General features: G+C 39.5%; 1 protein-coding gene across 1 annotated transcript; it reads left to right on the top strand.

Moving 5' to 3' along the window:
• Positions 1-19017: 19017 nt before the first annotated feature.
• EGLN3 (egl-9 family hypoxia inducible factor 3) lies at positions 19018-58605 on the top strand. The gene is made up of 5 exons (XM_027870201.1): positions 19018-19718; positions 51512-51631; positions 53192-53328; positions 54715-54788; positions 56030-58605. Exons 1-5 carry the CDS (start codon positions 19362-19364, stop codon positions 56059-56061), a joined length of 720 nt encoding a protein of 239 aa, XP_027726002.1. The 5' UTR covers positions 19018-19361; the 3' UTR covers positions 56062-58605.
• Positions 58606-72089: the final 13484 nt, after the last annotated feature.

Here is a 72089-nt window from a genome sequence, read left to right as displayed (position 1 = left end):
CATACTAGTTATATTTATGTGTATATACATACACAATTGTATATATATAATATATACTTATGTGTGTATATATAATTGCATATATATACATTTTATGTGTATATGTGTATATATATGTATGTGTGTATATATATAAAAATATATATATTTACCTTCCCAATTAGCCCTCAAGTTACTTGAGGACAAGGATGGATAAGATAATTCTGTGAATTATCCTAAGGCTTAATGTAGAAACGGGTAGCTAACAGGCATTGAATCAATATCTGTTGGTCATAATCACGATCAATCATGCAACAAACATTTATTAAGTTCCCACTATGTGCCAGGTACTGTGCCTGGTGATTTGGATATGATGACAAAAAAAATGAAACATTCTTTGCTCTCATGAAGCTTAAATTCTATAATATACAATATATATCCTCTATACATGTATGTGTGTATGTGTATGGTGTATGTATGTATGTGTGCATATTATATATATATATGTATACACACAAAAAAACTCACAATAAATATATAAATGATAGCTATATTTCTATATTGTAGGAAGGAAGCTAACACTCGGGCAGGGAGATCAGGAAAGGCTTCATGTAGAAGACTGTCTAAGCTGAATCTTGAAGATGTGAGGGATTCTAAAAGGTGGAGGTGAATAGCAAGTGAATTTTAGGCATGGGGGATGGCTTGTACAAAGGCACACAGTGGGAGATAGGAAAAAAAAAAGGAATGTGTGAGGAACACTAAAAGATTAATTTGGCTGAACTGAAGTATGTGGAAAGGGGATCAATGCATAATAACGCTAGAAAGGTCGACTGGGACCAGGTTAAGTATGGCTTTAAAAGCCAAAAAGAAGAGTTTGTATTTCATCCCAGAAGAAATAGGGAGTCACTAGAGTTTGTTGAATAAGGGAGTGAAACAGTAAGATCTGAGCTTAAAGAAGAACGCTTTGGTGGGAGCAGAGTCAAGATGGTGGAGTAAAGGCAGGGTCTCACCTGAGCTGTCCTGAATTTCCCTCCAAACAACTTTAAAACAACACTTCAAAATGAATTCTGGAGCAGAACTAACAAAACAATGGGGTGAAACAATTTTCCAGCCCAAGACAACTTGGAAGGACAGCAGGAAAGGTCTGTCTCACTGGGATGAGAATGGAGCACAATCCAGGGTGGACAGCACCCCATCGAGCCAACAGTAGGCCTTGGGGGTAACTGAATCAGCAGTGGTGGCTTCTGCGGCAGAACTCTCAGCCCTCAGACCACAAGGGAATTGGACAAGTGGTCAGAAGCAAATTACAGGGGACCCTTTGCTAGCACTGGGTGAAAAGCTCTGTTGCGCATTGCCTATACATGATTCTAGGTGGCAGACCCAGGGCAAGGTGGAACACTAGAACACTACAGTGTGTGGTCACAGGAGAGCAGGGCCCCTAGTAACAGTTCCAGGGCAGAAAAGTGTGCTTGTGGTCACTCATAGACCAGAACACAGGCCAGGAGAGCAGTGACCAAACCTCTACTTAGATCATACCACCTCGGAAGAACTGAAAACTTACAGACTCCAAGGGCTAGCTCTGAAAACAGCAGGACAAAAAACCTAAAGCTTGGGACATTGCCCCCTCCACCCCAGGAGCACAGACCAACTTTAACATAAAGGTAAAGAATAGGCTGGGAAAATGAACAAACAACAAAAAAAAGAGTCTGACCATAGAAAGTTACTATGGTGACAGGAAAGATAAAAACACAAACTCAGAAGAAGACAACAAAGTCAAAAGAGATACATTCAAATCCGCCAAAAAAATTTAAACTGGTCTCAGACCCAAAAGGAATTTTGGGAATGATGGGGGGACATTGGATGGCACTAGCTGTTACCAACTGTAGGTGAATGGCCTGTAGTCTGGAAGACACAAATCTAACAGAAAAGAACTTCAGGGCCCAGATATAAAGCAGGGACTAGATTTAGGGCCCAACTTTGAGAGGACAGAACATCCTTAGCTCTGTTTGGATTCAGATAATTCAGTTTTCCAACCATGCAGTATCAAATTCACCTCATAGCCAGAATCAGGAATAGCCTGGTGGGTAACATTCCCTTTCAAAGGACTTCCCACCAGTATCACCTTCTCTGAGTAGCTTGTGGCATTTCTCTCAGATGGTGGATTATTGATTATCGATGGATTATGACCCATCAGACAACTCAAAATAAAATTCTATGAGCTTTTACCTCAAACAGCAAGTTTTACTAATAAAAAGCCAATCATTAGAGATTTCTATACAAAACCCAAACAAGTTTTTTTTTTCAAGTTTACACATTAAAACAATAACCAACAATAGCTAAATTATTTTAGCAGTCACAGCTTAGGAAAACCTTTTCCAGGATTTACATTATACACTTGCAAATTCTCAGCAAGCCATACATAACCCAAACAAGCTTTTTGGCTAGTTTACACATTAAAACTATAACCAACAATAACCAATTTTAGCGGTAACCAAATTATGACAAGTTGCTTGACATAATTCCCTGATGTCAAAAAAAATTTAGTTCAACTGTCTCTCACACTTCTGGGGAACATGGGGAGGTCTGGTGCACAGAGGGAAAAGAGAAATAGGAGGAAGATTAACTCCCCAAATTCACCATCAGGTTCCTTCCCAACAAAGGGGCAGGGCAAGAGGAGAGCATTAAAAGGGAGTGTTCAGACAACAGATCCTCAAGTAGGTAAGGGAGAGGGTATGTCCCTTCAATGCCCATGACCAGACAGGTAGAGGGGCAGCAAGTAGGGCCAGAGTAGAACAGAGAACATAGCCAAGATAAAGTGGATAACCTTACCTTCGATTTTGTTCAGGGCTCGGTGAGAGAGATGGAGAAAGTGGGAGTGCTACCAAGCCCCAGGCTCCCTTGTCATTCCCACTCTTGAGAAGACTGGAGGATGGGGTACTGAGGGGTGACTCCACCACTTTTCCAACTTCAAGGATGATCCTTCCTCCAATGTCCCTCCTGGTCACATTTTGGACACAGTCCCAGAGGCATTGGTTGTGGGGGCTTCCTCTGGGGAGGTGCCCTGGAGGGGCATTCCTTGGACCAGCAGGCCTCCTTGTGGCCCTCACTACCTGAGTTGAGGGGCTTCCTCTGAGGAGACGCCCTGGCGGGGCACTTTTTGAACCAGTGACTCTCCTGGTGGCATTGAAAGCAGGTTTTCCCACTGCCAGAGTTGCCAGGAGCACCCTTGGGTCTTTTCCTGGCTATGGCAGCAGCCAAGAATTGAGCATGTTCTCTGTCTCTAGCCCTTTCCCTTCTTTTTCTTTCCTCCATTGCTACTGAGTCTCTGCTGTTAAAAACTCCAAAGGCCGTCTCCAGTAATTGGGCCTGAGGTGTTTGGGGTCCCATTGCCAATTTCTGCAATTTCCTCCTAATACCTGGGGCAGACTGATTAATGAAATACATGCTAAGGATTGTTGCCCCTTATGTGGAGTTGAGATCTAAATTCGTATACTTTTTAATAGCTTCTACTAACCTGTCTTGGAAAAGGGCAGGGTTTTCCTTTTCTCCCTGAGTAATTTCCTTAATTTTTTGAAAATGTACTTGCTTTTGGAATGCAGTTCTTAGTCCTTCTAACAGGCCAATTACCATGTGATCTCTCCTTGCCCTATCCTCACTCTTCTGATAATCCCATCCTGGGTCAGTAGTTGGAACAGCAGCTGTTCCTGAGGGGTATGTTGTGGGGTCATAGGTAGCAAAACGATCCCCAAATTTTTGGGCCTGTTCCCAGATTCTCCTCTTCTCTTCAGTGGTACAACAGGTGGAGAAGGGAATATGCAAATCAACCCAAGAAAGCTCAAATTGTAGGGATACGTCCCTAAAGCCCTCAGTAAACTTAGTGGGATCTTTTGAGTATCGACCCAGTTTCTCTTTGACCTGAATGAGGTCTGAAATGGAGAATGGAACATGCACCCTAATTGTCTCATTAGGTGAGACAGGAACTTCCCTCAGGGGAATAAGCCTTGAAGGCACTGTGGGAACTGGGGAAGTCCCACTTCTTGTGAGTGAGGGCCTGGGAAATGCTGGCTGAACTGGACTGGACTGCAAAGCCAGGGGATCCGGCTGGCAAGGGGAAAAATCAGCTGACACTGGAGGAGGGGTAGGGTCAAGGGAGGAGATACCACTGAGGCTAGGGCTGAGACCAAGGTCTGGGTGGTCCTTGCCTCAGGGTAAAGGGCCTGGGGAGGAGGTGTTGCCAAAACCTGAGCAGGGGTGGCCGCCTCAGTAGGGGTCACCTCTTGAGCAGGGGTCTGAGGAGAAATTGCAGGTTGGGATGGAGGAAAAGGGGAGGAAAAGCAAGAGAAAGAGGGATTAGGCAAGGAGGGAGGGGGATGGGGAACTGGGGGGCCCGAGGGAAAATGGGGAGAATAGGGAGGGGGTAGAGACTGGGGAGATGCTATGGCTCTGGGAGCCATAAAAAGAGGGTCATCCAAAAAGTCTAGTTCATCCTCATTCCCCATTTGTGGGCTGGCTCTAGCTATGGGCATCCTACAATCTTTTCTGAGAGTGGGGTCCCGACAAAGTTCTACAAAAGTTGTTATGTAGACAATCTCCACCCATTTTCCTTCTTTGCTATAATAGTTTTAACTCTGAGAGCATATTTTGCTCTAATGTTCCAAAAACAGGCCATGCCTCATAATTTTCCAGGTGATACTGAGGCCAAATGGTGTTGCAAAAGAACACCAGCCTTGTCTTTTGTAGTTCTTTAGAGAAACTAAATTTTTCCCAATTTTGTAAAAGACAGCCCAAAGGCGAATCTTCAGGAATTGAAGAGGATTGACCCTTTGCAGGTGTGGGGACTGGAAGTCCCTCCCTCCTTAAAAGAAGATTTAGGAATAGGACTCAGGAAACAGACAAAAAAGTCAAAAACCCAAAGAAGTAGATTAAGTTTTCCCAAGTCCCTGGCGCTAAGAGAATTGAGAGGATTGGGCCTATGACTCTTCCCACGTCCATGTCTTGAACGGAACCACTGGACCAAGAGACTGAGAGCATCAGGCTGAGTTCAAGCCAACCTCGTAGCTGTCTGACCTAATGGGACTTGAGAGGTCAGGCCCGAAAAGCACTTCCAAGCCAAGCCTTCCTAGTCGCTTGGTAATCCACCCAATTGAAGGGTAAAAAACAAAAGGATTAAGGGAAGAGGGGAGGCTTACATACCTTCCAGTCCTGGCTGGCGAAGAGCTTGATATAGGCAGTTTTTCCCGGTGCAGGGAACCATATGATGCGGTCTAGAGGTTCAGGGGTCCTGGGACCCCAAAATCACAACACGGGGTTCCTGCCCGATAGAATTCGACCCAAGCCTTCTTTCAGCCAAAGACAAGGTTTGTTAGAACATCTATCATATTGGGCAGACTCTTAAGGAGTCTGAACATGGGTAAGCAGTGGCTGGATTATAAGAACCTAAGCCTTGACTAGATTTTAAGAATCTCAGCCTCTTAATGGAGACAAGATGGACCTTATATACAGAAAGACTGTGAGAGGGATCTAGGAGTGGCCAAGTAGTTTGGGGGGACTGGAGGAGGGGTCTAATGAGATCTGGATGGCAGTGGCCAGTAAACTGGGGTGAACGTAACTCCTGGGACCTGGACAATGGAGCCTAGCTAGGATTAAGTGTGGGAAATGGCCAGAGGCCATAGGGAGGTAAAACAATGGAGGGGAGATTGGGTGTAGCCACAATGAAAGGCTAGTTGATGGGATTATAGCCTCAAGGGAACACCAGAGATTTGGCCGTAAGGGAAAATACAGGGTTTTTCCTTTGGGGGGGGGCAGATTCCAACCCCATCAAGAGGACATCTAGTCCAATGCCCTTGTTTGATAGATAAAGACATTGAGGACCAGGAAGTTTAAAGCACTTGTTCAAGGTCAGTCATTCATTATAATTTTTAAATAATAATGAAAATAATTAAACTAAAATAACCTTTAACATACATAGAATATGCTTTTAAAATTGAATATTTGGGGCAGCTAGGTGGTGCAGTGGATAGAGCACGGGCCCTGAAGTAAGGAGGACCTGAGTTCAAATCCGGCCCCAGACCAAATACTTGACATTTACTAGCTGTGTGACCCTGAGCAAGTCACTTAGCCCCAATTGCCAAAAAAATAAAAATTAAAAAAGGGAAAAAAAATTGAATATTTAATAACATATCTGTATGTTTATATAAACTATGTTTTCCTCTGAGGCAAAACGGGTATACCTAATTTATGCATTCAAATGTTGAGTTGGAAATAACCGATTATATATGCCAGATACTTACATGTACCAGAGTTACCACATATAGTTCAGAAAGAAAAAATCTGAGGGAATTGAAGTTACTTATTTTCTGGAAAAAAACAATGGGAACTGCTTTTTAAAGTCTGGCAACAGGCAGGGTGGCTTTACTCCAAAAAGGCATATAACCAAATGCCACCCTCCCTCCCTCCCTCTTTTTCTTCCTTCCTTCCTTCTTTTCTTCCTTCTCTTTATTTTCTTTTTTCTCTTCCACCTCTCTCCCTTCTTTCTTTCCTTCCCCCATTCTTTTCTTCTTCATTCCCTTCCTTCCTTCCTTCCTTCTGTCGAGGTTTAGGAGTTTAGTGGTGCTGGGACTCCAAAATCACAACACGCTGGTCCTGACCGAAAGAATTTGACCCAAGCCTTCTTTCAGCCAAAGACAAGGTTTATTAGAACATCTGTCATATTGGGCAGACTCTTATGGAGTCTGAACATTAGTAAACTATTGACTAGATTATAAGAATCTGAGCAGTGGCTAGATTTTAAGAATCAAGCACCTTAAATGGAGATAAGATGGACCTTATATTCAGAAAGACTGTGGGAGGGATCTAAGAGTGGTCAAGCAGTTTGGGGTGACTGGAGGAAGGGTCTAAGGAGGATCTGGATGGGAGTGGCTTATAAACAGGGGTAAACAGAACTCCTGGGACCTGGACCACAGGGCCAAGGGAAAATGGAGCCTAGCTAGGATTAAGGGTGGGAAATGACTAGGGGCTGTAGGGAGGTAAGACAATGGAAGAAGAGGCTAGGTTAAAGGTAACAGAGATTGGGCATTGCCACAATGAAAGGCCAGTTGATGGGATTATAGCCTTAGGAGAACTCCAGAGATTTGGCCATGTGGGAAAGTCCAGGGTTTTTCCTTTCTGGGGCCCAGATCCCAACCCTATCACTTCCTTCCTTCCTTCCTTCTTTTCTTCCTTTCCCTCTCTCTCTTTTTTCTTCCCTTCTCTTATTTACACTAGTAAGCACCCATACTCAGATTCATTTAGGCATTTTCTCATCACCAGTTCCATATAATTAACTGCAATCTCTGTTTCATGAGGGATGAGCTTTGCAACACAGTAGACTGAGGTTGAAGCTCATTACAGAGTTATTCTCTGCAGACCTGTACATCATTGGAATTTACTCTTGGATTCCTAGAAACACTAGGAGATCCCTAGAGTGAAAAAGGTAGAAATCCTTATTTGTGGTTTGAAAATCCTCTTACTCTAGTCACAATAATGATGTACAATAAGTTTTCATTTATCTCTTTTAAATTTTTCTTTTTTAAAATTATGGACATAACAATCATGAACAAACACAAACACTTCAATATGTGAAGAATGAAAAACAGGATTGTATATGAAACAACAAAATGCATTTCTTTGACCCAGCAATACCTACTAGACCTATTAGACCTACTCTTCAAAGAGACCAAAGAAAGAGGAAAAGGTTTTACATGGATAAAGAAAACTTACAGCAAATTTTTTTTTGGTGACAAAGAGCTAGAAATAAAAGGGTGCCCAGCAGTTGGGGAATGGCTGAATGAATTATGGTACATGAATGTGCTCAAATACTATTGTGCTATAAGAAATGAAGAAAGAGACAGTTTCAGAAAAACCTGAAATTGTTTGTATGGACTAATGCAGAGTGAAGTGAATAGAATCAGAAAAACAATTTATACTATAACATCAATATTAAAAAAATAAGTAATTCTGAAAGACTTAAGAATTCTAATCAATGTAATGATTAGCCATAATTTCAGAGAGGATTAGCCAGTGATAAAGCAGGTTACCTACCTTAAGACAGAGAGATAATGAACTAATATTCAGAATGAGACACATATTTTTGGATATGACCAATGTAGGCATGTTTCAGTTGACAATGGTTATTTGTTACCAATATTTTTTTAAGATAGTATTTTCTTTTTCTTTTCTTTTTTTTTTTCAAATGGCAACTCAGAGGAACAAAAAAATAAATACTTGATGACTAAAAAAAAAGAGGCACTCAAAACCTTTAAATAAATGACTACATAAATAAACACAAAAAAAACAATTGCCTCTTTTTTGAGCAAAGACATCACACAAAGGTTTCAGAGTTTTTGCTTTGTTCTATTTTATCAAAAGATCAATGTATTTGTACAGAAAAGGGAAATAAATTTTATGGCACTCAGTTTTGGCAAACAAGCTCAGTAATCTGAGTCAGTGGCATTCTCTTTGAAAGATGCCAAAAAAGAAAGAAAAGAGCAAAAAATAAGATAAAACTTAAATGCAAATAAGAAAACCAGAAAAAGTTCAGAAGGAGGCACAAGCAGGCCATTTTGTTACTACTTTGTTAAATTTAATATATGTTTATCTCCTTCAAAAAATTAAATAGTACAGAAGAAACCATCTAGGTTGTCTCTGTGACAAAATTAAGTCAAAAAAAATAAGAACGATGATTCACATGTATATAATACTTTGTGGTTTATAAAATGCTTTCTCCTACAATTTCATAAATTAGGTAGTACAAATGTTAGCATCCCCATTTTATGGACAAGGAAGCTGAGGTTTAGTAAAGTGACTTATTCATGGTCAAATGTTTATTAAGTATACTTCCACATCCAATGAGTCACCAGATCTTGCTGATTCTCCTCCCACAACATCTTTGATATCTATTCCTCTTCTCTCAATTCATATCATCAGCACCCTAGTTCAGAACCTCATCTGGTATTAATGCAACAGCCTGCTTCAACTCTCTCCCTTCTACAATCCACCTCCACACAGCTTCCAAAGTGATATTTCTAATACACAGGACCCCTGATCAAAAATCTCCAGTGGTTTCCTACTAAGTATGTACGAGGTGTATGAGATGTTCAAGGAGAACTCACACTTCTGGTGTGAGGCCTTTTCAGGGCTACTCATCCACCTTTGGTGTCCACCTTTCTCCCCATTCTTATCTGTGGCTCCAAGAAGCTTTAGCATCCACAGTGGTCACACCCCAGCTAAACCATCTAGGCAGAGGGTCTTAAACCAGGTTGAGTGTAACCAACAAGCTTGAGTTAAGGGGTTGTCTAACTCCAGCACGTGAAGACTTCCCCTGGCAGGATAGGCAAATGAGAACAATTATGGCCATGAAGGTGGCTAAACCAGGTGTTGTGGAGCACTTAGAGCTTGGTCAGACATCAAAGAAGCCAAGGTCAACCACTGCATCCCTCACCATTACTGGTCATCTTGACTTTTCTTTTGCAGCTGGACTTTGATGACTCTAGAAGAGAGAGTGAATCTGATAACTATGCACTTCTGTCTCATTTAAATCCAATTCACAAGCAAGTCAAGACATCACCTGTGATGTCATTGATCCCCTTCCAAAAGGAAGGACAAACAACAACAACAACTCAGAAAATTTAAACTGCTCAGCTTGGCATTTAAAGCCCTTCCAAAAACTTAAAGCAATATGTTAATGCTATTATTATTATTATTGTTATTATTAAGTACTTTTGCAAGTTCATTACACATTTTCTCCCTTTATACATTCTATGTTCCAATCAGACTATTCTACCCAGTGTTTTCTATGCTTTCCTTATCTCTATCCACCTTTGTATAAGTTTTCCTCTATGCCTGGAATCTAGTCTCTCCTTTCATCTGCCTCATGCATGGAATGCCTAGCTTCTTTCAAATTTAACTCATGTATTATCTTCTACCTGAAGATTTCCCTGACCTCTCCCACATCATTGCCAGTGCCTACTCTGGCCCTCTGAAATTACCCTGAAATTACTTTGTTGACATTTTGCATTTACTGATATGTGTAAAATTTCCCCCGGGAACTTTTACACATATTAGGGGAAATAATACACTTTTTTTTTTTAATGTTTATTGTTTCCCCAAGCACATTGAAGGCAGGGGCTGTTTCTCTCTCTCTCTCTCTCTCTCTCTCTCTCTCTCTCTCTCTCTCTCTATCCCCAGCACAGTACATGGGACATGGTAGAAACTTAATAATAAATATTTGTTGATTGCTTTATTATTTAGCAAATCTGAATTTTTATCCTCATTTTACCATTAACCTCTTGTTGAGGCTTAGAGGTTTGGGGTGCTGGGACCCCAAAATATTGAGAGCAAGAGACATAGGTCCTGCCCAAATGAATTCACTCAAGCCTTCTTTCAGCCAAAGACAAGCTTTATTAGAACATTGATTAGGGGTAGGTGAGATTTAAAGAATTTGCCACATTGGCCAGACTCTTAAGGAATCTCAGCATTTGTATTGCTAATGTAAGTAGGCCAGATCTTAAGAATCTGAGCACCTTAATGGAGGCCAGATGGACCTTATATATATATAAAGACCTTATATATAGAAAGGAGGGATCTAGGAGTGGTGAAGTAGTCTGGGGTGACTGGAGGAGGTAACAGAATTCCAGGGACCTGAATCATATGGCCAAGGGAAAATGGAGCCTAGATAGGATTAACAGAGAATTGGGAGATTGGATATAGGAAAGCCAGTTGATAGGATTATAGCCTCAGGTGAACACCAGAGATTTGGCCATGTGGGAAAGTCCAGGGCTTTTCCTTTTTGGGGTCCAGATCCCAAAGACATGGTCTTTTTCTTTTAGGGGTTCAGATCCCATCCCCATCACATTGACTGAGGGAAAAATCTTTGGGTTTCAGTTATCTAACTGGTAAAATAAATTTGCTGGACAGTGTGCTATCCAAGGCCCCTTTCAATTCTAAAATTTTATTACTCCTGCATGAAAGAATATGTGGGGAAAGAATTCAGCATTATTCTTTTTGTTAGTTATTTACATTTTGGGAAAATATTTCATGTTCAAAGACATAATCCTACCATAGTTATTTTACAGGGAGCTATGTTTCAGTTGCTTTTCACTTGAGAAAGTAGCGTCAGGAGACTTGGGTTCAAATTCCCATGGGACACTGGGCAATTCACTTAACTTTGAGCCTCATCTATAAGAAGGCCTAATTGTACTCCTACCATCTACTTCTCATGGTTATTGTGAGGGAAGCATTTTGTAACCTTAAAATATTTATAACTATGAACCATTCTTAGGATATTATTATTACAATAACTAAAATGAATGGGTTAATAACTAAAACAAATGCATTCTAAAAGTCAGTTATTAACTCCATTGCTCTGACAGTTGGAACCACTCAGAACAAATACCAGGCTCCAGGCTGTCTGAGCTTTGTTGTAAACAGACTGATTTTTTGCCAGCCATGGCATCCCTTGCCTCCTCTGCCAAATGCAGTGCTGGCATCTCAGACTTGGTTTAGAATCATAGAATATCAGCACTGGAAGGGACCTCAGATTTAACTTGCCCAATAACAAACTAGCCCAAGTCTCTATTTTTGTCCCATGAACTGGGGTGAATGGTGTTGGGTGAATAATCTTAAGTGACCTTAAGTACCACAGACAAGTAATTTAGGTGGGGGTACCTAACACAATTTTCTGATATTAATGGCAATGTTTGTTGTGTTCATGCATTTATGTTTGCCCCCTCAAAGCTCTTTATCCTGGAAAGTCATTTTGGCTATGAAACTCACAAGCTCCCACCTGGGAAGTCCCCTGTGCTCCTGGAGAACAATTGGAGATGAGATTACTGCCAGAACTTCTGTTTAAGGAGGGTACCCAAGCCAGCCAATCTCTTCATTTCCCATCAGGCTTCACTCCTCTGAACTTCTCAATCACACCCCAGCACTGAGTATCTTCTCCTACCTCTTTTCAGTTTCTTTTTTATGCATAATCTTCTCCATTAGAAAGGAAGCTCCTTGAGGGCAGGGACTTTGCTTGGATTTGTATTCCCAGTGCTTAGAACAGTGCTCAGCACATATCGAATGTTTAATTAATGCTTGTTAACTGAATGACTTAATGTTAATAGATAGATACAAAATCTTCCAGAAGCAGTAGGGTAGAGTGGGGAGAAAAAAGGCTGGCCCTGGAGTCAGAGGACCTGAGTTCAAATCCTGCCTTTGCCTCCTATTACTTGTATCACTTTGAGCATTTCATTTATCTCTCTGGGCCTCACTTTTCTCATCTGTAAATTAAATAGGATTGATTAGATGCCCTTAAAGGTCCATTCCAACTCTAAATCTCTGTTCTTCTAAGGGTATAGTAATTAGTCCCTTAGTGGTTTAAATAATAAAAACAAAACTCTTGTCTGGGGAAGGGGGAATGAATGAATGAAAAAAAAAAGAATGAAAAAGCATTAATCATGCACTTAATTTGTCTCAGGCATTGTGCTGTGAGGTGGGAATATAAATAAAAAGTTCAAGATTGGTCCTTCTCTCAAGAAGCTTACATTCTAATAAGGAAAGATGATACATATATTGGCGTGATAGCTGAGGAGAGGTGTTTTAGTTAGGCAATTCCCAGGATGGTGAGTAAAATTACAGAACAATTGACTGTTGCGTCCTTTCAAGGAACTCCAGTGTTGATTTGTTTATTGTTCCCCAGAGTTACAGGTGGAAAGCAGGGGTGACACCATATGCACCACTTTAGCACAGCACATAAACAGGAACCCTAGTGTAGGGACCTGATAAAGAAATGATGAAGGCTCAGGGTGGTTCTGGGGAGGTGGCTTCAGGAGAACAGGAGCATGGTCTGAAAATGGCCAGGAGACGGTCACTTGCTTAGTCTTCCATACTCCCATGTAACCAATTTGGGGGTTGCAGTCTAGGCGAATAGTTTTCTTTAGTAACAGATTTCCTAGCCTCATTGATTTTTTTATGGCAAGTCACTACTCTAGGCAGGAAGTGTATGTTTTCTAGGTACCTTAATCTCTGGTGAACTTTGGAATCAATTGTGTGACATGGGAGATACTGGCAGAGTACTGCCCAGCTTGGCTTGTCCCCATTAAAGAAGGTGCTATACTCCATGAGCAAAGGAAAATTTCAGTAGCTCAAAAGAAACATGAGATGAGCAAATTTCAAGACATCTCCACTCCAAATAGTCATGTGACCTTTTTGTGTCCAACCTGTGGTAGAAACTTCTGGGCTCATATTGATCTCATCAGTCACAGGTGGACACACTGACTCCAACATAGTGATGCCATTTTGGTCCTTTTCAAGAATGAAGGACAGCAACCAACCAACTTTCTGGCCCTATTTATACTCTTCCTTAAGGTTTGTTTTCGGTGAATCTATATTAGAAATCATCTAATTCAAGGGTTCTTAACCTTTTTTGTTACCTAAACACCCACCTCAGGGTGTGTTAGAACCAATAGACCACCATTGTTAAATTTTCAGTGTGAGCATATATACCTCAAAAATCAGCAAAGACTAAAAGTCAGGGCTTGATTTCTTGTTTTATCGTTTGTCTAGACTTAGGAAAGTAACAGAGAAGATGTTAATACTGCCATTTAAACATTTACCAGCACATGGCTATGTAGACTCCTTTGGCAGTCTGTGACTGGGGACCCCTTCTTAAAAGAATGTTTATAAATGCATAAAATAAAATCGTAAGATTACAAAGGAAGCCAAGTACACTGAAATGCAGATATCTATATCTAGTAAAAGAAACACAAGTCCACAGACTCTAGGTTAAGAACTCACAGTCTAGTCTAACCCCTTTGTTTTACAGATGAGGAAACCTAAACTTGGAGAGATCACATGACTTACTTAAATCACACCATTAATTAATAGTTAAAAACAGGACTTAGACCTATAAAATCACAGAATATCACAGTTGAAGGGACCATCAAAAGACATCCAGCCCAACTCTTGTTGGAATAAGAGTTACAATACTATCTCACCACCCTCCCCCCCTCCCCCACACACACTTAATTAGGCAGCCCTAGGTCCCCTGACTCCCTGTTCAGTGCTCTTTCCATTGTAGAGAGTCAAGATAGGTGAGGAGTTGGTCCTTGAAAATTAATTCCTGGGGCAGCTAGGTGGCGCAGTGGATAGAGCACCAGCCCTGAAGTCAGGAAGACCTGAGTTCAAATCTTCCCTGAGACCAAACACTTGACACTTACTAGCTGTGTGACCCTGGGCAAGTCACTTAACCCCAACTGCCTAAAAAAAAAGAAAAAAGAAAATTGATTCCCACTCACTCCCAGGTCAGCTTATAAATCACAGAAGGGGAAAAGTAACGGAGATGAGCCTATATTCTTCTATCTCTTTATAAAACCTGAAGTTATCCTGATGGAATTGGACATCGTCTAGCATAAGATTAGCTACACCCCTGGTGACCTTCAAAAAACTAAACCTGCCAGCTCTGGGTGGGGGCACTTTACCTCTTAATAATCCAGAAGAGCTATTTACCCAGAAGGAGGAGAGAGGGGGAGAGAGACAGACAGACAGAGAGAGACAGAGAGAAGGCAGAAATAGCTTTATGGAGCGTGGCTTATGGCAGCAGAGAGTCAGCTATGGATTCAAGAGAGAACTAGCTCTGGTAGCTGAGAGTTGAGATTGAGGAAGTGGTCCACCCAATAGAGGCATTTCACCTAAGGAAGAGTAGAATGAGGACACCAAGAGAAGAGAAAGGACTTGAGACTTTGTTCTGGAAGCATGAATTTCTTTGGCCACATGTGTACCCTTTGTATATGCCCCACTACTAGTATACTCTAAATTGATGCCCATTTTCCTACTGTATCTCTGCTCCTCTCCTTTCCCCTCGCCTGAGGGTGTTCTGCCCAAAGGAAGGTAAATTTTGGTCGCTGAAAGCTGCTTAGTTAACTTGGGGTTTACTGGCTAGATTTCTTTCTCAAAGACCAACTTAAACCCAATTCACTTTGGAGCTCATAGATTGGACAACAATAGGCCCCTGCCCAAGCACCACTTAATGGTTGTTTTTTTGGGCCCTCCTGGGTCAGAGTGAATGTAAATAGTAGCTGTTTCTCTTTTGGCCAGCAGCCCTAACCTTCCCTTCCCAGTTTAATTTTTTTTTCTTTTTTATTAAAAGGACCATCCCTTGACTCACTTCTTAAAGAGGCCTATTCACTGAATGGGCATTACCTCACTCAAAGTGAGAACCTGAAAAGACCTTAGTTTAAGAGGGCCAGCATCTCCCACTGCATCCTGGGTCATCTCCAGTTGACCCGATGAACATCTGGCCACTGGACCCAGATGGCTCTGGAGGAGAAAGTGAGGCTGGTAACCTTGCACAGCCCTCCCTCACTCAAAACAAAGGCAATTTCAAGTCATGTCATCATTTCCCTGATGTCATGGTCCCCTTTGAGAATAAAGGACAAACTCAACAACAATGTGGGGAAGTATGTACCTTAGATTTATGGTGAGGGGGATATAGTATAGCTGTTGTTACTACTGCCATTTAAGTAAGTGCTGCTACTTTGAGCTAATTGTGTGTACTTATTAATTATTAAAGTAAGCACACTGGTTGGAGTCAGTGAGCTACAGTTTTAGGAGTGCAGACCCAGAGTATCTTAGAATTTATGAGAATAGTCTCCCTAACAGGACAGAATCTGTAAACTTTTCACGGCTGAGTAAGGAAAATAGCCAAGAGAGGGAGCTTTTCTTCTATTGGCAATGGTCTTGGCCAATCAGGGCTAGCTCCTAAAATTGATTGATATCCCTTGTAATCTACCAAATTTATTATTTTCAGGAAGTGGAATGAATAAGATCATATATCCAAGATATTAGAAGGGTGTCATCAAGTCCAATCATATCATTTAATAGATGAGAAAACTGGGGCATTGAGAAATTAAATAATTTGCCCAGGGTCGTATAGTTAGCATATGTTGGAGGCAGGATTCAGACCCAGATCTTCCTTACTCAAGTCCAGTAGTCTCTCTTGAAAGAAGTGTGCTTTGGGCATTGATCTTGGACCTAAAAAGAATTAGGGAAAAGTCTGATTTGTGTTAATACCTTACCTTTGTAACCCCATCTTCTCTTTGTTCCCTCTCAGATGCAACATTTTGGGTGTATTTTGTCTTGCTCTTTAATCGTTTATGAAACTAATCTCATAAATGAATGCTAGGCAGGAAAAGCTAGGGAGATTACAAACAACTTGTTGGTTAACAAGTCCAGAGCTCTCATGCAGAGTAATAGCTAGGCGTAATAACTTTAAAGTTGCTCAATCCCAGGTTGGAAAGACTGGCTTGTGCTTCTGATGAGAAAGAGGAACTTCTGAGGTCAGTTCCCCTTTGTGTTGCAGCTTTCAGAGCTTTGGAGCTTGTTTTTTTACTTAGAGCAATATGGTCCAGAGGCCCTCTGGAACATGTTTAAAGTTTGGAGCTGAGGACTTGCTGAGAGACCATTGTGAGCTGTTTCAATGAACTCATCGGTAGTATGTAACACTCCCAAGTAGGCTAGAAACAGATTAAAATGTAATTGGGAAATATTTAGTAAAATAAATAAAAATGCACTAAAACAGATAATGTTACAGCTTAAAACTAACTCAATATGCAGTTTGCAGGGATCCTTATGCAGGGATTAGTGGCCCTGTTTTTGTTTGAGTTTGACATAAGGGCTTAGACCACTATGGATTCCAGCAACTCACCCAGTCACACAGCTGGTATATGACAGATACAGGGCTTGTACCCACAACTTGTCTAGCTCCTAGGCTAGCTCTTTATCTGCTAGGCCCTTCGGCCTCCTCTCCACAATAAAGATTGTATCAATGATCATCCCCTCTCACACCCAACTTGCAGATTTGTTGTATTTGTTTTCTTTTAGTTCTACCAAACTTCCCCCCCACCCCCACCCCAGTTCCCTTTAAAGCAGGTACAGGGAATGTTTTTCCTGTTGATTTTCAGGTTCTGGTGTTTGACCTCATTCTCTTTCTGCTATCATCTTTCTTTCAAAAAGTGAAAAGAAATTAAAGGAATGAGTAATAATATGATAAAAAAACCACACATAAAATGTTAAAATATATACATAACTGGCATTTATAGAATGCTTTAAAATTTATGAAGTACTATACTATATATCATGTCCTATATATCATTTAGGCATATAGAGTATGTATGTGTGTATATATATATACACACATACATATATATATAATACACACACACACATCCTATATGTATATAAATTTTGATTTTTACAACAACTCTGTGAAAAAAGTGATATAGATCTTATCAATCCCACGTTACAAATGAGGAAACTGAGGTTTAAAGATTAAGTGATATGTCCAAGGCCATATAGTTAACTAGTAGATGTTCTAGGATCAACTCAAAGTCTGGTATTCCTAACTACATAATATCCTTAATAGCTGGCATTTATGTAATGCTTTAAGGTTTGCAGGGCATTTTACAAGTATTAACTCATTCTTATCCTCACAACAACCCTGGGAAGTAGGTGCTATTATTATTATTATTCCCTTTTTATAGATAAAGTGGCTTGCCTAGGGTCATACAGCTAGTAAGTGTCTGAGTCTAGATTTTAACTCAGGTCCTCCTGACTCCATGTCCATGACTTCTAACTGTACCTTTCAAGACTACTTTTTTTATTGTTAAATTCAAATAGAAAATAAGACAACACCATTGCCTACTTCATACAGGTATTACAGGAAAATAACTATGCAAGTTATGATGTCTTCTCCCCCTCTTCAATTCTAGTCACTTATGTAGAGAAGGAAGGGAAATTCATAATCCATTAAAGTGGACTGTTTAATCTATAGATAACTGAAATTTTACTTGTTTGGTTAAGCCCATCCCTAGGGTATAGTTCACCTGGCTATTAAGGTATAGCCATCATAACAACAAAGCAGGGGTTGAGGCATAATTACACTGACACATATCATGCCAAGGCAAACATTTTTCTAGCTCACACCCTCCTGCCTCACAGCACGTCTTCAAATAAAGGGCAGTCAACAAATATTTGCCGATTAATTCACTATTGAAGAGACTGATGAGTTTTCTTTCTCTTTTTTCCTCTCCTTCCTTCTTTGCCTTTCTTGCTTTATTTTTAGAATTTTATTTTTTAAGTTATCTAGCATTTATTTTGTCTCCTTTCCACCTCCCCTGACCAATGAAAGAAAAAAAAAAAGTGAATTCCTGTAACAAGTAAAACAGAAACCGGAGGTGGATGCTCCAAAATACATATGTCTCAATCTGCACCCTGAGTACAACACCTCTATCAGGAGCCGGGTAGCTTGCCTGAGGAATCTTGATTGTTCAATTAATCCATGTTTTCCAACAGAAGATATGATTCAATAATAGCTCACGTTTATACAGTGCTTTAAGTTTTGCAAAGCACCTTACAAATATTATCTCATTTGATTCTTACAACAACCCTGGGAGGTGGATGCTATTATTGTCCCCAATTGTACAGATAAGGAAACTGAGGATAGTTTAAGTGACTTGCCCAGGGCTACTAAGTGTTTAAGGCTGTTTTGAGATCAAGTTAAGCTCTTCAGTCCACTAGGGCACCTACTTGATTAGTTTTTTTAAACTCCTGGTAGGTATTACGCTGAGATTTAAAACAGTTGCAGAACTTGGCATAAGAAAAGTTTGGATTAAAATGCTGAAGCTTATGAAAAATTTATGGAAAAATAACCTACTCCTAAACCTAAAAAAAAAAGAAAAGAAAAAAAGAGAAGAAAACCCTAAAACACCATCAAGAAGAAACTTGAGCTCTGCCTAAGAGAATCTATCGGTCCCGCTCTTTTATAAAGGGGCGAGGGGGTCGGTGTCCTCTACCACGCTGCCCACTCGGCATTCTTCTGCCAGGGGCGGGGTCTCCTGAGTCCGGGGGAGTGACTGTTGCCCAGTTTGGGGCGGGACCTGGTGACGTTCGGCGGGGTGTGGGTGGCCCAGTAAGAGGCGGGGCGGGGCGAGAGCGGATACTCAGCCCCGGAGTCCCAATCTCGTCCACAGTCACTTATGCTCGCGCTCCAAAAAGTGGGTCCCTTCTACTCTCTACGCTGGGCGCGTCCAGTGCTGGGTCGATGAGCCCTGCGCAAACTCGTCTGGAGCGCGGACGGTGCTTTTGTTAAGTGGGCTACACTCAAAGAGTTGTGAGCTGCTTACCCTGTGTCCCTCTAGCAGCTACTGGTGCGGCGCAGCCCCCCCACCCGCCGACTTCTAGGGTCTGGAACCCTGGCACCCCGGGGGCCTCACGCAGGGTGTTTGTCTCCAAAAGTCGCTCACACGCCGCCTCCAGTCACGCACGCTGGGGCCCCCGCGGCTCCTCTCCGCTCGGGAGTCGCGATGCCCCTGGGACACATCATGCACCTGGATCTGGAGAAGATTGCTCTGGAGTACATAGTGCCCTGCTTGCACGACATCGGCTTCTGCTACCTGGACAATTTCCTGGGCGAGGTGGTAGGTGACTGCGTCCTAGAGCGCGTGAAGCAAATGCACTGTAACGGGGACCTGCAGGACGGGCAGTTGGCTGGACCCCGCTCCGGGATCTCCAAGAGGCACTTGCGGGGAGACCAGATAACCTGGATCGGGGGCAATGAAGAAGGCTGCGAAGCCATCAACTTCCTCCTGTCCCTGATCGACCGCCTGGTTTTGTACTGTGGAAGCCGCCTGGGCAAATACTATGTCAAAGAAAGGTCCAAGGTAAGGGCGCTGTTAATTTCAATTGGGGACTGGGAAGAGCGGCGCCCTGACCGATCCCAAAGTTAAGCACAGCACTCACTGTTTGCAAGAAACTTTCCTCACCCCCAAAATTATAATACAAAGAAGACTAGTTTGGGTTAAAATTAAAAAAAATACAAAAATACTGGTTTGGGTTAAAACCTTGGACCATCGCTACTTCAGCCGGCACTTAATTTTAAATGAACTAAGCCCACAGATAGTCCGGTGCAGTGGAATGAACGCTGGACTTGGGAACCTAAGCCTGGCTTCTGCCATTTAGCACTTGTGTGATCTTGGGCAAGTCATTTCCCCTCCTCCGAGCCTCAATTTCTTTACACATAAAATGAAGGCATTTTTCTAGATGTTCTCTGAGGTCCCTTTCTGTTCCAAAGATGACCGTCTTTGGTTGCCGGTAAAAGACTTAACAACTTTTGTTTCTGTGTATTTTGGTGGTAATTTGATGATAAGAACCATTGGATTGGTTAGAAGACGTTAGCATTTGGGACCTTTTAATGATTTCGGAATAGGTGTAACTTTTGTTGTTGTTGTTGTTCAGTAATCCCATAGCCCCATGTTGCTCACGACACCCTGTTGCTCAGGTGTCTCTCCAAATATACGGTCCTTGAGGACCCACAATTGTGATTTTTTTTTAAGATGGCATTTGTTGACTTTGTTTTGGACTCAATTCTAATGCAAGGTGTAAGCTCTTTCCCTCCCTCTGTTTAAGCCTGTGCGTTTGGCCCTTTGACCCCAAGACCCAGTTGAGCTAATTTGTTGGTTGTCAAAATCCTTTCTTGCTATTTTCATCCGGGCTCTTCCGTAGCAGTAAGATGGTGAAATCCACCCAAACAACTAATTAATTGTTAATGAGAGAGTAGTCAAGGACTTTTGGAAGGAAAAGAGGTTTCTGTTCACTTATCCCTCAAGAGACACCCTTGACGGTAATTTCTTAGATATGTTTACAGTGTATATTGGCAGCATCTCTGCTTACCTTAACTCTAGTACCTACACTATTCATTTACAGATTCAGAGGGACTTGCGTGCAATCTGTCTTCAGGTGTTTAGTGGTCCAGCCCATGTCGTTTCTGGTAGCATCTCCAAACGACTTTCTGTTTTCTTTTATCATAAGTGATAGATGAGCATAAGTAACATTTAAAAGCCTGAGGTGTACAGAGGAAAGCAAACTGGCCATCAGGTACAAGAACAGTCACCTATGTATTATTTAGGGGGGAAATAGAGTATTTCACAATTCAAGATTGATTCTGTGATAAAAACAAGCTATTGCCGCCCCATTTGGCCCATGAACTGAGAAGAGTGCTGTTAAGACAAAAAATAAAAGGACAACTGGCTTAGATGTGGAATTGAATCCTTGGAGAAGTGAAGGAGGGAGGAAGAAAGGGACAAATATTAATTAATTAAATGCCTACTATGTGCCAGCCATTGTGCTAAGTGCTTTAGAAATATTATCTCCTTGTGGGGAGGGCAGAAATAGAGTATATAGTTTCTTTTTTTTTTCTTCTTTTTGGTGAGGCAGTCAGGTTAAGTGACTTGCCCAGGGTTACACAGCTAGCAAGTGTCAATCTGAGGTCACATTTGAACTCAGGTCCTCCTGAATAAGGCCAGAGCTCTATCCACTGTACCACCCAACTGCCCCGAGTATATACTTCTAGGAGGAGTTCAAATTCTTTAAAGGTAAAAACAACCCCTAAACATCTGCTTTTAACTTAGAATTCTTCACAGAATTCTTGAAGTCTGTCAATAGGCATTTATTAAGCACTTGGTAAGTCATTTTAGTTAATTAAGATACTAGACTTTCTGGTCCTATTTTGAAGGACACTGAAGATGCTCGAGTTCTTTCAAAACAAAGTTGTACAAAGTTTGAAATAAATGCTTGTTGCCACGGCCCCTTCCCCTTAAAAAAAAAACGGCTTTGAGGTGGTGAAGAGTAAGTAACCACTAAAGAGATCGTCACATATAAACCTCTCCAGGTTCTAGCAGCCTGGCCTACCTATAAATTTAGAGCTACAAGGGACTGTAGATCATCCTTGACCAGCCCTTGCTTTTACAGAGAGGCTAAAGTGACTTGCCTGAATTCTCAGGCAAGAAGCAATTATTAAGTGTGTGCTATGTACAAAGCACTGGGGGTATACCAAAACCAACCCCACCCCCCAAAAAAAGTAGTCAAACTGAGGTCCTGATTAAAATCAAGTGCCCTTTCCAGTGGACCACTCTGTTTTGCAGGGCCTGTCTTTCAACCCTAAAAGTTTAAGGGTAAGATTTTATTGGAAAGAGTTTGAAACCTATCTAGGGCAAGAAAAAGCATATGGTTTCAACAGGATTTGAAGGTTTTATCCTATATTGGTGTGATGTCCTCCCACGATTAGAATAACTTTATTAAGTGTAACTCATCCAAAATATAAGTGTATTGCAAAGTCTTTACTGGGTGTCTCAATCAAATACTTGTCTTATCTGACTTTTAACTCTTTCCTAGGTGGAGGGTGGGGGGGGGTGGGAGAGGCCAAGACCTAGGAGCCAAAGGAGGACAGCCCCCCCCCCATGCTTTCACACTAACCTACCCCACCCCCACACACTAACCTACCCCACCCCCACCTAGTGCTTCACTACATAGTAGAAGTAGGTGTTTGTTGAATGAATGCTTTTTTGAAATTGAAGCAAGGACATTTGGTACTGATGTCCATTCTAAGAAGTAGGATTTAGGAGGTCTCTCACAAAGAAGCCTACATTTGTCTAGAATCTAGATTCTCATCTGCTAACCTAATACATAGTTCTTCATTCTCTAAATGTACAATTAATAGAAAAAGTAAGGCAAAATATTCCTAAACCAATTAAAATGTATATATATTCACGCTTCCAATGAAAAGCTATATCAGAAGAAGAGGAGGTCTGACAGAGAGAGATAGGGTCATATAAAGAAACCTCTTTACCTTTTTTGGGGTAGAGGAGTGGAGGTGGCTGTCCAGCTCTTCATTTAATAAATGTTGGTAGAAATCCATTTTCTTTCTAAGAATTTTCTTAACTTTGTCTATTTGTCTTCCTTTCCTGTCCTTTATTTATTTTCCTCAGTCTCCAGTATAGAGAGTACTCTACTCGAGGCATGGAAACTTAATCAAACAGAAGGCAAAATCCGCTAAATGTATTTTAGGTTTCTTACCGTTCTTAAGGCCAAGGTATATACTTATTTATATGAGCGCATGAATATACTTTTCTTACTTTTAATGTGTCTTGTGAAGGAGCAAAAGCCATCAGATTTTAAGTTTGTCTCAGAAAACAAGTCACCAGGCTGTAAAGCAGAAATATTGGTCAGACTTGAGCTGCTGAAGGGGCTGTTGAGATTTTAAAGGAACCCTTCACTAAGTTACCTAGGCAGAATTGACCTTGGCAGTTGAACTTGTTGGAAACATATCTTAAGGGTCTTAATTAAGAAGCCTTATGGGGAAACCTCCTGGTTGCAATTTCTTTGCAATGTGCAGCAGCATGGCGCCCCCTAACTTCAAGTGTGGTCCCTGCTCAAGAGACCCTCCCTGGATTCATTTACTCCACGGCTCCCTCCTTTTTCAGGAATGTAGGAAATCTCCAAGACAAATATTGGTCACCACTTTCTCCTTTTACTTTACTACATAAATCTCAGGGAACAGGGATTTATTTTCCACTGGGATTGTAATTTATAGAACCAGGAGTTCTCTTGTTCAGCAGTAGTCAACAGCCAGTTAAGATTTCTCACAATACCTCACCAGGTCAAAATGTCACTAACTCACCAGAATGGATATATATGTTCATATGTATATGTGTGTATATTTATATATAATACATATTTTTAAATTGTAGGCCCAATTCTAATCACATTTCACTGATTGCCAAACCTTTCCCTTAAACAACTGTAGAAGCTGATTCTAAGTTCTTGGAAAACTCAAAGGCAAGAGCTTTATTAGTGTTTCCCATTACTATTTTTAGAAAATCCACTTATTAACTGAGTTGATCACAAACAGCCTTAATTGGACTGGCTCCAGACCGTCATGTGTTTGAGGACACCGAGGAAGTAGCTTCCCTATCCCAAAGGGATTCTTGTGTGACCCAGCCAAACAATCCTTGGGCCAACCTCTCCTTTTCGCCTTGAATTACTCTTGCAGAACAATTAAATTAAAACGGAGCTTATGTAAAGCTAAAAAACCACAACCACACCCACCAACCCAGGTGTAGATTTTTGCGGGTTTTGTTTCTGTGCTAATGAGTGACCTTTCCTATCTAGCCTTGACCCCTTCTTCGTTGGCCTTGAAGAAAGACTAAAACCAGATGTAATGGGGGAGGGGCAGGGGAGAGAACTGTTTGCTTTTAATCTTGGGATCTGTGAATGTAGGCCCTCCTAGGTGTGTTGATAAGACAATCTAGTCACCCAAAACTCTTGTTTCTTAACCTGGATAAACAATCCAATTCACAAGCCAGGAATAGAGGCTTTAAAGAAAAAAGTTTTGGTTAAAAACTTTAGTACTTTCTGCAGATAGTGTGTGTCACATCCTTATGCAAATACAGCCGGGGGCTTCCAGTCTATGTTAAGTTTTTCTCAAGAAAGTGCTTTGATCTATATGAACTCTGAAAAAGTCATGGCATTGGCTTTTGGGAAGGCGACTTTTGGCATGGGGAGGTACTTGGGGAGAAAAGAAGCTTTATATTTGGGAACTCTCAGTTCCAGTTCTAAGTTGTAATGGACAAAGACTAGCAGGGATAGAAGTAATTTTGCATAAGCACTTCCTTTAGAGAAAATATGGCTTTTTTTTTAAAATTTCTACAACCTTGATCAAGTCTCTATTTGTCATCTTTGAAATTGGGTTGAACTCTAGTGGGTGAATAATCTTAGATTACTTTAAAAGCCTTAGATAAAGGCTTTTCTAAGGTAATGCTCTGATATTAATGGCTATGTCTTATGGTTAAATGTTGAGATCTTTTAATTAATAGATATAAACCTTCCTCTAAAACCTTCAGTGGTTAGCACCTTGGTAGTTTAAAACAAAACAAAACAAATTCTTGGCTTTTGGGTGGAACACACCCAATTTGGAAGTTTCTGTCTAGGGAAGCAAAGCATCTCTAGAAACTGATTTCACAGTTCTCTTTGCTTTATCCATTCGAGGTATTGAATTACCTTCCTAGGCTAGAAGTGTGTATGTATTATTTGCTTCACTCTCTTGCCTAATTTATAGCCATTTCCCTACATTCTGTGTTCAGTGAAGCTAGACCAGATGGCAGCAATTTGTTTATAGCTGCCAACCCTTATCTTTTCCCTAGACTTAAAGAAATCTAATTTTATTAATTTCTCATATATTCTTTAATCTTCTTTCCCTCTTAAATTTTAGGAAGAGAAAACCTTAGGCTTAGAAAAAAGATCTTAGAAATCCTGTGTTCTACCCATCTAGACTTAACTAAGCTTCTTTTGTTTAGAGAAAAATAAGTTTTAAGCAGGGTATTTAAGTAGCTGAAGGACATGAGGTTGATAAGAGGTCATTCCTTTCGGAATGAAGCTGTACTGAGAAATCTTAGAAATGAGGAGGAACCCAAAATTGTTCAAATAGGTCATAAAGGATATAGAAAATGAATTGGCTAGGGTGGAGTAGTCTGTTTGGAATATTTGAGGGTTATTTTAAAATTTTATTTATTTTTTATTTTTATTCATTTATAAATTCATTATTTTGGGTGAATGAAGCTTTTATTAAGCACTTTACTTTTTATTAAGCACATTGTTGAATATCACAAATAGAAAAATAAGATGGTTCTTGATTTAAAGAGTTCATTCTCTAATGGAGGAGACAATATAAAGGGAAGGTTTTAACTACAACTCCCTTGGGAAAGTCCCATAGTCCTTATGATACAGTGTCAAAACAGATGGCTAATGCCTCTTTAATATCATTTTTGTTTGAAATATTTGAAATAAAATTCTTATCCCTTCGTTCATACACATCCTAAAAATGGTAACAACTCATGGGATCATAGATTCAGAGCTTAGAGGAATCTTAAAGGCTATTGAGTCCAACTCCCTCATTTTGCAGATGAGGAAACTGAGGCAGAGAGGTTGTGACTTGCCCAGAGCCAAACAGAGGTAGTAAAGTGGCTAAGACAGATTTGAACCTAACTCTTTCTGACTCCAAGGCCAGCCTTTAACCTTTTAATCAGCTAGGTACTTCCAGCCATCTGGTCCCTTTAATCACCTGTACCCTGAACACCCTTTTCTTATCTTATTTTTCATTCCTCCCATATTCTTCGCCTTTCCTCTGGTGAAACAAAGCTTTTCAACCCTGACCCCTTTTTTTGAATCAACAGTGGCCATTTCAAATCTGTTCTGCACTCTCTTTTATTTTCCCCATTTGAAGACGGTATCTTACATTGTTGACATAGAATGGCATTTGTATAATATCAATCCTTACTTAGTCAACAAGCCTTTATTTAGGACACCAACTATGTGGAATGCTTTAATCTTTTAACTTTTAAAAGCTTACTCAAGTCTCTGTTCTATGGAAGATTGGGGTAGATGGTGCTGTGTGAATAATCTTAAATTTTTACTTAAATTACACTTTTAAAGTGGAGTGGGGGGAGGGGAGTGAGGCATGATGCTGACTACTAGGAATACAAATAGGAAACCATTGCTGAATTCAAGGAGCATACTTTTTCATAATGGGGGGAGATTACATGCATATGACTTAAAACTTTTGGGATGTCCTAGACTTTGAGAACGGTATTTCAGTATATTTGGTTTCCTTTGTATTCTGTATCTTGTTTTATATATTTAAAAACATTGAGAGAGAACAGGTCCCCAACAGATGGTCCAAAGGATCCATGACAAAAAAAAAAAGACAAAAAAAATCCCTGATGTTGTTAGAAGGTGGCACTTGAGATGCCTGGAAAGAAATCTGGGATTCCAAGGGATACCAAGCCCTGGAGCATTTAACCTTTTTTCTTTAAACACTCCTGCTTTAGGGCTTGCTCTTGGCCTGTTCTGATCATGGAATTGGCCCCTCCCTTTGGCTGCTACACCTAGGCTGGTCCCAAGCACTTGGTTCCCTGACCATCTCTACTCATCATTGACCTTATACTTGTACCTCCTTCCAGTTCTGGAACCATAATCAAATCAATACTGTCTTCTCTCCTAGAAAGGTTTGTTAATCTCCTGTACAGGGCACCATCTCCATAACTTTCCAACAGAAGACTTCTCCCTGCCACCTATTCCCCCTTAAATGAAATATGTGTTATCTTCCCCCATTAGTACCTTAGCTCTTTGAGGAAAAAGGATTGTTTTTTTTTTCTTTTTGTTTTTGTTTCTCCAGTACTTAGCTTCTGTGCCTCGCTCACTTTTTATTGCTGTTCAGTTGTGTCTGACTCTTCACTGACCACCAGATCATATCAGGCCAGGCCCTTCCACTATCTCTAAGTTTGTCCAAGTTCATGTTCTGTTTCATTATCTATTTCATCCAGGTGCTTTTTCATTCATTCAAGGTAAGGGTGAATGGGGGGGAAATCATCTGTAAACAGGCAAATGATTGGGGAGAGAGGTAGAGCATCTCCTTAGTACCCATCTATGAGTTAGACTGTATATAAATAGATCTCATAGTCAATGGAAGGGAATACTTTGTAGGAAGAGGATAGGTGGTGAGGAGATTTAAATGCCAGAGCAGTTTATATTTGATTCCAGTGATAGGAGAGAGCCACTGAAGTTTATTGGGGTAGGGGGGAGGTGACATCATCAGAAGCCTGTAGTGCAAACAATATGGCGATATATTTTACCAGTGATGGGTTGGTTTGGAGGCCACTAGATATGCAGCTCAATACTAGCTCTGATACTGACTCACCTTTGTGGCTCTAGATAAATCAATTAACTTTCTGATCTCAGCTAGTGATGATTAAAAAGGACCTTGCATGGTAATTGTCTGCAAAGGTGGTTTTTGTTCTATAGACTTATGCATTCTTCCAAGGCTGCATGTACTGCAATTAGCTGACAATGAGCTCTGTTACATATTCCTTCAGTAGGTACAGTAGCTATCATTTTTCTTTCTCTAGCTCTAATCACATGGTATATTTTGGCATAATAGTGGATTCAGATCTGTTCCCCTGGGCAACTGCCAGGGTACCCAGTGTGGAGTTGAGTCTACAGCCCCTGGAACTGTAAATACCGAAGACAAGTCATTTTTATGATATCCAGCTAAGGAATTCAACTTTGGCACAGATCCAAAGAGCCAGTGATTTGGCCTAGATTCAGAGTTGATGTTTTATATCTGCGTTAGTCAAGCAAGATTAGTTAGCTTGGTTAATTATACATAGAATTAGTTGGATTTTTTTTTTTTACCTTGTCATTTATGTGGTTGAGAGTTTTTGGTTGTTTTTTCTGTAAATGTGTGATCACATATAAATGTGTACTCACACCCTTCTTCCTGGCCCCCTCCCCCAACTTTTTTTTGCAAGGTGTAGACTATAATAAACTATGGCTTTCTTGAATAATATTCAGCAAACATTTATTGAACATACTTTTCATGTGAAGCAATGTGAATACAACTTTAATACCTTGTCTTAAAATGGAATCATTTAAAAGCTGTGATGTTTTGTTATTATTTTGGTCATGACTTATGATTTTATCTGTGTGGAGACCTTCCAGTGTGGAACTTACAGTCATAATGAATTAAGTGACTCGGTCACAGCTGGTATTTGTCAGAGACTAAACTTGAACCCCAGTGTTTCTAGCCCTCTTTCTAAGGTGCTTTTTGGAATGTTTTCTGTGTGTGTGTGTGTGTGTGTGTGTGTTTTAAATTTACAGTATAACTTTATTATGTTTAAGAGGAATAGCAAGTTGTACATACTAGATTTGCAGTTTCATATGCAATCATGTTTTTTATTATAATATGTTGTGGAAATGCTTGTTTTATTCCATAAATTAAAAATAAAATAAAAAAGTCTTTCAGGGAAGTAAGGATCTTCTTTGAATGCAGGGTGCTCAGCTGTTCCATAGCCCTACCTTGCCTAGGAAAGGACCTAAATACTCCCCTGAGCTCTGTTCTTTGGGCACAAAAGAGATTGGCTATTTTTGGGGGGGGGGGGTGATTCCTATTTTGGGAATTCCTTCACTTTTACTCCATGCTCCAATTGTACTCCATCTCTACATATCTTCCCATAAAAATTCCAGCCATAGCCATCAGAGCCAGTGGAATGTTATATATAAAAGAAAATTCAAATTTAGTGATTAATATTTTTTAAGATGTAGATAGGTGTTTCATTTGCAAAACCTTTCACATTTAATCAGAATGAGACTAAATAGAATACTGAACGTAACTATAATACAATGAATATTTCTATTTGCTATGAATAAGTTTATGCATAGAATTCAATACAGGCAATTTTAAAAGGTCCCTAGAATTAAAAGGCCTCATTTTTCACTTCCCATGGAGCATTCATATATGTGTATGTATACACACACACACACACACATGTTAAAATGTAAGCTTTTTGAGGGAAAGAACTGTTTTTACTTCTTTTCAAATGAGGTAATATTTGTAAAGTGCTTTGCACTGTGTCTGGCAAATAGTAGGTGCTTAATAAATGCTTGTTCCCCTCCCTTTGTATACCTAGCACTTGAGTGAAACATCTATTCTAATAGGGACCCTGTTTGCCTCAGTTTCCTCATCTGTAAAATGAGCTGGGGAAGGAAGTGGCAAACCATTCCAGTATCTTTTGCCAAAAAACCCCAGATGGGGTCACAAAGAGTCAGACCCGACAACAAATTACAAGAGAAGGGAAGAAAACAAACATTTATTACATGTGGGCCAGACAGGTGCCAGGTCCTTACTGTGTACTAGGCACAGTACTAATCTTTGGGATATAAATACAAATAGTACCTTCCCCTCCAGGAGTTTACATTCTAAAGGTGGGGGAGACATCATATAAAGAAGAGCTGGAAAAGGGGGAGAAGGATACTTGTGAAAGAGGAAGTAAGTGGGGGTGTGTGTCTAGGATGGAGATTGATCATGATGAGAGGATAGCTGGTGAAGAGTTGGAGAAGAAATCTGAAGTGGAGAATTCTGGGTAATACATTGACATTAGGTGCTATTTTGAATGAACCTTTTTCTGAATTACTGTGCCGAGAATTGCTATGCAGGAAATTTTGCATGTCCTGATGAGCAGTAGAATCTGGTGTTTTAACTGAATAAACAAAGATTATGCTGCTGGAATTCTCAGTTCCCTCTTCCCATGACAAACATGATATACTTAATCATACCTGGTGTGATCGATATCCAGAAAATTGAATATTCATATGATTAAATTCCATTTCATCTGTATTTTGATAGCTGCCTTTCCATTTTCTTTTTTTTTTTAATGACTGTACTAAAACACTTTGCAATTCCTTGGGAAATGGGGTTTCATTGCAGGAATAAGGATGAGGAAAGACTACGTATTATCTGCTCATCAGATTGTCAATCAATGAAAACCATTTCTTGAGCAATAATAACTAGTATTTATATAATAGTGCTTTAAGATTTGGAAAGTGCTTTACAAATATCTCATTTTGTCCTCATAACCACCCTGAGAGGAAGGTGCTGTTATTATCTCCCTTTTGCATGTAAGGAAACTGAGGCAAACAGAGTTAACTTCTTCCCCAGTGTCACACTGCTAGTAAGTGTCTAAGGCAGAATTTGAACTCAAGTCTTCCAGATCTCAGAACCAGTACATCTGGGAAGGGTGTACAGAAAAATAGCTAAAGGCTTTAGGCATTCAGGAAACTTAGAATTTTGGCAATATTTGTCTCCATGGCAGATAAAACTAGCACTTAGTGATGGTCAAGCAGTTAATTCAGTCCAGAAAATCAAATTAGCAACTTGTTGTAGTAGTTCTTTTTTAATCATAAAATGATTCTTGGTGTGTGTTGAATGAAAGAGATCTTTTTACAAGCCTCTTCCATAGCAAATAATCCCAGATAATTTTTTTTTTTAAGGCAATTGGGGTTAAGTGACTTGCCCAGGGTCACACAGGTAGTAAGTGTCAAGTGTTTGGTCTGAGGGCAGATTTGAACTCAGGTCCTCCTGACTTCAGGGCCAGTGCTCTATCCACTGAGCCACCTAGCTGCCCCTCCAAGTAAATTTTTTATGTGTGATGGTATCAAAAACCCTACTACTTGGGATGACAGTTGTAATCATTGTTTTGGTATATAATTGACATTTCTCTAAGGTTGATGGAGTTTTATTGGATTTGATTGGAGCCTCCCAACAACCTTCTGGGTTATTATCCTCATTTTATAGATAAAGAAACTGAAACTCAGAGTAAGTGAAGTTAGTTGCTTATGGTCTCAGAGCTAGTGTGGGGATTCGAACTCGTCTCTCTTATCTCCAGATCCAGAGATCTTTTTGCTACCTGTATCCAAACAGAAGACTAGCAGAGAACTGTGGTATTAGAGGGTCTTAGAGACCCTTGGAGGGCCAGCAAGGGCAGTATAGTGGACATAAGATATAGAATTAATAAATTTTACATCTGCCTCAGGTTCTGGAAGAGCTGGGTTCAAGTCCTGCCTGTGAAACATACTGGCCATGTGACCCTGGGCACAACACTTGGCCCGCTCTGTAAAGACTCAAAATTGCAGAGTAGTTACTAGCTGGTACAGGGCGTGTCCTCATAGGAAGTTGCTCACATCCATAAAATCACAGATCTGGTTTGAAAAACAAAGTAAAATTTGCTAGCTGTGTGACCCTGGGTAAGTCACTTAACCCCATTGCCTAGCGCCCCCCCCCAAAAAAAGCAAAACAAAACTCAGTTTCTTTGGATTTGTATTTTTTTTAAATTAAATATTCAGATTAAGTGACTAAAATGTCCATGCCCTTGGAACTAGAGATTTCATTACTAGGCTTATACCCTAAGGGAAGCCATTGATAAGAACAAAGTCCCCATAAACGCCACAATTTTGTAGCAGCACTTTTTGTGGTAGCAATAATTGGAAACAAAGTAGATTCCCATTAATTGGGGAATGGCTGAACAAATTGTGGTACATGGATGTAAGGGAATATATCATTGTGCTGTAACAAATATGTGATGAATACAGAGAATCATGGAAAGATCTATTTGAACTGATGCAGAGTGAAGTAAGCAGAGCCAAGAAAACATATGCACAATAACCACAACAATGTAAATGGAAAGAACAATCACACATCAAAAAAAATCAAAAGTGAATAATAAAATTATAAAGGTCAAGCAGGATTTAAATGAAGATATGAGAAGATACCCCTAATCTACCCTTTCATGGAGATGGGAGGTCCACAGGTGTTATGCATTGCATATGTTTTCAGACTTTTTCAATATATCCATCAGTTGTGCTAACTTTTTTTTTCCTCTCCCCCCCAAAAAAATTCTGTTTGTTATATGGGATGGCTCTCTGAAAGGGGTAGAAGGAGGGAAACTTGGGATAATATGATATAAGAAAAAAAGATCAATAAAATCTTATTAAAAAAAACTAAAGCAAAAAATTTAAAATAATCTTTATTTTTCAAGTTGGTAAATTTTAGATGCATTCCTTCATCTGTTAAATGAGGTGGTTAGACTACATTATCTTCTAAATCAAAGATTATAGAATTCTCTCCTGTGTTAAGTATATAAATCAAGTCTTTTGAACCTAGCTCCTGCAGATCTGCTAAGGATAATCAATAGGACTGGAGTGCTAACTTCAGTTAGATTCCTAGAACAAATGTACATAGCAATCTTCCGGAGTTTCAGACTATATTAGCCTTGACATACATGACAGTAATCCTCAGAGGTAAAACCCAAGACTTAAAACAACAATACTAGAAAAGTTACGCTTGGAAAGTTCTTGCCAGGTTTATAATCTAGAGATATGAGGAGAGCCAAGAAAACTCCTTTATTATAGCAATTCTCTGACTTTTTTATACTTTTAAAAATAATTGAGGATCCCAAAGAGCTTTTGCTGTCTGTCTATATTTACTATATCTGGAATTAAAAGTCTTAATATTATTATGAAAATAATTTTGACTTCAGAGCCCCCTTTGAGAATCTGATGCTCTAGATGATTTAGAACCCTCTTTAACACACCCCCTGTATTTAACTAAGTTAGATAAATGTCCTTTCTCCTGGCTGTTGTGAGATGAGATATTTAGATGAATGAGTGCTTCAATTAAAATTGATGCATTTGTTTAATGGTGAAAAAGATGCTGAGAAATAGGAGGCTGAAGAACAATTTTGTGGTCAATTCTAAGATTCCACAAGCTAGCAGGACAAACAATTCAAACCTCTTTAATCTTCTTGATCATATCCTGTTTAAAAATCTGTCATGATTAAAGTACTAATATTCTTTTGAGTGGAAATTGTCAGCATTAAACATACAACTGGTCCTTGAACTCAGTATTAGCTGTACTGATAAAACTGAATTAATCAGAAGAATGGTGTTACCAAGGCCAAGAGTCTAGGATTGATTTCTCCTTGTGTTATTCCATAGAGAAAACCAATTTTACTATACAGCCTTAGCTAACCCTGACCAACAACCTTGATCATAGCCCCAATCCTGGCTATTTTTGTTGTTGCTGTTCCAGGCTTTTCAATCATGTCTGACCCTTTGTGACCTCATTTTGGAGTTTTCTTGGCAAAGATAGTGGAGTGGTTTGCCATTTTCTTCTCCAGCTCATTTTTACAGATGTGAGGAACTGAGGCAAACAGGGTTAAGTGGCTTGCCCAGGGTTTGAGGCCAGATTTAAACTCAGGAAGATGAGTCTTCCTGATTGCAAGTCGAGTGAGCTATTCACTGTGCCACTTAGCTGCCCTATAATTGTGGCTAACAACCTTGCAATTATATGTTGATAGTCACAAAGGAGAATGGTTGAAAGTGGAAACTTAACTCAGTTCAGGTCAGCAGATATTTATTTTGTGCCAGTGTGTTCAGAGCATTGTGCTATGCACTGGAGATATAAATGGGAAGAAAAACAACACTGCCCCTGCCCTACCGAACACTTATAACTACTATGGTGGTACCTTTGGTACACAGATCAGTATAATTCCAGGCTAAACTATGATAGGACTAAAGAGAAATCCTGACATAAATGTTCTTGGAAAATTTCAGGGCATGAGAGAACCTTAAGTTAGAGCAAAGATGTCAGGTGGAAAAGAGATCAAGAAAGCCCTCATGAGCAGGTGGTACTTGGACTGACTAGAGTGAAGTCAAATGGGTGAAGAGAAACGAGTGTATTCCAGGCATGGGGTTGTTGGTGAGGAACAAACCAGAAACCTAAAAAAAAGGTTTTCAGAAAGAATTTCATTAAGTTGGTTTGGCAGACCAAAGAGCTGGAAAAAATTATGGCTGGCTTCCCAGCCCCTCCTCCTTCCCCAAGTCTCTGTAAGTTTTACAATATATAGAGCTCAAACCAAGGGTACAAAGAATGACCTATATGTGGGTAGTGTCTGAAAGGGATAAGAGCACAGAATTGCTACACAAGGTAGGCAGTTTCTAGATGATGCACTATTTGAGATGTATACCAACAGATAAATATTAACCTAAAATTTGGCTTACCTCAAAACATAAGCTTGGGGTGGGGTCCTAACCATTCCTTGAAGTAATCCCTGGCTTCCCCTGGAGCATCTCAGAGGTCAGCATGACCTTCATGTCTTGTATTAAATAATTTCTAGTTACATTAGGCCAGGTCCAAAGAATATAATAAATACTGTTTCTGAAACTATTATATTGTAAAGGTTTTATAATATTATGAAGTCTTAATAAATAATAAAGTGTTGTTATTATATTGTAATTATTATAATAAAGACTTAATGTAACACATTACTATAATAGATAAAATAATATAATAATATAGTTTATTATAATGAAGACTTAATAAGGCTTTATCATAATTATTATAATCAAGTTTTATTTATTATAAATATTATTATAAAGGTTTTCACATGGGTACAGCCTGTGCAAATGTGGAGAGGTGGGAGATGGCATTTTGAGTTCAAGGAACAGTTAGGCTACATTTGGCTGCAATACAGAGTAGAGGGAGGGAAGTGGTATAAAATAAAGCTAATAAGGCAGATTGGAGCCAGCTTAAGGAGGATGCTGAATGCCGGGTTAAGGAGTTTGCATCTTTTTTAGGCTTTAGGATTAAATATACAGAAAGTTCTTAAGCAGAGGAATATCATGACTAGATTTTTGTATTAGGAAGATTATTCTTGACAGCTATGTGAAAGATAGACTGGAGACAGAAGGGATTGGGGGCTGAGAGATCACTTAATATTCTTACTTAACAACAATATTCTTACTTACAATTATACTTAAAATATTCTAGGCAAAAAAAAAGGTGTTTGAGGAGCTGTACAGGGGTGTTGGCATTATAAAAAAGAGGTTATGGAAGTGGGATGCACAGGACTTGTTCTTGGGATATATGTGTAATGAGGAGAGGGACAGGGAGGAAAGGTAAGAGAAAAGTTAAGTTTCTATCTCTAAGTAGATAATTCATTTAACAAACATTTGAGTAGCTAATATTATGTATGTACTAAGGTCTGAAGAGTCTGTCTGGTATAGAGGAAACTTAATTTTGCTTTTATTTGCTAGCTGTACGACTTTAGGAATCTCTCTGAGCCTTAGTCTCTTCATCTTTTAAATGGGGACACTCGATTATCTCCCACTTCCTTTGGCATCAATTGAGACTTGAATATTTATGTTGATAACTTTTTAAAAAAAAAAACACCTCTATCATTCCCTAAGTTCTTTAAAAGTCCTTCACTCATGGTGCAGTTGGATATACCTGTTAGAAGGAAGCCGCCTCAAGTTCAGATTCTGCCTTAGGTACTTAATGGCTGTGAAACCCTTGACAAGCCACTTAACTTGTCCTTGCCTTAGTTTTCTCATCTACAAAATGATGATTTGATAAGGTTCTTTTCAGGTTTATATCTGTGATACTATGATCTCTTGTTTCTTCTCCCATCTCCACTTTTAGGCAGCTAGCATCATGGTGGTTCCACCAAGGCTTCCTGGTGGTTTAGATAGGACAACAAAAGGTCCCTGCCCAACCACCACTTAATGACTATTTTGGGTGCAGGGTTCATGTGAATAGTAGCTGTTTCTCTTTTGCCAGAAACCCTGAGCGTCTTCCCCTCCCAGTTTTTTTTTTTAAATTAAAGGGGCCATCCCTTGACTCACTTCTGAAAGAGGCCTATTCACTGAATGGGTGTTGCCTCACTCAAAATGAGAACCTAAAAAGTCCTTAGCTTAAAAGGGCCAGGGTCTCCCATTGCATCTTGGGCCATCTCCACTTGTCCAGATGAATATCTGGCCATTGGACCCAGTGGAGGGTTCTGGCTCTGGAGGAGAAAGTGAGGTTGGTGACCTTGCACAGCCCTCCCTCACTCAAAACAAAGCCCCTTGCAAGTCATGACATCAGTTCCCTGATGTCGTGGTTCTATGGAGAATAAAGGACAAATACAACAACCTTAGCTCTCAACATTGTCACCATCAATGAAAACTGTCCTACCTTAAAGACTCTAAACTCTGGTCCTACTGGTTCTCCCTTTCCCAATCCCTTAGTTCTCCCACATGCCTGTCTTTTACCATCAAGCTGTTTGTCAACCCTCCTTTGGCTTTATTTCCTTCTCAACTCTAAGTAAGGTCAGTAATTTCTTATAATCTCTACCCTTGAAACTTTGGATCCCATAGTCCTTCTTCTACCCTCTCTGATCCTTCTTCTGAGTGGCAGGACACTACTAAAGGAACTCTTATCACTTTCCTTGTTCCAAAAGTTCTTTTCTCTAATCCTAAATCTCTCTTCCTTTGCATTCTGACATGTAACCTCTTCCGCATTATTGAGGCATTTAGATAGTATAGTAGATAGAACTCTGGGCTTGGAATAAGGAAGTCTCATCTTCATGAGCTCAAAGCCAACCTCAGGCACTTACTAGCTGTGTGACCCTGGTAAATCACTTCACCCTGTTTGCCTCAGTTTCCTCATCTGTAAAATGAGAAGGAAATGGCAAATCACTCCAGTATCTTTGCCAAGAAAACCCCAAATGGGATCACAGAGAGTCAGACACAACTGAAATATGACTAAACAGTAAACATTACTGAGGTCATATGATATAAACTTCTTCAACTCTTCTTCCACTCTTTTAAACAGGCAGTTATTAAGTCAATAAGCATTTGTTAAGTGTCTACGATGTGATTGATAGACTTTAAACCTTAGAATGGTTTCACCTCCCCATTCCTATTCCTCTTTGCTTTTTATGAAGGCTAGCACTTTTGACAAATCCTGCATCATCTCCTAACTAAAATGACGTTGCTGCATCCATGATAGCCCCCCACCATGTCTTTGAATCTTTCTCTCTCTATTCACTCACTTCTCTTCTGTCTACAATCATGCTGATCTTTTCCTGCCCTTTAAAAACAAATAAATCAAAAAAAGGACAAACTCTTACCTTGCCTATTAAGTCTCTAAGCTATCATCATATTGACCTTCTCCCTTTTCGCTGCCAAATTGCTAGAAACAGTAATCTGTCACTGCCTTCACTTCTTAACCACCTATTTCCAACTTTACTGAAATACTTTCTTCAAGGTTAACTAGAGACCTTATCAATAAAACATAAGAGCCTTTTTTGGAGGGGATCATCATCTATTATATTTGTGTTGCATTTGACATAGTGTCTATTTTCCTTCTTGATACACTCTCCTGTCCTTGATTTCTGTGACACTTTATTCCTATAGTTCGTTTACCTCTTTGACCATATTTAATGAAGTAGAATATTGAGGAAAACAGATCATTGTCTTTGAAGTCTGAGTACCTGGATTCAAATCCTTCCTTTGATGTTCATTACTACCTCTGTGACCTTGGACAAATAACATCTCTGAGCCTCAGTTTCCTTATCTTAAATGAAGGGGTTGGACTAGATTATTTCTGAGGACTCTTCTTGCTCTGCATCAATAATTCTATCATTCAGATACTCTGTGCACACTCTATCATAAACACATGATGCTCAAATGGAGGGAGCCAGGACACACATACAGAAAGGCAGCTCACAACATCAATGCAGTGGTGCTGCCGGACTCTTCTGGCTATTCTTTGACTTTCTGTCTAATTGAGTTTTCTCTCAAATCCTCTCAAAATTCTCTCAATTTCTCTCAAATACAAGGAATTGTCAAGATCTGCCTATTCTAATGTGGTCATATTTCATCCACTGAGTCCCTTCTACTTAAAATACCCTCTACTCGTTTTTTCCTGTTTGGTTTCACTTAGGTTTTCACTTCAACTATTGTGATAAATAGCTGCCTAATCTTCCTATCTTTGGCCTGATCTCTGTGTCCCTTTTTGCATACTACTTTCCAGCCAAAGTCAGACTATATCCTTCCCCCCCTTTCCCTCTTTTCTTTCCTATTCATTCTCTTACTATTCCCTATGCTTAGAATGTCTCCCCTCCTGCCTCTTCCCCCTCCCTGACATCTTTTATCTGTTGAAATCCCTCATTGTAAGACCCATTTCAGCTTGAACCTTTTGACTTCAAGGTTTCAGTTTAAATTGCCTTTTATTTCGGGTAATTCAGGTACATGTTCTTCCCCCTTGCCTCTCAACATAACACCTTATTTTGATACACATCCAACAGGTAGAGTTTGAACTCTCTATATAAGTCACAAGTGTCTTTTCCTTGAAGTACTTTGTCAGCCCAGGAAAAACTGAAATTATAAGTAAGATTTTTTTTCAAGATTTTTTTTTTTGTTTCATCCTTAGAATGTGTTAGGTATGTCCTGTGTCAAATTAGATGTGTACCATATACCATGTGTCTAGTTTCTCACCATTAATGCTCTAAAGGAAAGAAAACTAGCTTTTCTTTTTGAATGAATGAATGGGACTAGTTTATTAGATGTTTCCGTAAGTAGCTCCTTATTTTAAATTCCCAGAGTAATTTGTCCTTTATCCAACGTTTTACTGACCTTGCACCAAAATCAGAATCAATCTTTCACCCAGGTCAACAGGAAGAGTCACTGAGGGGTTGAAAGTTTAATGGACTTCCTTCCCACAGGACTAGGAATACCAAAGAGCTGAATGCAGCAACCAGCAGAACAGAGAAAACAGCCCTAGGTTTGGAAGAATCCCATTTCTTCCACCTTACCACCTGCATGACCTTAGGCAAATCCCTTAACTGCTCTAGCTTCAGTTTCCTCCTCTATTGTTGTTGTTCGTCCTTCTTTCTGGAAGAGGACCCTGAGACATTTGTAAATGAGGACTTCGACTAATTGACTTCTAAATCTGTGATATCAACCATTAGGCGTACTCGGTTTATCTTCAGGATTTAGGTCTCTGTGCACGACAGGTACAAAGTCAATTTTAAGAAAATTGCATAGTAGAGAGGCCAGGAAATTGGTCGTAATAATAACAATAATTCACATTTGAAGGTTTGCAAAAGGGCTTTCCTCACCACAACAAATTTTCATTTTACAAATGAGAAGAATTAAGGCTCAAAGAGTCACTTACAGTGTTCACACAGTTACTTATAGAAAGCTGTTTTCCCAACTGAGGAAGTCACTACTTATTCTAAAATGCCAATCTTCGTATTTTGAGAATTTTACTGTATCATTTAGGCAGATGATATTAATGAAGGCCCTAGGTCAAGTCCTTTATACCCTGTAACTAGAGTTAAACTGTTTGGTGTAGTAAATAGATTGTTTGAGAAACCCAGATACTGGACTTGATAAGACTAATTAAAAACTACTCCTCCATGGATTAAGAATTAGTGTTACAGTTCCTTCTCTGTTCTAGACTTTGCATATGTCATCAAGAAACATACTTTTTAATCTCAGTTTTTTTTAATATGCACAGTGAAAAAAGACACTTCTGGAGAGGAAAAGGAATAACTGGGAAAGGGATGATAGGCATTTAACATGGAGGGCACAGCATAAATATAGCATTTTTTAAAATATTCAAGGTCCCAGTTTCTGACTTCTTACAGTTATTTTATGGTGATAAATTTGGATAGTATTTATGGGAGTCTTCAATTAATGAACACTATTTAGAAGTTTTTAATATCTAGCTTCAGTTACCCCATTTGTAAAATAAGGCAGATCATGTGTTGGATCACTTTCGAAACTTATTCCATCTTGAAATCTGAGAAGCTATGAAACTGATAAGAAGCTATATTTAATTAGCAAGACTTGGGAATCACCAATTAATGGAGCTGTCTGTCCATTAATTGGTGATTCTCAAGTTCTGTTAATTACATTGCTGTCACAGTGCTCTTCCAGGAGTTAAAGGATTAATTTCAGATAGAAATTCAGCATGCACTAATCCTATTTTTTTTAAAGCCTTTAGTTTAAAGAAAAAAAGTGGCTTTTTTGTTTTGTTTTGTTCCTTATTTGTTTGGTAGCTCAGATCAACAATAATATACATTTCTTTATTATTTTTAAAGGTATTTTTGCTCTTTCTTGCAAACCTAGGGCTATTGGTATTGGTTCAAAATTCACTTGTGAAATTGTTTTTAATAAGTTGACCTGAAGAAAGGAGATGTGTCATAAAGAAAGCCATCCTCAGAGTTCCAAAGACTGTGGGTTCAAGTCGAATCTGTGACAGCTTGGTGGCTTAACTTCTCAGTGCCCTGACACAGTTCTCTAGAATTGAAAGATTCTGAACAGTTTCTCATCTGCATCAGCAGAGAGAGTTTCCTCACTGGGAGCTAAGTCCAGACCGAAAAAAAAAAAAGGGTAGTTTGAAGGACGCTCTAGGTAGCGTCAGAAGGACATTAGAAAATCATCTTGTGCTGGGTAAATTTCTTGAGTTTTCTGATTGCTCTATAACTAGGGGAGGAATCCAGAAAGATATGGTGAAATCCTTAATCTCAATGGAACTCAAAGCTGGGGAAACCCAGAGTTGACAGGTTTTAGAATATATGGAATCCTGGATGAAGTGAATGACAGCGTTAATGGACTGTTGACTGTGTGAGGGGCAGGTGAAAACCAAACCGAGGAGTATGTGGGGACTGCCTCAATCCTCCCCATCCCCCAACAGTTTCTTTCTGCTGTGTTCTCTGGAACGAAGTTGGGTGTTTGATTGCTGATACCCTCACGCACTGCACGTAGCCCTGTCATTAAGCCATCATCCAGCTGGCAGGGAGCCAGGCCTCCGTGGCGAAGGGGCTGACTTCCTAAACCAAAACAGCTTTTATTGATAAATCGATATTGCAGTGGCTGTTTACAGTTGCTAATTGGTGGGCTGTAGCTGAAACTCCTCCTAGGAAAGTAATTAACCAGAATCTGAAACTAATGACAATGGCCTCTTAAATTCCTGGTCTCCCGTGGTTTCTTTGGAAGGGTTGGGGGGTGGGGTAGAGTGAGGAAGAGTTAAGGAGGGGGGCGGGCTTTGGGGCCTAATGGAAAGGAATCCCCCTGAGCCTCGTCTTAAACTTGGAAAAACTGAATGCAAAGTTCTGTCGCCCGCAGGCTTAGGATGCTACTGAACCCCAGACCAAAAGTTCACGTAGAGTCAAGGTCCCTGAAAAATGTCAACTCCGAGAGACAAGTGTTAGAATAAATTGGGAGGAGGTCACGGGAGCAGTGGTGGCTTAGCCAAAACATTCCTCTGTTTCCCAACATATTCAGCTCTAATGCCAAGAAGAGGCAGGCATATCCAGTACTTTCAGAGCATTTTTGTCTAGTGTCTTGCTGATTTTCATTTTGATTTTTCTCACTTGCCTTTATACTTTATACTGAAACCTAATTATTGTTGATGATGATGATGATGATGTTGCTGTTTTTAAGGAGGATGTTGTTGATCTGGTTTCTGGAGGGAAAAGCCCGGACCCTTCCCTCATTTTGCCCTCTGGATGTACTGGAAGAAGATGAACTTTTTTAGGGGGGAGTGTCTGGATTAGGGTAAAAGAGGGAAGTGGAAATAGAGCTGGGTTTGGTTCAATGTCTATGTATCAGGAATTGCTCCCAGAAAGTTTTTCCTTAAAGGTTTGAAAGAAAAAAAAATTAAAGGTGGTTTTAACGCTCAGTTTAGGAGTGGAGGAAGAAGGGTGATGTCGGAGTATCACTAGGTGATTATAATGAACCTGACTCACCTGAAAAATATTTGGACCAAATGGGGTGGATATACTAGATTTGAATAATAATATTAGGGTAACTTTTTTCTTTCAGTGTTCACGAAAAGAGTAAGTAATTTACTTAAAAAAACACAAATTAAAAGAGGGTGGTGGTGGGGTTCAAGTATTTTATATCCCCAATCAAAAAATATTTTCTGTTTTGAGGGTAGGTGTTTTTTTTTCTCATTTCATTTGTTATATTACTCTTCAATAGAAGCAATAATGAAAATTTAAGCATCATATATGCTTTTCTTCTGAGCTTATATACTTTCTAAGAAAAATTGGTTTTTGGTTTTCCTAACCTAGATGGGGTCAGGGGTGTTGTGGGAAGAAAATTACTGGATTTATGCAAGGTTTAGATGGAGTTAATATTTACCACCCTCTTAGCTGAGGAGTACCTAAACACCCCTACAGTAGTAATAAAAACCACATATCTAAAAGCATTTTAAAGGTTTACAAAGCACTTTTTTAAAACCACCATTTGGAGTGTTACAGTAAGGCAGTTGTTCCCCAGAGGGGGTGAAGTGATACAGAGGTGACATTGCTAACTTTTGTTCGGTCATTTCAGTTAGTGTCCAACTCTTTGTAACTCCTTTTGGGCTTTTCTTGGCACAGATACTGAAGTGGTTTGCCATTTCCTTCTCCACCTTATTTTACAGATGAGGAAACTGAGGCCAACAGTTAAATGACTTGCCCAGGGTCACACAGCTAGGAAGTGTCTGAGGCCAGATTTGAACTCAGGAAGATGAGTCTTCCTGACTCCAAGCATAGCACTCAATCCCTTATACCACCAAGCTGCCTTGACATTGCTAACTAGTGGTGCTCTTTTGCATTTGTCTTGTGGGTACTTCTATCCTTATTTAAACAACCAGAATTGACTAACAGAGTTGTGGGTTTTTATAAGCCCATACCAGTGATTCTTCACTTTTCCTTCATTGCATCCCATCTAGCTTGTAATAACAATAATAGAGCTACACAATCACCACCTGGTCCAACTCAGTAAACATTTATCAAGTTGTCTACCACACCCAGTGCTAGGCACTAATGATACAAAGGCGTAACAATCTCTAATCTTTAGGATCTTTAGGAATTTTGTTCTTGGGGGAAAGGAGGGGAAGAAAGGTAGGTAAAGATTTAGTGGGGGAGGGTAGATGAAGCTGGTATTCACAAAAAAGTAAATGCTAAATAATTAGTAAATGCTAAGAGAGAGAACTAACAAGGGTGGTAGGTGGGAGAGGAAGGGAAAAAAAGAATGAGAGCCAGAGACACAGTCATGTACATTGAGAAGAGACACAGAAGGAAAGAGACAAGACACAGAGAGAGACATATACAGTCATAGAGCGCACGAGCCCCTGAACTGAGCCTTGAAGGAAAATTCAGAGGCAGAGATGAGGAGGGAGATATACTCTTAGTTAAGCCTCACATTTTTCAAAAGTAAGCTTTAAAATGTCTGACCTAAAGCAGTTGTTTAGAGTTATGAATAATCTTCATTAATTATCATGTTTATATTTTGGTTTTTCCACTTCACTATGCATTGATTATGTATGGGAAGGAATGATCAGATGCCAGACAATTTTTGTTCCAGTTGCCTGCTATGTGAAACCTAAGAAACAATAATACCTTCCCCGCTATCCCTACCTCCCCCAAATACTTGTATGAGTTACTAGCCTCTCTTAGCGTCTGTTTTGAAGGCACTGATGAGAAATATTGGATTCATAAAGGGATGGTGATGGGACCTGGACCCCTAAAAGGAAAAGACCATGTGTCTTCGAAAGCCGATTCAGTACCAACATCCTTTTCAGTGGGAACCTAAGGGCAAGAAGAAACTTACATATACATCTTATTTCCTTTCATTTCCCCTCTTAGATCTAAGTTGCTTGCCCTTGCAAAGGATTTCCAGAGGTTATTTTTCATCCTTTTCCTCCTCCCTTGACATTAGTCAAATAGAAAATAACTGACATGAATATTTTGATTTTATTTGCCATTAAAAGACCTTGCCTCTTTCAGGTCTTCTCATATTTCACAGGGCAGTTTGGTTACTTAATTAAGTTTTTCTTTTAAAAGAGCCTCAGTACCTGGGCTAATTAAAAGTCAAATTATATGGGAAAAGAGTCATTGTAAATATTTTAAGCAGGTGATCAAGAGAGGCTTAATTTGCTTTTCTTCCAAAATTGTCATGCCCTATCTCTCCCTTTTTATTTCAGAGTCATTCGGATGTTCCCAAACACCTTGGAATCAGTACATTTCAAACACAAAGTTTTGTCTCCATTTATATGTCCTTGACATTGCATGCTGTCTGTGCCCTCCGTGCCTGAAATGCTCCTGCTCCTCACTTCACCTTAGAAATCCTTGGTTTCCTTCAAGATTTAGCCTCAAGTGCCACCTTCTTCTGAGTCCTTTCCTGGTCACCCCCAGCAGCTAATACCCTTTCTCCCTAAGGTTATCTTGTATCTCTTTTGTGTGACCCTTAGAGGTGGGACTGGGGGAAGGCGCTCCTAGTTGTTCCACAAATAACACGTTCCATCCCTCAGCACCAGGCCTTCTCTCTGGTTGTCCCACATGCCTGGAATACTCTTCCTCTTCCACTCAGAATACGGACCAGGACTGATCTCCCTGGCTTCCTTTAAGTCCCAGATAAAATCCCAACTTCCAGAGGAAGTCTTCCCCAACCCTTCTTAATTCCAGTGCCTTCCCTCTGTTAATTGTTTTCCATTTCTCTTGTATATACTTTGTCTATATTGGTTTGCAATGTTGTCTCCCCCATTCAATTGTAAGCCCCTTGAAGGCTCCTTCTTTTGCCTCTGATTCCCCATCTCTTAAGAGCACAGTACCCTGCACGTATTAGGCACTTAATAAATGTTTATTGATTGATGAATTGGTTGATTGGAGATGAGGCACTGCGAGGGATCTCTAGTACCCTTGTGTAAAAGGGTAAAACCAAGAGGTAGAAGAAATGTTGGCTGACAAGTTTGAGGGGAGTCTGATAAAAGAGCAGACCTTCCAAAAGGGGCTAAGTGTTGGGTGAATTGGTTTGAACTTGGGGCTAGGAGGAGTAGGATTCAGGAGGTAATATGGACTTATGATTTATACCTATAGCTTTGAGACTTGACGACTAAGAATTTGGGATCCAGGTAGATTGAGTGGTGTGTTCCTCCAGTGGAGGGCTTAACAAAATTAACGTTTGTGTTTTGGTGGTGTGCCTCACCTCAGGTTTCTTCCTTTCAATTATCCTTTGTTCTTTGATTGAAGGAACTTGGTTTCTGGGTTGGGAATGCAGAGGGTGACTCGAAGACATTTCTTCCTCAGTCATACAAGAAAACGTTATCTTCATTCTGTCATGTCAGTTTGGGAATGTTCACCTTTTCTGATGTTCTACTTCTTGGACTGGGGACCTAAGAGACGACTGTGGTCCAGCCCTGACACTGACTCTGAATTGGACAGCCTCTTGTTTCCTTATCTAGAAAATGAAGCTGTTGGACCGGATAGTTTCTGAAGCCTCTTCCAACTGTACACCTATGTGGTCCTGTAGTATTTTGCTCTCTTTAGGGTTCCTGAAGCTTATTGTTGGTGTCTTGGTTTGGCAGGCCGCAGAGAAGAGGACCCCGGGGCAATGGATCAGCTTTGGAGTTGAATTCCAAGAGGCTTGGTCAAAGGTCCTTAGCAGTTATAGGCTGGAAGCACATTGTATCACAAAGAAGGAGTCCCACAACTTATACTCATGATTGTGGTTACCATCTCCTAATTAAATTATTTATGAGAAAGGCCATCTGGCATAGTCATAGAAAGCTAGTCTGGGAGTAAGGAAGACCTTACCTCTGAGTAAGAAAGTCTCACCTCTGACACATAAACGGATAGATAAAGCATTTACTAAGTACCTACTGAAGATACAAAGTTAAAAGCAAATTTAATCCCTGCATTAAAGAGTTTAACTTCTAATGTGGGAAGAAAACACACAAAGGTGAGCTGGGGGGGAGGGAGGTGGAGTATCATATGGTGTGGAGATGACCAGGAAGAGACTGGGAGACCTGGTTCTGGGCAAGATAAGGCAAAAGCTTACCTATCAGAGCCAACTTTCCCATGGTTGGTATTTGGGGTTCCAGGAGGAGGGAGATGAGGGTGACGGGCATAGTGTAGACGACATGATGTAGAGATGGCTAGGAGGCATAGGGGAGGTCTATTTGGAACAAAATGGAAATGAAAACATCACATCCCGGCGTCGTAGGTTGAGAGTCCAAGGTTCCAGTTGACAAAGCAGATGGTGATGATGCTCAGAGTTGAGAAAATATGATAGGGAGACAAATTAATTGAACTCTGTGCAAATCATTTACCTCTCAGTACCCCAGAAAACTTGTTAAAACTATACTTTTCAAGGAGGAGTTTTTGTATTGAGAGGCCCTTTTGCCAGTATAATTAATGATATGGTTAAAATAACGTGAACATTTTATAACTTAAGTCCATTTCAAGAGGTGTAGCCTAGGATTTGGGGAAATTAAAAAGTCAGTAGCATCTTTTCAAGTATTGCTTTGCACGTTTGTCTCACTGTAATCCAGCCACTTTGGCAAGACTCTTATTGTCTTGAAGCTGTCTTCTCCCCTCCTTCCTCTGATCCAGTATCCCCACACCCAGCTCAGGGAGGCGGAGGTAGCGACTCAGTTGACCTGCTTGGCTTCCGGTGTTTGTAGTGGCCCCGTGCAGCATCTTGGCACCCACCATGGCCAGTTATAAAAATAACATTCAGGCTGCTTGTTTAGGTTTCTCAGGTTACTTTAGAACATGTTGGGAATTCCAGGCAAATAGCTGGGAATCCAGACCTATATCTTCTATGGCATTGAGCCAGGCAACACTGATAAAATTGGATATAGTTTCAACAGGCTCTAGGAGGCTCACAATGATTTCCTTTCATTGTTTCAGGCTTTAGTCAAATGACATCAGGTGCAAGCCAGAAAGGATGAATATTTTACCTTTGCAATTACTGGTTCTAGGAACTTCCTCTCTCTTCCCATAATGCCCATGGAAATTTAGCCAAAATTTTAAGTTCTGTAGCATGCCAATTCTTTGTAATCTGAAAAAGCCAATACTTATGTAACGAGCTTCCCATTTGGATTGCACATGTATAACCTGTATCAGATTGCCTGCCGTCTTGGGGAAGGGGGAAGGGAGAGGAGCAGGAGGGAGAAAAATGTGGAACTCAATATCTTATAAAAAATGAATGTTGAAAACTATCTTTATATGTAATTGGAAAAAATAAAATGCTATTTACAAAAAAAAAAGAAAAGAAAAAGAAATCTTATACTTCTGCTTCCTTACACATTGCATTGGGCAATTGCAAACTCTTGGGTGGTGGTGGGGATGTTCTGATCCACACAGATTTCTTGAAAAGATTTGTAAACAAGGCAAAACTTCATTAAAACTAGAGTGTTCAGCTCAATTCTAATTTACCATAGCAAATAAAACAGTTAAAATAAAAAAAAGGAACTTCCCACTTGATGGTAGGGTTTCTAGAAGATGTTATATTCTGTTTTTCAGCCTAAATTAGGTCTTATAGTACAGTATATGATGTATATAATAATGCCCTGAAAATGTTGGCTCACATGCAAAAAACAGAATATGATAACTGGAAGGGACCTCAGATCCTGCCATCTAACCCTGTTATTTTTCTAGAGAGAAAACTAGTGCAGGTTCCTGCAGCTAGTGGTGGAGTTAAGGCTAGATGCAGAGGAGGGGAACCTGTAGCCTGGAGGCCACATGTGACCCTCCAGGTCCTCAAGTGTGGCCCTTTGAATCCAAACTTCACAAATCATAATCATAATTATATTAGTTGGGACAGGATAAAAGATAAAAAGTTTGGATTCAGTCAGAGGGCTGCACTTGAGGACCTAGAGGGCCACGTATGGCTTCCAGGCTGAAGGTTCCCCACCCCTGGCTCAGAGTCTATGCTTCCTGACTCTTTCATTTAGTGTTTGCTTCTCTACATAACTGTACCTCAAGAATTTTGTGTTTTGGTTTTTTTTCCCTTTCTTTTATCCTGTCCCAACTGCATATAATTATGATAGGTAATTATGATTTGTAGCCATTATTTGGCCAAAGCAACTCCTGAAATGATTTTTAAAAAAAATTTTTTTTGTGTTGTGATTTGTTTGGCAGAAGCCTATGGACGTTTTCTCAGAATAATATTTTTAATTGCATAAAATCAGACGTTTAGGATTACATGGGAAACTAATGATCCAATCATTTTAAAATATAATTACCAAAAAAAGGTCACAGACCCTAGCTTAAGAATTTCTACAATTAAGGGGTTGAAGAGGTAGTGTCTACATCAGAGAAATGTAAGAGCTCTTAAAATATTGGAATCTATCACCAACATCGTTAAAAGAAGAGTTTTTTAAAATAATGGCTGTCTTCCAGAGGTGATTAGGAGCTATTCAATATTATTTATCCCTTTCCCTTATTAGACATATTCAATAGGGTTGCTCCCTCCTTCTTCTCTCCTGCTCCTCACCCCAAAACACAGAAAAGCAGGTCATTGAGGCATTTTTTTTTTTTAAATGAGAACAGTAAGACACAGACAATACTCTGTGGCCTTTTACAAACCTCAAGCTGTCTTGCAAAGCATTCATTCACATAGATTCTAAATTCTTATCTATTGAAAGAGGTACCAAATTCTCATGATGCCCACTACTCTACAGGTAACTCCACATGTTTCATTTCTTTTTTGTGTTCAAAGATACTGATAGAAGCTCCAAGAAGGTACACATCTTCCCTCTTAATTGATCATAGGGTGACCCTAAGACTTAGAGCTGATGTATGGTCTTTAGGAATCATCTGGTCCACTCATTTCACTAAACACTGAAGCCCAGAGGTCACACAGCTAGTAATTAGAGCCTGGGAGCTCTCCCTCAGCAGAGCTTGATAAGCGACTATTGAACACATGAATTACAATTGCTAGCTCTGTGCATGTGACTCAAAACATATGTGTGCTCTATGTAGAGAGTAAATGAGAGATCAAAGGGTTCTCTGGGTTGTGGGCCATTCCTGTTATTTATAAGGGATTGCTTTTGGACATTAGTTTATTCTTATACTGCTGTCTAAATATACTACTAACTAAGGCTGGGAGTCTTTACGGGAGATAATGACTCTCTTCTTCATTGAGGCAAGGATGGGGCTCCCATTTTGAAAGCTGCACAAGGATTTTCTGAAAGGTCTGGCAGTTTAAACCTCTTCTGTTAACTGGGGGTTTTGTTTTTGCTTTGCAGAAGCTAACTCTGCCACTCAGTGCAAAGAGCTTTGGATTTGGTGTCAGAGGGCCTGGGTTCAGATCCTGACTGTGTTACATCACTCCTTGCTATTGAGTTGTTTTTCAGTCATGTCTGACTCTTTGTGACCCCATTTAGGGTTTTCTCACTAAAGATACTGGAGTGATTTACTGTTTCCTATGATAAACTGAAGCAAACAAGGCTAAGTAATTTGCCTGGGGTCACATGGGTAGGAAGTGTCTGAGGCTGGATTTGAATCCAGGAAGAGGAATCTTCCTAACTCCAGGCATGCTATTCTATCCACCATGCAACCTAGCTGCCCATGTTACTTTATAATCTTGTACAGGGACAAGGGAGGTGGGACCAGAGATCAGGGTCTCTGAGGTCTCTTACCAGCCCCAAGTCTGTGATTCCAGAACTTGTTTTTATGGCTTATAGCATCCTTCAAGTCCTATTGGCTCAAGCAAGTACTACCACCTACTTGAAAGTCTTTCTTATCCTTCCTAGTTGTTAGTGCTTCATCTTGCTTCCAAATATCCTGTATTTCTCTAAGGTCAGGTTATATCTCTCCTGTCCCTGTGTCCTCCCCCCCGCAGTAGGCAAGCTCTTTGAACATGTGGTTTGCTTCATTTTTTACTTTGTATACCTATTGCCTAGCACTGTTCCTTGTACACACTTTGGCAGAGAACAGAAGGAAAAAAAAATCCTACTCAAGCCATATCTGTTCTTTGTAATATATATTTTAAAATTCATTTTTAAATGCTGAGTATAACAAACAACAACCAGATATTTGTTGGGCTGACCAAATTAAAAGGACACTAAAAAATTAAAAAATAAAAATAAAAGGGCGTTAAAGCCTGATGGTGAAGTAGATAGAGCACCTGACCTGGAATCAGATTCAAATCTAACCTCAGACACTTGCTAGCTCTGTGAACCTGGGCAAGGCACTTCACCTCTGTTTACCTCAGTTTCCAAATCTGTAAAATGGGGGTAATAATTAGCACTTACCTCCTAGAGTTGTTATGAGGATCAAACTAAATAATAATTGTGAAGCTCTTAGTAAGAGCTATATAAATGTTAGCTATTAGTAGATCCCTTTACCCTTTTTAAAAATGAGGTGATATTGTGAAATAATGCATTTAATTCTTTGTATTAATTATAGTTTACATCCAAGCCAAAATTACCATTATTTACTTTTGCTCTAGGAGGAACAGAGTAGCAGGAAATTGAGAGCATTCTAAAGGGCCAGCCCATGCTTTCCACAGACTCTTAGTAGAAATGATTGGGCAGACTCTGCTGGTGTCCCTTTGTGCCTTGAGCATAATCTTGGCCATTGTCCCAGTGATGGTGAGATTTCATTTGTCAGGAAATGTGACCTGAAGATCCTGCTAGATGTGTGTGCTCAAGGTTTTAAAATGGTTGAAAGAACTACTGATCCAGCTGGATAGGAACTGAATTAGGAGGAGAAGGACTCCAGTCTGTGTTGCTGATCTATTTCCCTGACTCAGGATGTACACTTCTTAATGAGATATGCTTTAGGACAAAGAAAAAAAAAGTACCTTGAACATTTTCAAAAACAGCTAATGTGGGGAAGTTTTGTTTCACTATGCCAATTTGTTACAAGGGTTTTCTTTTCTTTTTCAGTGGAGGTGAGGGGCAGTATTGATAGGTTTGCCAAAAGAAAGAAAGAAAGAAAGAAAGAATGGAAGAAAGGAAGAAAGAGGAAGGGGAGATAGAAAAAGAAAGAAGGAAAAGGAAGGAAGGAAAAGAGAGTCATGGAAACACTTTTTTTTAAATGTACAGAAGAAAGCAGAAGAAAATGACCAAGAATAAAGCTTTGAAATTTACAGGTTGAATTTGTACTGTAATATGCTTAAAAGGAAATTTATTAAGCTAGTAATAGAGATTCACAGTTTCATGTACAATCCCCCTTTTCCCCATTCTCTCTATTTGGAAATACTCCTTTTCCTTGTTATGTTGAGAATAAAAAATTAATTTTAAAATACTTGCTGTAAAGAACATGCATGATACTGGCCAGGATTTTTTTGCCTCTATCCTCTACAGAAGTGTCCATGACATCATCAAGTTTGGGTTATCTAGTAATTCCCATTGGGTTTGATGCTCGATTCTGGTTCTCTTCTAGCAGAACCATAAGCCTTTTGACTATCTGAAAATGATTAGCAAGAAAAAAAATAACAAGGTTTCAGAAATGTTTGATTGCTCATGAGTCTGGTCCTATGGCCTATGTGCTGCTAAGAGCAGGTGGAGTACTTAGGAGGTGTTGTGGAAAGAATGAGGAGAGAGTGCCTAACACAGAATCACAGAATCTGAGCTGTCTTGCTCAATTTTTATTTATGTCCTTAGTGATTAGATCAGCATAAGGCATAGAGAAAACCCTTGATAAATGCTCCTTTATCTGTCTAATCTATTTATTAGGCAATGGTGGCTTGCTATCCTGGGAATGGGGCTGGTTATGTTCGACATGTAGACAATCCCAATGGAGATGGGCGCTGTATCACCTGCATCTACTATCTGAACAAGAATTGGGATTCCAAGGTATGTTGGGACTTTTTGGATTGCATATAAACATACGTTGAGCACAGGCCACAGGGAGAGGATTATGCTAAGAATTAGCTTTCCAGGGAGAATTTATATAATTTAGAAGTAGAGAAAACTTTGAAATAATAAGATGTTCATTATCTTCCGATGAGGAGTCTTTTCATAGTATTTTGGGAGAAATTATCTTTTTTTTCCACACTCTAGAAAATCTGGATGAAAGGAGCTAAGGTGAAAATAATGGCTATAAAGCTGAATTAGTAAGTCTTCCCCCCACCAAAAAAAAAAAAAGCCCCACCCCCGATTACTTGTCTTTCAGAGCAAAGGGATCAGACTTTGAGCCCAGCCAGAGCTGACGTGACTTAGATTGCCGAAACCTAATTAGTAGCAACAAAATACACTTTTCCTCCCAGCAGCAATATTGAGAGAATTTCACAAAACTGATACTCTAGGATATAAAAGCATCCCCAAGAGAGAATTTCCTACACAGCCTCTCTCACGCAGAATAAAATAACTCATCAGTGGCCACTTGCCATGGTTTGCTATATGGGTATGAACTCCAAGGGAGTCTTGGCTCATTTTATATATTCTCCAATGTGTATAACTTGTGTGTATGCTTATCCAGATTTAAAAACTGATGCATATGGATTGGGGTATTTTTGAAAATTCAGGAATGATTTAGTAGTTTGGGAAGTGAGGGAATTATTCCAGCTTACTTGGCTTCTGAATCTTCAGCATCCCCACTTCCTGTCAGTTGGGTTCAGACACAGGTTACCTCAGAGAAGTTCTAAGGTTTTTGTTTGGGGGCCAGAGAAACCATTAAACCAGCAAGAAAAACAGTGAGTGGATGAAAACACCAGGGGAAAGTTCATCTTTTCCCTCTTTGCTTTCCTTCCCCCAACATGATGAAGCTAAAATGTATCTTTTAAAACACATCAGATTTTGAAAAAAGAATAACTTTAAAAAAAAGTTAATTGTCCAGTATGTTGCAGCGGCCCCATGGCATTGTGGATAGAGAATTGGCAATGAATACACCTACTGACTTTGTTTCCCCCCAAAAGTCACTTAAGCTCTCACCGTTCTAGGCTACTCATAAAGACTCTTTCAATTGCAGAGCATTGGTGGGAAGGGTTTCCTCACCCAGCCATTGCCCTATGCTAATAAAACCACAGTTCTTTTACCCTTTCCCTATCAAATATATTACTTTTATGTCCCCCATATTATCTTGTGATTGTCCCAGAGGCCTTCAAATAGCACTACATTTTGAGGTCAAAGAGCCTCAAAATATTTTACCTCGGTTTACTCATGTGTAATGTCGCCAGCTCAGTGTCTGGTCCAGTAAGATGAAAAGATTTAGCTAAGGTCGCAGATAGGTAGATGGTGTGGCATTCCAGTGAAGAATGTGTGTGTACACATGCACCCACATGTATGGGGGCTCCAGCTTGGAAGAGGGAGCAGGGGAATCAGACTCCCTTTTCCTATCAGTAGTAGGCTAATATGTTCATCCCAGCTGGAGAGTTATATCTGTGCTCAGGAAATAACCTTTATTGTGTTTTTCAGCTACATGGTGGGATTCTTCGGATATTCCCAGAAGGAAAGTCCTTCATAGCAGATGTGGAACCTATCTTTGACAGGCTACTCTTCTTCTGGTCGGATCGTAGGAACCCACATGAAGTACAGCCTTCCTATGCTATGAGGTAAAACATTGAGAATGACAAGTACCCCCAAGGACAGATCTTCTTTTGGAATAACTAAATCATCATTTTCAAACTGGATCACATTTTTTTTTTTGGTTTGTTTGTTTTTTTAAAGACAGGAAAGGACCTTAGACAAGTAGTTCATTCTTCTCCGCCACCCCCAACTTTCATTTTTACAGATGAAGAAACTGAGACCCTGACTTGGCTTTCTGTGTGACCTTGAGCAGTTGATCACACTATAGTTATTTTCTTATACTGAATGTGTTTAAAGGGAAAATCCTGGATATATAGGTTTGAGGAAACCAGAGCTTTCAATTTGAAATATTCATTAACTCTACTAACTTTAGGTTGGCTAGAATTAGTTTCCCTCTAACTTCCTGCCCCCCTACATCCCCTCCCCGCCTCTTTTTTGGGGGAGCGCATTAGCCCAAAAGGAATATCACATATAAACTTTTAAAAAATTATTTTATCATTTTTAATTTTAATTTTATGTTTTATTACATTTTCATTTATTTAAACAACACAACCCCCCAACTCTGACTTGTACCAAAGATAAACATTTAAGCAAAAGACATGCTATATTGGCTCCATTTTCATCTGATCTAATCCAATCCCCCTTTAAAAAATAGAGGCCCAAGAAAGTTAAATGATGGTGGTGTACTTGGGCTTCAGCTTGGAATAGAGAATAGGAGAATCAGACTCCCTGTTCCTTGTTAGTGATAGGTTGATATGTCCATGGTTTACAGAATATGTTATGGCAGAACCAAGGGCAAAAACACAGATCTCCTGGTTGTCCAATGTGCTTTTTTTTTTTTTTAAATGAGGCAATTGGGGTTAAGTGGCTTGCCCAGGATCACACAGCTCGTAAGCATCTGAGGTGGGATTTGAACTCCGGTCCTCCTAACTCCAGGGCTAGTGCTCTAACCACTGCACCTCTTAGCTGCCTCTCTAATGTGCTTTCTACAAATAGCTAGTAAATACCTTAGACCACTACTATCCTAGTAATAAACCAATAAAAATAATTTGTAAGTCCTTTTGGAAAAATAATGATGTAAAAAATGATAGGAAAATGGTTCTTAAACTATTCTCCCAGAAATTGGAAGCACTTTTGGTCATAGTAGATTTTCCATTATGGGTTGAGAGAGATGACAGGGCAGACTTGCCTGTTGTCAGTGCTAAGGCAGAAAGCAGGATTGAGAATTTTAAATCTCTGATAGTAAATAAATACAAGTAAACCTAAAAAAATCTTTTTTTTAAAGTAAAATTCGAACAGTCCTTTCATGCTGGAGAGAAACATTTTAGTATTTGATTTTCAAAGCATGTGAATATTGTTACCTTATTTTCCCCCACTTTTCATCTAAAACTTATTTCCCTTGTCTTTCACAGATACGCTATGACTGTTTGGTACTTCGACGCAGAGGAAAGAGCGGAAGCCAAAAAGAAATTTAGGAATTTAATTGGTAAGTCTTCTTCCAAATTTCTCCAAGGAAAAGTTGTCTTGGGTCTTTTTAGATTAAAAAAAATAATTATTATTTTTGCTTACACAATGTCAGAAGCAATCATCGCTCTCCTCCCACTCAACATAGTTTATAATGACATTTTTTATAATAATGTCATATATTCTTAGCCTGTTTTATGAATTATAAAGCATCCACTCATTAGATCCTCAGAATAGACTTGTAGAAAACAGCTCAAATGAAAAATGATGGCAACACTTGTCTAAGGCTTTTCTACCATCAGTCAAGGCAGATCTAAGCTTCTGATTTTTTCTTCTTGAAATCTAGCATCTCTACCTAAAGAAAATGGAAGTATTTCCCACTTTTCCTTCTTCACTGTATGGGTAAGAACAGTAGAGAGAACAGAGAAGGTGTCACCAGAGAAGGGTAAAGAAAAGCCACAGGGCTATGGGAAATGGAGGCTTAGGGAAAGTGTCCCCTCATACAGTCATTGTTTGTCCTTAGTTCCTGAAGAGGATCGTGACATCAGGAAGATGATGCCATGACTTGCAAGTGAATTGGATTTAAGTGAGGGAGGGCTGTGCAAGGCCACCAGCCTCACTTTCTCCTCTGGAGTCATCTGGGTTCCGTGGTGAGATACAGGTCGGGATGACTGGAAATCCCCCACCCCTGTACAGTCATAATGAAATTTCACAATTAAAGCTGGGAGTAAACTTTTGACCTCTGTAACAAGGACAATAGGAGCGAGACTGGGGTAGCAAGGTCTGGCCAAACTGCTGGTTGTAGGAATGAAAGGGGAGGTGATGATAATTCACATTTATTATGTAGTCCTGAGCTTGACCTTATCTTATACATATAGTTCCTTTAGAGTAGGACTTGTTTTTAATCTTTGTATTTATTTCCCCCATACCTAGCATAGTGCCAGATATATAATAAGTGCTTAAAAATGTCATTTCAGAAAGAAAAAAAAGGTCAAAGTACCCTCATGGTTAAAAAATTGGCTAGAAAAAACTTAACTTCATATTTACTTAGTGGTCACTTAGTCCTGTGAAGATCTAGTAAGAACGACCTTATCACAATTACTTTGTGTTTTGTTTTGTTTTGTTTTGTTTAAGTTTAAGATGAGAAAGCTTGAACACAGATTGCATAGGTTAATCTTTACACTTCTATTCCCCTCCCTCCCATATAACTGTGTCAGAATCCAGTTTCCTAACCCTCCGTTCTCGTTTCTGTCACCAACACAGGGAAGACGGAAACCTCCCGCAGTGAGGACTGATCTGGAGATCATTTGGCACTGTTCTTTTCAGAAACACTGTTCCTGAATTCTCTGCATATGACAAGATCCAAAGATGACCTCTTCATTGACTCAGGGGAAGGATATTCTTTCCCACACGCTAGAAATGCACTGTTCGTGTCTCTTATCTTGCCTGTGGTACTCAGCATTCTTCTGCCAGGACTCTATTCGTCTCCAGACACTCTCTGTGACTTTGGAAGAACTTGAAGACTTGCCTACTCTAGAAATACCGTTGAACAATGACTCATTCAGCAAGTTTATCAGATGACTTTTTGGCTACACCAGTTGTAAAGATGATGAACATGGAAACATAGGGGAGGGAACAAATCTCATTTGCACTTTATGTAAACTTTTCGGATTGAAAGAAAGCTTTGCTGAGAAATGCTTTCCTTGGAAGCCACTTGAGGGGTTGGCCTAAGGAAAGAGTTCCTAGTGCACCACTCAACTAGACGTCATTGGATGAGCTTTCTGTAGCGTTAGCTCAACTGTATGTTTTCGCTGTCTCTACGAAGGGCTGTCCTTGTCATTGTAATACCTTCACACATGCCTTGTTGGCTGAACACTTCTTATTTTGTTTTTTCTTCCTGGTCTTGGAAGTAAGGCTTCTTGCCTCTGCTCAAGATGGGTATTAACCCATCAATATTAACCTTGTATGAGATAGAAATACCATTTACTTCCCTTTTTATGTTCTTCCCTCAAGAGGGAAGAATAAGGTAGGTTGTGAATCCAAGAGTAAACATCTTATCTGGACCTTAGAACCAATCTATAATTATGTTAAAACAAAATTGGATCTCTGGTTAACAATTTTTTTTTTTAATTAGCAAAAATTTTCTCTCCCCATCTTCTTCCATATTCGTTTAAAAAAAAAGAAAAACAAGTACTTATATAACATATGCTTTGTAAAACAAAACACATTGCTGCATTGGTTATATCCCAAGTTATACTTCTCATCTTTGAGCCATCATTTCCCTCTCAAGGTTAGACAGTAGCGTGGTTCCATTGGGTCTCAGAGTTTATATGTGTCTCCACTGGTTCAGGTGGGAAAGAGGGCTCAGGAAAAGTAATAATGTCTTCCCCTTTAAAAAAAAAAACCACGACACTCTCCTTTGAGAAAGTAGGGTAAAAATAAAGTCTCCATTTTAAAAAGAAATAAAAAGTTCATGGAAGAAAAAACCTATGTTGAGTCACTGGACTCTGTCTATCCCTACCAGCTTTCATTCCCACAACTAGCATTTTGGTACCTCAGTCTCACTTCTGTTGCCAGTGTTACAGAGGTCATGTATTTACTGAGGTGTAATTGGAAATTGTGAAAAAACATTGTGTTCTCTATGACTGTATGAGGGAACACTTTCCCTCATCCTTATAATCCATTTCCCATATCATTGTGGCCTTTCCTCACTTTCCTTTGGGACACCTTCTTGTATTCCGTTTTGTATCTTACTTGGAATTGTCTCATTTCTCATACAGTGAAGAAGGAAAATGGGAAACACTTTCATTTTCTTTAGGTAGAGATGTTGAATTTCTTGGGGGAAATCCCAAGTTTAGCTTTGCCTTAACTGATGGTTGAAAAGCCTCAGACAAGTGTTGTTATCTCCATCTGGCCCCACATGGAACTTTTTTCTACATATATCTTTGGAGATGTACAAAATGTGTCCTTTTCTTTCTTCCCCATTTTATCACTATGAAAAAACTCCCTGGTCTTTGTGTGTGTGTACACAACTTTCTACCATCATACATTTGTGAACCTAGGAGATAAATTCTAGAATTCTTTTGGTGTCGTGATTGGTTTGGTGAATGAAACTGAGCTGATTATTCACCAATGGCGGAGTATTGTAGAACACGCTGTGAACCACTATTAGTTGGAAGACTGACAGGATTTCTCTTCTTCTCTGCCTTGGATCATTAAGAAAATGAACTTAGCCCTGATGAATGTAGCTTCGGTTGCACTAAAACAGAATCCTTGACAATAAACTGAAAGATCACAGTGAGAGAGAAGCAGGGTTTACTGGCTACTCTGGTAACAAGCAGTAATTACGTATTTTTGAAGTTGGCTATTTTGCTTTGTGTTTTTTTTTCTTCCTTTTCTTTTTTGGGCGACTCAACCTGTGATTTCATCAGTCTAGAATACTCCTAGTGAGGGATTTTCTTTACCAATACATCAGCATTATCTCTTGCAGTTTACAACCTTGGTTATCTGGTGCACCAACAGGTTAAGCTGCTTTCCAGTGGTCACAAATCCCTCCATTGCCTAGTCCAGAGGTAGCAGATAAGCCTACAAAATTCATTTTAAAGCTTTTCACCAGTCTTCCTCACGTGTACTAATGGGGCATCTGATTGGTGGGAGTAAATGCAGATTCATTGATTGAGTAGCAGGCTATTAAAACAGTATAGCCCTGGTACTGTAAGTTGACTTTTTTTTTTTTTTGGGGGTTTTTTTTTTTTAAACTTGTCCAAGGTCTGACTTTTCTTATGTATCTTACCTAAACCATTGGGAGAAAGGTACTATACAATAAATGTTTAAAATAATCTATTTTATCCTTGGCTGATTTGTGTGGCTGAATTATCCCACTAGAAGTCAAGCCCAGAACAGGTTGAAGATGAAACCATATAGCCAGGGACTGTTTTTTGATATTCCCTTAGACCCTGTTGTTGTGGGAAGGATTGAAAACTGCCAAGGGAAAGTCATTTGGTGAATAATCAGGTCAATTTCATTTGTATTCCTGGCAATGGAAATGTTAAGAGCCTTCCTAACCATTACATCATCTAAATAGTGCAGGGTCCTTAGCAGCAGATTGAATTTTGATCCAAAGATCCAATTTCATGAGAGTAAAAAGTCTTACCTCAGTTCAGTAAATAGATCTACAGTAGAGCAGTTAATACCAATTAAATGCAGAGCTGTCTAAATTATGGATCATCTGTTTGAACCTGATATCTTTTCCTTTTTAAATTACTCTTGGCTTCTTAGTAACAGAATTGTCCTTATTATGTCTCATCATTTAGTCCTAATATTTCCTTTAAAAGAAGTCTTGATGGGAAATGCCCCACATAGGGTCAGTAGTATTTATAAAATAGCTCGCAAAATAGAGAGGTTTAAGGTGTTTTCTTTTTAAATATTTGTTTGCCCACTGAAACAGTCAGCTGTGGTGAGTGAGGAGATCCCAAAAATGGCCTTTTTTTTTTTTTTTAGTGTTAGAACTCTTGAGCTGACAGAGAGAATGATGGGCTATGTGGCTCTAGAGAATCTCAGAATTAAAGAATGATGAGTTGGGGCAGCTAGGTGACTCAGTGGCTAGAGTACTGGCCCTGGAGTCAGGAGGACCTGAGTTCAAATCTGGCCTCAGACACACAACACTCACTAGCTGTGAGACTCTGGGCAAGTCACTTAACCCCAATTGCCTCACTAAAAAAAAAAAAGAATGACAAATCTTAAGTAATTACGTTAAAGACAGGAATTGCCTAGTGTTTTCCCCTATCCCATGCCCTTCTCAGTTTAAAAAGCAGCTGACACATTTAAAGAATTCATAAAAGAATCTTTTAAACTCATTCTACCATCTCCAAATGTGCTATTCCTCAAATGTGAAGGTCTGTAGCTAGTGTGAGCAGGGCAAATGATTCATTTTTCCTGATAAATGACCAGGATTAGTTAGGGGAGTGCAGTATTTTGCCATAGGGGCAGCTCTAGTGGAGAGAAGATGAAAGTGTTGTCTGAGTCTTCAAGTCTTAAAGCTGGAAGCAGGTACTCTTGAGATAATATAGCTCCACAGACAATCTTCAAGACGAGAAAATAATACCTACAGGAAGTTTTAAAGGGTCCTTCTGACCCTTTGATCTATCTCTCTAGACAACTTTAGAATGACCATTTTCAGTCATTATGAAATAGCAAACATGGTTGTATTTTAAAAGGCACCTGATATGTGGATATGCCTTTTCCTTGAAATTATCTTTTTAAGGCTGACTTTGGAACACGGGTCTACAAATTTTTAAAAAGTATTTTGATAACTATTTCAATAGAATTGCTTTCCTTGGTAATCCTATGTATTTGTATTTTATGCATATAAATACATTCTCAAACAAGTACGTAGGCATTGCCAGTCTACCAAAAGGGTCCACAAGACCATTGCATTAGAAGAACAAGGTCATGTGCACATTTACATGTGCATGTAAATATTTCTACATTTTGTATGAACACCAACGAAAAACCTGCAAAATATTTTTGTTTGTTTTCTAGGAATCCCCAGTGCTACTGGGGAATCAGAGAAAATATTGTCTGAAAAAAATCATGATTTTAGAGTTTGAAAAAAAATTTAGACGTTATCTAGGTCACCCTTGCCGTTTGACCTATAAGGAAACTGAGCCTCAGAGAGGTTAAGTGACTTCCCCACAGTCACACAGGCAGAGCTTGGGATTCCAATCCAGGTCCAGTGACTCCAAACCCAGCGGACTTTTTTTTTTTAATTCAGCATTTTAGAGTGCTTCCTTCATGACAGCCTTTGGAGGGAGGTAGATGTGTTTACATTCTACATTCCTATAAAACTAAGAGGGGTTGTGATTTTTTCGCCCAAGCTCACACACTCCCAAGTAAGCGACCCCAGTGTTTCGCACATACCAGGTGCTAAATTTCTGTTGATTGATGCCAATGCAGTGAACTTTTAACTGTACTCCCTGACATCCTGATTCCTAAGCTAATTTTTAAAGCTGTGAGAGGCAATGGATAGAGTGCTGGGCCTGGAGTCAATCTTCCTGAAGTTCCCGAGTTCAAATTCGGCCTCAGACGCTTACTAGCTGTGTGATCCTGGTCAAGTCACCTCACCCTGTTTGCCTCAGTTTCCTCATCTCTAAAATGAGCTAGAGAAGGAAGTGGCAAAGGATTCCAGGATCTTTGCCAAGAAAACCTCAAATGGGGTCACAAAGGGTCAGACACATGACTGAAATACAACAGTAATGCTACCAATAAGGGACTAGTGGATAGACTGACATGAGGCCCCGGGGGAGCGGGAGGAAGAAATGTTCAGCGGAAAGTTGATGATCCCCCAAGAGATAGAGCGACTCTTCGCTGGCGCTGAACATTATTAACCCTGCTCTCTGTTGGGTTCTGGGTATTAGCTGTTAGGTGTGAACATACACACATCATAGCTAAGTAGCACTTGCCATCTGGAGTGAAAACATTGTGGCTTCCCTACTGTATTGAATTTAGAACCCTCCCTTAGGCACTGCAATGAGTTTAAACATCGGTTCTGGCATCTTGTTATTCTTTGTAAAAGTATGCCTCATATGAGAAAAAGATTTATTCCTCTCCTCCCCGCCCTTTTTAAACACGTGCCTTTTCAGCTAGGAATTACCTACACCTAAATTAGAAGAGAGATCTATAGAGCTTAGTTGCCCTCAGGCATTATTTCTCCTTGGGATGGATCCTACAAGTAGGCAGAGCCTCAGTCCTTCTGACCCTTTGTTTCCATCACTCCAGGGACCATTTTGGGACAATTGAGTTAAAGTGAGGATGGAAAGCTGCAAACACTTGTTTTTCGAAGGCTGCCTTTTCCTTGCAATTTTGTAAGGCTGACTTTAGAGCAAAGGTTGTTAACTTGGGGTCCACATATTCCCAGAGGGTCCCTGGATAGATTTCAGTGGGTCTGTGAACATGTATGGGAAAAATTTACAGCTTCATTTTCACTGACCACTAAACTTTAGCATTTCCTTCAATTATGAATTTTAAAAACAATTCTGAGGATGGGTCCATAGCCGTTTTCACCAGACTACCATTGGTGTCCATGACACAGCAAAGATTAAGAACTCCTGGATTAGAAGAATATTTAAATGTCCCAGTCAGTTATTTAAGGGTTTTTTTTTTTTTGAGACCATCTGTACATTTTGAAAGTTGAAATATGGCCTGCAGTTGCTTTTTTTTTTCTTTTTAGCAATTTTCCTGACCTTGCTGTAGTAGAATGCTTTGGAAAATAGCTGGGTTTTTTTGTATCACTCACAGGTAAATAATCTTCCATTCATTTCAGTGCTTGAGTATTTTCAGAAAAATCTATAAAGACCACTTTGTGATTTCAAAAGGGACAAAGCCTGCCCGAGGCTGTGTGTGTGCTGGTCACCACCACCTTTGGATTGTGGCTGATTAAATGTGTGTATGTTGTCGTTGCAAACCCTACAGGTCGACTTAAATTGTGAAATGAAATCACTTCAGTACTGCAAGAAGCAATAAACACTGGGTTATATTCAAATCTGTGTTTAAGCCCTTTATTTTTAATGCTTATTTCTTGAGGGAGAAATTGGACCCCTTTTTTTTCCTTAATTTTTATTTTCAGCTCCAAATTCTTTCCCTCTCTCCATCTGCTCTCCCACCCACTGAGAAGGCCAGAAATGGTGCCCCATCATAAACATGAAATCATGCCAAACATTTCCACATTAGCCATGTTGCAAAAATAAAAACAAAGAAAGAAGGAAGGAAGAAAAATGAAGAAAGTGAAAGAATATGCTTCAATCTACACTTAGAATTCATCGGTTCTTTCTCTGGCAATGAATAGCATTTTTCATCATGAGTCCTTTGGAATTGTATTAGATCATTGTCTTAATCAGAGTATATAAGTCTTTCACAGTTGATCATTGTTACAATATTGCGGTTACCATGTGCAGTGTTCTCCTGGTTCTGCTCACTTCCCTTTGCATCAGTTCGTATAAGACTTCCCAAGGTTTTTCTGAAATATCCTCATTGTCATTTCTTACAGCATAATAGGATCCCATCACAATCACATACAACTTGTTCATCCATTTCTCTATTGATTGGTATCTTTCAGTTTCCAATTCTTTGGCACCACAAAAAGCTGCTGTAAATATTTTTGGACATATTTTCTTTTATCTCTTTGGGATACAGATCTAGTAAGGGTAATGCTGGGTCAAAGGGTTTGATGATCTTTTATATCTAAATCATGTGCCCATTTGATGCTTATCTCGTTGGGCTTCCCTTTTAGAGGTGGACATTAGGTGGCAAAGCCAAAGAAAGGGGAGACCAGCTGTTAATAGAACTGATAGAATGTGGATTGTCTGTTAACATTTATTAAGTGCTTACTATATGCCAAGCACTGTGCTAAGCATTGGGAATACAAGTGTAAAGGCCCTCAAGGAGCTCCCCTTCATAATGAGAAAGGAAGCTGAAAAGGAATGGGAAGGGCTGGGGTTTTCAGCTTGAGAGCATGGTAAAGTCCAAAGTGCAGCCTGAAAAACTATTAGCCAAGGCTGGCCTGCAGAACCTCTTTCAGTGGAGATTCTGGGAGGAGCCATCCAGTCAGAGGGGGAGGTTGCAAGGACAGAAGGTACTTCCAATGTGTGAATTCCAGTGAAACTTTTGGAGGAAGAGCTGAGTCATGGTGAGGTTTCAGGATGGTAGAGGAAGTTCAGAGTACAGACTGGAGAAGATGGACTACCTCCTTAAAATGGAAAGGAAAAAGATTTATTGAGTTGTCAAGATCAAAGATTAAAACTGGGACCTTAGAGGTCATCTAGTTTGGAGATATCAAACATGGGACCCAACACTCCAGAGTACTGCCCAAGCCAGATTAAAATGTAATTTGAAAATGTTTAACGAAATAAAAATACAATAAAAATGTTATTTTGTGGTTTTTCTAAGTCTATGCATTACAGAGATTTGTTTCTATTTGAGTTTGATACCAGTCATCTTTCCCCCCATTTTACAGATGAGGGAACTGAGGCCCAAAGAAGTTAGTTAAGTGACTTGCTTCTAAAGTCACACTTCTAAAGAAGTGGCAACATTAGGATTTGAACCAGAGTTATCTGACTCCATGTCTCATAAATATTTTATTTTTGAGTTCTCCTGGGAAATGTGGGTCAGATGAGCATAGGTTCTACTGGTCGGGACACATGTACCTTACCTGGCATATAGTAAGTACTTTATAAATGTGTATTTGGTGAAAGAGGTCAATAGTACTGTGGGGAGAGTATACCTAGAAGCGGGAAAGCCTGGGGTCCATTTCCCAGCTCTTCCATGAACAGCTATGTGACTACCTGTAAGACACCTCTGTATGATGTTTCAAAATCTACAAATAAATCATTCTTGTTCTAAACTAGATGATCTCTTAACCTCCTTCCTGCTCCTACTGTCTGGATTTGAGAAATCCTTGCCCTGGCTAGAACACTGAGATCAGAATCTCAGAGGGATCTTTCCCACAATCCACATTTCAATTTCAATATCTAAATTGTTTACTGAAAAATCAAGATCAAAGGATCAGAGATTTGAACTGAAAGAGACCTTAGACCATCCTTCCTCTCTTCTTCCATCCCCCTTAATTTTTCAGATGAGGAAAGAAGACCAGAGAGGTTATTCTAGTTGTCTAGGACCCACCCTGGCAAAAGTGGTTGTTGTTCAGTCATATCTGACTCTTTGTGACCTCATCTGGGGTTTTCTTGGCAAAGACACTGGAGTAGTTTGTCATTTCCTTCTCCAACTCACTTTACAGGTGAGGAAACTGAGGCAGACAGGGTGAAGTGACTTGCCCAGGGTCACACAGCTAGTAAGTGTCTGAGTTCAGATTTGAACTCATGAAGATGAGACTTCCTGACTCCAGGCCTACACTCTATCCACTGAGCTACCAAAAAGTGATCGAGTCAGGATTTGAACCTAGACCTTCTGACTCCCCAGGTCATCGAGAAGCCTAGCTGGAAGAATCCTGGAAAGGCAGCACCTTGAGAAAAGCAGTCGTGACTCCACTTTGCAGGTTTGGCACCTACTTTTGGGCATTTCCGTCTATTTTTACAGCTATTCATCCTGTGGACTAGGCTCTCCTTGGAGTGCCTATTTTTTTTTCCACTCTCCTGTTGGGCAAGATAACATTTTCAGAATTTAATCCTCATCTGATAAGTTTATTTTTAACCAACCCTACATCCTTTCCTGCTCGCTTTTTATTTTCTTTAACCCCCCATCTCGTCCTTTACTGACTTTCTCAGGAGGTGTGAGTGCTAAGAGGCTTCTCTATGGTACAATAACATTTGTAGAATTGAATGGGAGCCAGGGTTTTCCCATACAGTAGCAGCTCCCTAAGAATGCTGGGAAAATCCACCTAAGGTTCACAGCAGCTTTCTCCTCTGCACGTGTTCCTGTTTTCAACTGAGAAGCTATAGTCATCCTCTGCCCCTCCTCTGGGCGTGTATGTGGAGTCCAGAGTTTGGCCATCAGAAAGAGTGTGTCATCCCCAGAGAGGAAGCTTGCATTAAAAAAAAAAAAAACCCGTGTGAAACAAAGGTTTATTACCTTGAACAAAGTCACGCAGCTAGTTAATGGCTTTACAAGGCAACCGCACTTTGGCTATGGCTGCATGATTGAGAGATAACACATCTATTAAGCTCTTATAGTGTGCTAGACACTCTGCATAAAAACCGGTTGCCTCCTTAGGCTGTAAATGTTTCTCAGTTTCAGGCTAATGAAACTGGCTGCTTTCCATTTAAATGTAGGGAAGGTTTGTGTTTTTCATGTGACCTCTGACTGAAGTTTTCCCCAGATAAGCTTGTCAGGGGTAAATGATTATCTTGCCGCTTTGGGGTCTGATTTTTTTCTCCCATATTTTTCACCCTTTCCCTTACTTCCCTCTTCCCCAAAGGAATGCAGATAAATAGGGTCATGAGAATTCCTACGACTGAGGAAACTTTTCCAGCTACCAGTAGGGTGAAGTGAAAATTGAAAACCTGCGCAAAGAAATGATCTTTGAGTGGAGATATCAATTCCCCAGAGTTTGTTTTACATGGGAATAAGTCTTCAAGATTTACTTCCGGCTGCATTTTAAACTATATATACATTTTGACATTTCCTCAGTGGGTCAAGTGTCTCTAAATTATGCCTCATTGTTCTATGACACATGGGGTCACAGATTTAGAAGGGATTTTAAAGCTCATCTAGTCCAATCCCTTATTTCATATCTAAAGTAACCGAGGCTTAAAGAGGTTGTGACCTACCCATGGTCCCAGAGGTTGTAGATGCTAAAGTTGGGATATGAAATAAATAAATAAATATTTGTAAAAAATAAGAAAAAAAAATTTAAAAAATAAAGTTGGGATTTGAACCTAAGTCCTCTGATGCCTCATCCATTATTCTTTTGATGGCGTTAAGTTGGTCAACCAACCAGCACTTATTAAGCACCTGCTATATGCCAGGCACTGTATGCTAAGCACTTTGCATATATTGTCTCATTTGAACCTTACAACAACCCTGGGAGGATTGTGCTAGAATAGTCCCTGCTCTCAAGGAGCTCTCTGCTTAAGGGGAGGATAACATGCAAACAATTATGTACAAACCTGTTACATACAGGATAAATTGGGGGTGCAGGGTCTCAGAGAGAAGGCACTAAGATTAAAGGTAACTGGGAAAGGCTTTCTGCTAAGACTTTCACTAAGGCTTGAAGGCCATCAGAGAAGCTAGGAGACAGAGATGAGGAGAAAGAGAGTTCCAGACATGGGGTTCAGTTAACGAAAATGCCCAGAGTTGGGAGATGGGGCATCTTGTTTGAGGAAAAGCAAAGAGACCTGTGTCACTGGATCACAAAGTATGTAGTGGGATTGTTGTTTAGCCATGTTGGACTCTTTGTGACTCCTTTTTGGGGTTTTCTTGGCAAAGATACTGGAGTGGTTTGCCATTTCCTTCTCCAGCTCATTTCACAGATGACGAAACTGAGGCAAATAGGATTAAGTGACTTGTCCATGGTCACACAGCTTGTAAGTGTCTGAGGCTAGATTTGAACCTCCTGACTCCTGGCCCAGCTCCCATATAAATAGACAATGGCCCTCATAGATGCACACCTGCTAGGCCTATTCCATAATTCCTTTGCTAGTCAAAAGACCTTCACTCTCAGTCACATAACCTCCTTATTCCCGTATTCCTTCCCCTCATAGCTTCCCTTGTCCACCCATAAGAAGTCAAGTAAAATGTTCTGCCTGTAAAATTCCATCACCTTCTGTGCAATTTTTATCAACACCTATAACTGCTCTCAGAAGCTCTTTGGGAATTTAAATCATAAAATCATGCTGACTTCATCTTCTATAAATGTATAGTGCGTAACCTTAGTTGGACCCTGCTAGACAATCCTTCTATTCTGCTATGACTAACTTATTTTATCATTCTCCACAGGAACTGTTCCAAATAATTTTCTCTGTCCTTTAGACCCTAGCTTTTTTCTGAAACCTAACACATATCCCTTCTCCATTATGCACCTTTACTCTCTTTTAGCTCCTTCCCCATCTGCTTCCAACTCCTTAGTTGTAGAAAAAGCTTTCCTTTGACCTACCCACCCCATCCGGATACTATTCCAACTCTCTCTTCTACTTTACCTCTAAATTTCTTTTAAAAATATTTATTTTTAACATTCTTTTCGTTTTAAATTTTGAGCTCCAGATTGCCTCTCTCCCTGCCACCCTCCCCCCACCCACTGAGAAGGCAAAAATATATTTATTATATATGTAAAATCATGTTTTGCATGATTTCATATTAAACATATCACAAAAAAAGCAAAGAAAAAAAAAGCAAGAAAACTATGCTTCAATTTGCACTCAGAGTTCATCGTTTGTTTCTCTGGAGGTAGATGGTATTTTTTTCATTATCAGTCCTTTGGAATTGTCTTGATCAGAGTAGCCAAGTCTTTTACAGTTGATCATCATTACCACACTGCTGTTACTGTGTGAAATGATCTCTCAGTCCTCACTTCACTTAGCATCAGTTCATATACATCTTGCCATGTTTTTTTTTTCTGAAACCACTCCGCTTTGCCATTTCTTATGGCATAATAGTATTCCATCACAATCATATACCACAACTTGTTCAGCCATTCCCCAATTGATGAGCATCCCCTCAATTTCTGATTCTTTGCCACCACAAAAAGAGCAACTATAAAAATTTTTGAACAGAGAGGTCCTTTTCCTTTTTCTTTGATCTCTTTGAGGTACACGCCTAGTAGTGATATTGCTGGATCAAAGGGTATGCACAGTTTTATAGCCCTTTGGGCGTAGTTCCAGATAGTTGTCCAGAATGGTTGGACTAGTTCACTACTCCACCGACAGTTTATTAATGCATCCATTTTCCCTTCTCTCCTCCAGAATCTGTTATTTCTGATAGGTGTGAGGTGGCACCACAGAGTTGTTTTAATTTTTCTTTTTCTAATCAATAGTAATTTAGAGCATTTTTTTCATATTATAGATAGTTTTGATTTCTTCTTCTGAAAACTATTTGTTCATATTCTTTGACCATTTTTCAATTGGGAAATGGCCCTTATTTGATAAATTTCACTCAGTTCCCTGTATATTTGAAAAAAGGGGCCTTTAGAAGAAACTTGCTATAAATTTTTTTATATTATTTCATAGTACATTATTTCATTTTAATATTACTTCATTGCCTTTTCACAAAATGTCATTTCCTTGATTAGCTCTTTCAATTAGGTCTAATTTTGCTTTTGCTTTGTCTAAGGTCATGATTGCCATTCCTATCCTGTTCACTTCTACTGATGCATAATAGTTTCTGCTCTAGCCCTTCCTTTCAACTCTGTGTGTGTCTTTCTGTCCCAATTGCATATCTTGTACATAATATATTTTCTTTTCATGATTTTTTTGCATCACTCTTATTTCTTTTCCTTTACCACTCTTATCTTTAATTTTTTAATTAAATTAATTTTTTTAGGAATTCTTGCTGGCCTTAGCTGACTTAGCATTTTTCTTTGAGGCTTTGCCTATAGCTAGTTTCCACAGAATTGTCTTCTTCTAAGTTTATGTCTTGGACTTGTACCTCGGTCCTCTGACTCCAAATCCAGTACTTTTTCTCTGGATCTGGAGTCAGGAAGACAGGTTCAAATTCAGTCTCAGATACTTACTAGTTATGTGACTGTGGGCAAGTCACTTAACTTCTCTGTGCCTCAGTTTCCTCATCTATGAAGTGGAGATAATAATAATACTTAACTCCCAGGGCTATTGTGAAGATTAAAATAGGATTGGATTTATAAAACACTTTGCAAAACTTAGAGGGCTATGTATATGCTAGTATTATTATCTCTCTTTTTTTTTTAGGGGGGTGAGGCAATTGGGGTTAAGTGACTTGCCCAGGGTCACACAGCTAGCGCCCAGTGTCTGGTCTGAGGCAGGATTTGAACTCAGGTCCTCCTGACTCCAGGTCCAGTGCTCTATCCACTGTATTACCTAGTTGCCCCATATTATTATTATCTTAATGGCCATCTAACTCAACCAATATCTTGAAAAGGTTCCCTTTACATCATAAAGCAAGCTTGTAGAAACAGATAGCAGAATGGATAAAAAAATCAGACTCCTACAATATGTTGCTTACCTCTTGTAAGTAACACACTTGAAGTAGAGAGACACACGCAGAATAAAGATAAGGGGCTGGAGCAGAATCTATTATGCTTCAGCTGAAGTAAAAAAAAAAAAGCAGGGGTAACAATCTTGGTCTTAGACAAAGTAAAAGCAAAAATAGACTTAATTAAAAGAGATAAGAAAGGAAACTATAACTTGCTAAAAGGTACAATAGACAATGAAGCAATCAAATTAGAAGAGCAAGATATAGTCTATCTGTCAGATCTATGGGAAAGGGAAGAATTCATGACCAGACAAGAGATAAAGAACATTATGAAATGTAGAATAGATAATTTTGATCTTGTTAAATTGAAAGGTTTTTGTACAAACAAAACCAATGCAACCAAGATTAGAAGGAAAGGATTTAGAAGGAAACAATTTTTACAGCAAGTGTCTCTGATAAAGGCCTCATTTATCAAATATATAGAGAACTAAGTCAAATTTATAAGAATACAAGCCATTGCCCAATTGATAAATGATCAAAGCATATGAATAGGCAGTTTTCAAAGGAAAAAAATCAAAGCTATCTATAGGTATATAAAGAAGTGCTCTAAATCACTTTTGATTTGAGAAATGCAAATCAAAGCAACTCTGAAATGCTACTTCACACCAGATTAGCTAATATGACAAAAAAAGGAAAATGATAAATGTTGGAGAAGATGTGGAAAAATTGGGACACTAATGCCCTGTTGGTGGAGTTGAGAACAGATCCAACCATTCTGGAGAGCAATTTGGAACTATGCCCAAAGGGCAACCAAACTGTGCATATGCATTGATCCAGCAATAGCACTATTAGGTCTATATCCCAAAGAGATTTTTTAAAAGGGAAAAGGACCTACATGTGCAAAGATATTTATAGCAGCCCTATTTGTGGTGGCAAAATATTGGAAGCTGAGGGGATGCCCATCAGTTGGGGAATGGCTGAACAAGCTGTAGTATATGAATGTAACGGAATGCTATTGTGCAATAAGAAATGACGAATAGGCAGATTTCAGAAAAAACCTGGAAAGACTTGTACAAATTGTTTCAGACTGAAATGAGCAGAGTCAGGAAAACACTGTACATAGTATTAGCAATATCGTGTGATAATCAACTATGAATGACTCAGCTTTTCTCAGTGACACAACGATCCAAAACAAATACAAAAGACTCGTGAAGGAAAATGTTATCCGTATCCAGATAAAGAACTGGTGGACTCTGAATGCAGATTGAAACATACTTTTTTTTTTCACTTACTTTATTCTTTCTTGTGTTTTTTTTCCTTTGATCTGTTTCTTCTTCCACAACTGTGATGAATATGGAAATATGTTTTACATGATCACATATATAAACTATATCAAACTACCTACCATTTTCAGAAGAGGGGAGAGAAGGGGGGGAGAAAAATTTGTAATTCAAAATCTTGTAAAAATGAATGCTAAAAATTTTCTTGGTATGTAATTGTGGGGAAAATATTATTTAAAGCAAAAAAAACCCCTCCACGCTTATATAACATATAATATTTATATGACACATAAATAAGTGGTAATATAATCTTTGCTTGAAAATGTCCAATGAGGGAGAACTCTCTGCTTTCTAAGACAGTCCATTCAACTTTTGGATAACTGATTCTTAAGAAGTTTTTCTTTACATCAAACAAAATTTCTTCTTTGCAGTTTTTGCCCCCTGGGGCCAACAATAGACTTTACATTTATCACTAGTGAATTCTTCTTATTAGATTCAGTGCAGTGCTTTAGCTTGTCAGAATCTTTTTGGCTTCTGACTTTGTCTTCCAGTGTGTTAGTTATCTCTCCCAGCTTGGTGCCATATACTAATTTGATTTAATTCAAGTTAGAAATTATACTACCCTCTTGCCCACATTATTCCATATTGTCCTCAAGACTAACACAAGAAACTATATTAATTGCTGTTGTTCAGTCATTTCAATTATGTCTGACTCTTTGTGACCCCATTTGGAGTTTTCATGGCAAAGACACTAAAGTGGTTTGCCATTTCCTTCTTCAGCTTATTTTATAGATAAGGAAACTGACACAAATAGGGTTAAGTGACTTGCCCAGGATCACAAAGCTAGTAAGTGTCTGAAGCTGGATTTGAACTCAGGTAGATGAGTCTTCCTGACTCCAGGTCCAGCAACCTATCCACTGAACCAACTAGTTGTCCCAATTAAAGGCTTTGCTGAAGTCCAGGCAAATTATACCTATAATATAGAAGTTCCCTGACCTACCGGTTTACTAACTGAGGAAGAAAAGGAAAAGAAATTAGTCTGGCATGACTTATTCATTAATGAATGACAGATGGTAGAGTGCTTAATTCTTCTTTTTTTGCTCTTTTCTTCTCTGCCAAAGAGAATGACCTTGGGGCAGGAAAAGACAGACCAAAAAATGACTCAAGATACAAAGGGCTCAACATTAAAAACTCATCACTTGGCTGTGATGAGTTTATATCTTCAAAGAAATCCATCTCAGAGCACTGAAAGAACTGGTGGATAGAATGACTGGGCAGCAATCTTTGAAAGATAATGTAGAACAGAAGTGCTAATGGACCAGAGAAGGGCAAGTGTCCCAGTCTTCGAAACAGAAAAGAGTTTGGAGTCTGAAACCCAGAGACATTTGAGCTTGACTTTGATTATTGGTTCCAAATTCCAAAGATATTTT

Source organism: Vombatus ursinus, unplaced genomic scaffold (genome assembly GCF_900497805.2).
Source record: "Vombatus ursinus unplaced genomic scaffold, bare-nosed wombat genome assembly UNPS02014794.1, whole genome shotgun sequence".
Taxonomy (NCBI): Eukaryota; Metazoa; Chordata; class Mammalia; order Diprotodontia; family Vombatidae; genus Vombatus; species Vombatus ursinus.
The sequence above is the reverse complement of the archived record's forward strand: the minus strand, read 5'-3'. Positions and strand labels throughout refer to the sequence as shown.

Excerpts from the sequence above, each read along its gene's own strand:
- EGLN3 (XM_027870201.1), top strand. The coding sequence starts at position 19,362 with ATGCCCCTGGGACACATCATGCACCTGGATCTGGAGAAGATTGCTCTG. Across the intron at positions 53,329-54,714 it reads CAGCCTTCCTATGCTATGAG|ATACGCTATGACTGTTTGGT; the intron begins GTAAAACATTGA and ends TGTCTTTCACAG. Across the intron at positions 54,789-56,029 it reads GAAATTTAGGAATTTAATTG|GGAAGACGGAAACCTCCCGC; the intron begins GTAAGTCTTCTT and ends TCACCAACACAG.